Below are 72,089 nucleotides of genomic sequence, written 5' to 3'. Positions count from 1 at the left end.
CGAATGACTAAAACTGTCGATGATTATCTTTCGTCTTTAAATGTGCTTTTAAACAAACCAAAGAAATTTATATTGTATATGTTTAGTGTAGTATTATTATTGATTTATACTATCTGTATGCGTTTCAATATATAAATTCATTTTTTGGATAAAGATGCATTTTTGCCCCTAAAGTATTTGTCAAGGAACATAACACCTTAACGTTTTTGTTGAAGCAATTTTGCCCTTAAAGTTATTAAAGGAGCATCTTTATCCTTTCCATCAAAATTTCTAACAATCAACGTTTGAGGTCAATGTTGAAAATTTGACGAAAAAAGAAAAAATGCTCTGTTTTAATAATTTTAAGGGCAAAATTGCTCCAACAAAAATATTAAGATGTTGGGTGTTTCTCAGAAAATATTATAAGTGTAAAAATGCACCTTAACCCTTCATTTTTCTAATTTGATAAAGGCAATCAAATCTTTCATACTCCACTTATATCTATCGCAAAGAATTATTGTTTGAGTTTTTGATACACATCCTTCATAGGTTATCCTTTAGAGTTTATTCTTACTTTCACTATGTTCGTGGCTAAACAATAAATACTAGGCGTGTCAGAGACGCTGAGTCTCAATAGATAATAAAAAAGATCCCGAGCTCCTTACCACAGTTCACTCGGATGTAAAAAGATACAAGGATTTAGTAGAACAAATGTATGATTTTTATTGAAGTATAAAAAAGATTATAAACTAAAAACTGAAAACTGATAAGAGCTAACAAATGTAAAATTTGCAAGTCTTTAATGGAGTGTTGACTTGTTTCTTCTGTATTTCCTCCTTTTATTTATAGTGTCAGAATAGTGGAAGCCTTTTGCTTGAAACTTAGCATGTTCTGCCGAAGAATTAGGAATCTCGTGAAACTTATGGCACGATCTCTCCATTTTGATAACCAGCCCGTTTTATCGAACTACTTGGGCATAGATTTCGGTATTACTTAAGATCGTGTCTTCATGCCAATGGTCTAATATTTGCCGCTGACCAAATTTCGGCATGTTTACTTTTTGTGGCCTTTATTGAGCTTCAGGGCCGGCCTCTTTCATTTATATTGGGCCTGACACTTCAATTACTCAGCCCAACTAATCTTGTAACTTATTTGAATGAAGTTTCATATTTAGCTCAAACACACTACTATCAATCATTGTGGTTTGATAACAAACTTGATTATGCTTAATTATAGAGATTCTTCCATGACCTATTTTTTAGAGAAGGTGAACTCATATTTAAGCTTTGTAGTTTGTTTGTTAAAAGTTCTTCCAAGACTAGGACATAACATAAAAAATGTTGTAATTACAAGTTATGAGTTTGATTATACATTTGATTGGATTATATTAAAATATCTACAAATTGAATTAAGGTCCAAATCACGTATTAGTGCTTTAGTAGTCTCTATCTTCCTCTACTAAAAGGCAAGAAATATAGTAAAAGATACTTGTTAAGTACTCTTTCAGAATCTCAATATAAGTTATAATTAATTAATTCACGATTTACGAATAATGTTAGTTAAAATTTTAAATTCTTAAAAATGTTCACATTTTTTATTTATACTTTCATTAAGTATCCTGTATAGGTCTTGATAATATTAATAAAAATTTCAATGTATGATTTTTTTCAAAAAGAGTAATAAATAAATTAGGAGTAAAGTTAAAAAAATAAATATAAAAGTTATCTGATGCATCAAATAAGCTTTTTAGAAAATGTCTTATATTGTTTCTAGAAGAGGGAATAAAGTTTTTGCTTTATTTTCAGCAACCAAATGGAAAACAAGTTATAAAAGTACAAGAAATCAAACCAGCTACATAGTTATTGTTCTAATGGTAATGAAGATAATTAAAATTTTGATTTTTCCACAATTACAATAAGATGTAGTCATGATAATAACTATAGTTCTCATAATATTATAATAACATAATTTGAACAAACCCATTATATTAAGTGTGATCACAGGGGAAAGGTTTTAAAAAATATATATATTCTTTCGACCATTACATTATACATATGTAAGTGGAGGTTGACAACACTTTTAAATTTACATCTTCATTTGAGTCTTAATAACTATTCTATATAAGTATAATGCAGATATTTGGAAAGTTATTTTAGTACAGCTACCCATGTGCATGATATTGGAATTTTATTTTGTTTTCATGATATTATTTTTTATTCATAAAAAGGCAAAATTCTTGTATTTAATTAATTTTAAAAGTTGTTATTTTTTTTAGGTCAATTATATGATGCACAGGAAATACACTAGTTTTTCTGTAATATCCTAACATATAAATGTGCAGAATTTATAACTTTCAGAAAGACCTCAAATACGAAAACATTAGAATCCCAAAATCAATTCAAATATTCAATAGACTCTTATAATGTCATAGACTCGTTAACTAAAAGAAGTAGTTAATTTTAATTATTATTTAAAATTTATTATAAAATAGATGAAATATAAAATAATCTATAATTAACTATTTTCAATACTGTATTATGATAAAAAGAAGCTAAAAATATAAAAACTAGTATCAAATAAACTATGGTTGATATTAAACCTATATGATAAAATAGAAGAAGCAGCACCTTGAAATTTGACATTTTAAAATATAAACAAATGGCATTTTAACTATTTTTTCCACTCTGTTTCAATTGAGTAAAGGCATTTTGACCTACAGAATTTTTGACACGAGTATTCGGTCCATCTCATAAACGTGTTTGATAGCTGGTACCCTAATTAATTTTGGCATAAATTTAATAATGTTTACTTCTTCTATTTAAAAATATAAGACATTTTTTGAGGAGTTAAATGTTTAAAACTATAAGACATTTTTAATTTTTCGAGGTGTAATCATTGCCTTTCTTTCAAAAGTGCCCCTATTAATAATGACTTCATATTTATTATAATGTGTTTAATAGGGATAAATATAAAAAGATAGAGTTAGTTTGAAAGTAAGTAACTACTTTATTGAAGTGAGGTTAAAAATGCCTTACATTTTTTAACGAAGAGAGTATAAAATAAAATATTTCTGAACAGGGGAATGCTTCAACATTCAAAACACTCCCTTGTTCAGTATTATAAAAAAATTTTTAGAGCATCATGTTAAAAAATATAAGATATTTTAGATTTTTTAAAAATGTGATTAATTAATTTTTTAAAATATCCTTAATGAGGGGTGTAATTAATAATTTTTGTAATTGAGATTCCATATTAAATAAAGGCAAATATAAAAATATATATATTAATGAAAGTTGGGTCTAGCAAAAAAGCTAATCCCTTATAATATGGCAAACAGAAATTCAATTTTTTCCTTGAAAAAGTGTTCTCGTTTAATATTCAACCGTTCCTTAAATAATAGAATTGCTTTCAATAGGAAGATTGCTATAACCAAAAAACAAAATATTCTAGCCACTATTAATTTTTCTTTAGATACACAAATATCCCCTCATTTAATATTTTTAGTAAATTTAGATAAAATTTAAATTTTTTCACTTAAAGAAAAAATAACAACTTGATCGATAATTTGTGTAAGTTTTTTAACAAATATATGTTTAATGAAATATATTTAAAAATTTTAAGTTACAAAATTGACAAATTAATTTCATATGACCAAAATTATAACATTTTCAATCTTAAAAAATAATTGAAAATATATTTGCTTGAAAGATGTTTTTATCTAACACACACACATAAATGATTAATTGTCCTAGCGATAACGTCACCTCTTCCTCTTAGAAGAAGTCCTAGGTTAGGGATAATTTTTTTTTTAAGCTAACACAAGCACAAACAATTGAAAATTTAATATTTAAAATTATTAAAACAATAAAAATTTAGAATTATAAAACTAATAAAATTTGATAAATTAATCAATTTAATAATATAAAAATTTGAAGATATATATTAAAATTATTTTGACAAAGATAAGTGTTTAAATGATTGTTAAGTAATATTTATGTTAAGGAGGAGCATTTTGATCAAAATAAAATATTAACAATTTAATGGTCAATTAACAGTTAAATATATCAAAGAAGCATATTAAAATTAGAAAGGAAATTTGTGTAACATATATTTTAATTTCAAGGAAGCTTCATGGAGGTTTTCAAAATAAAATGAACTTTGCAATTTAGATTAAATAGAGGGAGGTCAACGTATTTTATTTTAATAATAAATTCTTTTCTTTCATTTGTAATTCTAATTTTTTTCAAATAATTTTTATAAATTTTTAAATATATATAAAATAAAAACGTCTATGCTTAACCTTATATATTAAGGTACTTATTTCTAATTAAACCAACATGTGAATCTTGTATATTCTCTTTGTTCAAAAATATAAAGTATTTTTTAAAAAGTTGGATGTTTAAAAATATAAGACATTTTTAATCTTTTAAGATATAATTATTGTCTTTTTTTTAAAGTACCCCTATTGATGAATGACTTTATATTTATTATAGGGTATTTAATAAGAATAAATATGAAAATATAGGATTAGTTTAAAAGTAGGTAATTACTTTATTGAAAAGTGAAATTCAATTAAAAACGTCTTACATTTTTAAACAAAAGGAGTAGATTATTTATTTCATAATAAACTCTTGTAATTAATATTATTAATATATTAAAATTTACTTATTTTAATTTGAATGGATAAAAATATATTAAGTATATAAAAATAAATATCTAAATCTTGCCACACCACATATTCTTAGTTTTAATTATTCTAACAGACACATACCCCAACCATGTATTTTCGCTTTGTTGTTAGTTGTTACATTTAAAATCGAACCCAAAAATAACATGTGGTCAATCAAAAAGAACGTGATAAAGTAATAACAAAATGCTTTCAAACATCAAACAAAACGAGTAGAATAACAAGATGGAATCATCTAGAATTCCATTTAACGACCAGTTGACCTCTTCATACCAAAGTCACTATCAAGAAAATATTAAGTGTTTTATAATTGACATTTCAAGAGAAATTTTGAGCCTGGAATCAACATGGATAAAAAGGAGGAGGGGAAAAATAAAAAAAGATAGCAAGGAAGAGGAGGAATGAACCAATAAAGATCAAAATTTAATCCTATTTTTATATATATAAAAAAAAGTAATCCTATTTAATGCCAACAACACTTCAACTCCATTTAGGCGTTCCTAGTTGAAGAAGTCTGTTATCATAACGTCTTCAATATAAGACAATCTTAATCAAATTCACACTAGTTAACAAATGATAGTTATATTTTTAAAATTGTTAAAACAAAAATGGGACTTTTTAATTGTGTCCTTCTTTGCAATTAATAATCATAATAAATTATTATCTAAAAATTCAAACCATAATAAATAAATAAGGGTAAAATTTTAAAAATAATTACTCTAATTTTACTTTACATTAAACACTAAACAAAAAATTTAAAATTTGCCTCATCTTAAAGACGGGGTAGAGGATGTGTTCGTCATGACAGACAATTACTCCAACTTTCTGAGAGGAAGAGCTAAACTTCTTGAAAATGACCTATCTTAGCTAGCTCTCAGGTCTTTTTCTATCTATATCGAACAATTTCCCATCAATCTATATTCCAAATGACCGGTCCAGATGAAAGCGCTGAAGGATATTGCTGCAGAAATTGGAGTCACTTTGCAATTGCAGCAACACTCTAAATTGGCAAGAGCAGGAAAGCATCAAGTCTAGGAAAGCCAACTATCTTATGCATACAGAGAACACCAAACAGTTTCCAGCATGAACATTAATCAGATAACGAGATTTAGCAGAGTATAAACAGTGGTTTAAATATTGAAGAATTGGGAAAATCACATTACAATTACACTATCTGAACTAAAATAAATTACAAGATTAGTACATGCCACAGTGAACTTTAAACTAAAATGCAAACATTAAATTTCATTAAAATTAGGAGGGAAGGCAGCTCTTCCAATTAATTTCATTTTAGTTCAATATTCAAATAGGTGATTTGTTATATTTTGAAGTCTGTGTAACAGTTTTGTAATTAGACACATTAGTTCAATGATGTATAACAGTTGATTTTCCCTTGGAAATGTGGAAGAGAGAAATCAGATAATAATTTTCAGCTCTGCTGAACCTCATTTAAAGTCAACCAAATAATCAGAGAATAGAGTTAGTTTCCAGAAAATACATGGTAGATCATACAGTGAGGAAGGACAATATGAGTGATGAGTTGAACACTACAGGAAGGTTTTAAATGAATAAGCAAGAAAACACAACAGTCTGATGAAGCTGCAGAGAATCAACACTTCAGTGCCGAATTCATCTTCCTTACCAATGTGACAATCTCCAAGATATAATCTACAGAAGCCTTAATCTGACTGCATTATGTACCCTGTAAAAGTCATGAGAAGAACACATGATAAGTGTATATGAACTAGAAGACAATGTCAGGAAGTATCAACCAAGCACAAAGACGAGGAAAAAAAAAAATGGTGTAGATTATTCAGATTATATGATTTTCTTTTCCTTCTATTGGTCTCATTAACTTCACTACATTTTTCGTCAGTGCAGTCAGCTATTCTCTCTCTAGTTGTCTCAATGCCATATTTTATATTGGCCTCGTGCATTAAAAATCTAAGCATGAGAAGAATCTAATCCAAGTTATCAACTTGAAACAGTTAACCGTTATGGTTGATCAACTTACAGCGTGGGATTTATAAATAGTGCTCAACACCAAAGGAACACTGAAAACCGACCGAGCTGGTCTTAAGTCATAGTTGATAAGTTGTTGCATTAGAGTTTGTGGCAATGCTCAAAAGTCAAAACTCAAAACCATGATGTATTATGCATAATGATAAAATTTTGATGCATTTCCCCTTAGAATGTCAATGTATAAAGTAACATAATTGGAGGAAGAAATCTAAGACCAGTCCAGGATTCTAATGGCAAACCTATTATCACATATCGTTTTACTACAAGAAGAATGCCAGTGAAACAAATTATCTTCTCTTAAAAACTCCAAGCTTTGCTCACTTTATGATTGTCACGCTGCTACACTATAACCTTTCCCTGGCTAGGAAACCAGAAATGTGGTATGAAGATCCAAAAGTTACTATAGGTAAACGAGAATTGTCTGAGAAACAACTCACTACTCCTTTGTTTGAACTCTGAGAAGGTAATCCATAGTAGTAAGTAATCAGTAGGTTTTAAGTCTATCCGTTACCAAATAACAGTAAGACCAAGCAAAATGGTGAATCGAATGAATCACCATTTTAATTCAGCCTAAAAATCTCTCTATCCCTCAGAAAACTTTACAAATAGGTCATTCATCAAATTAATCCAAACGTTCTTTTTTGTCTTACTAATTACCTATTGTTCTAGAAGATGTTTTTTCCCCCTGTAGATGCTACACATTATTTGAAATAGATACACAAACAAAAAGCCGCATAAGTGCATTAATGGTCCTCAATTTGTGATCTCAATATTTAGATAAGATTAGTCAGTCCCAAAGGGAAATAGTGATATTTATATGTTCCAGTTATTCTGTGAACAATGTAAATACCAAGACTGAATGTGGTCAACACACTCGATTAAAGTCAGTCAAATCTCAGATTAATCCTTTGGAGGTTAAGCGACTATGAGACTACCCTAAAGCACTGACAAGCCTACCCTAACAAAGCAACAAACCATCCTACAGTAACAATCTATAAAACACAGTACTGGTTCTTCTAAAAGAATTGAGATCACTACAGTAATGCAATGCAACAACGATATTACAGTTCAAAGTCTTAAGATTGGTTTTAAAAAAAAAATAAAAGAAAAGAAAAAGAAGAAGGTTCACACGCATGATATATCTTTATTGAAGAACCTAGTAGTATATACCCCTAACAAATTTTAAGTTTTCATTTTCTTTTTTATTTTCCAGATATCAATAAGGGACATAATTTTAAAATGCATTTGAAATATCATACATTTAAGATTACACCAAGTTTCCACCACTCTGCTGCCACAAGTTGATGATATCGGTAGCTTGGTTGAGAAGAATAATCATTTGCTTTTGAGATATCCAGGGCTTGCTCTCCAGCAGCTCCTTGAGCTCTTCCCAAGCATCTTTCCTCGGCCAAAAGTAGTAAGGGCTTAGAGGAATGCTACCATGCCCCGGAATCATTTGATCCAGTGCAATGCCAATGTTTTTCTCCATCCAAATGAATTTTAACACAAGCCTTGGCCTGTCAGTTGGCTTCACCACCACTCCAAGTTTCTAAAACATCATCAACAGATAGAATGAATATGAGACTCGACACTGTAGCATGATAAAATATACTGTTTTTAATTAAAATTTGAAGCATGGTGGCTCTGGTTTCGAAATTTTCCGGCTCTTCCATTTTGTTTAGTTATGATGAAATTGTGATAAAGGAAAGGATTTCGATCTTGAAAAAGTATTGCATTTTGGTGCAATTTCTCAAGCTCTTTCACATTTGAGCCAAAAAGAAATTGCTTTTACACAAGTACATAGATCGCTATTATTTGAAATGGCAGGCTTAAATTAATGATCCATTCATTTATTCTATAGAAAAAAGATAATAACACCACAGATATAATTCGAAATTCCCCAAAATAAAAGAAAAATCCTTGGAACTTCACAAACATACCTGAGTCTGTGGAGTTACTGCAGGGATATTATCCAACTCCGTATCCTCATCAAGAGATTCTTCAGCTGTAGCTGCGGCGGCAGAGAGCCTAAATTTTTGGGGCGACGCATTAAGAAATAGATTTGAAGCGAATTGCTTGGGCTTTGTGAAAACGCAAGGTTTTATGCATGTAACCGAGGCGTTCGAAGATGAAAATGCAAGAGGCCTGAGGGAAGAAGCATGAAGGTTCGGTTGGACCGCCATGGATAACATCTTCTACCTAAGATAAAGAGATATATGAGAGAGAAAGGAAGAAAGAAGGGTCGATCTTAACAATTTCCGCAGTGTCGTGGAACCGTGCGAGGCGAACTGGAGAAGAAGATAAGGTCAGAATTACATTTGCCCAAGTAGACAACATAATAGTTATGGTTAGATTTCTAATTTTATTATATTTTTATTTGACTAATCTAAGTTAAATATATTTAATTATTTTAATAAAGATATTCTTAAATCTTAATTCAAATAAAAAGATATATTTTTTATTTTATTAATTTTGATTATCATTTTCTTAAAAAGACTTCTCAGGGACACAACTCGACTTATTGTTTTCTATTTGTTAATCAGTTATCTAATAAAAGCATAATGTTTAATTCTTGTTTTGAAAGGTTTCTTTTATATTTTTGAGAGATTTAATATTGCAATGTTAACTTGTAAATATTACGTATATGCATGAGGCTACTAATAAAGATAAACTAGGATATAGTCATAGAGATGATCATCAGAATTTTAATCTTCTTTGTAAAAATTATTTATTAAATTTTAATTAAGAATTCCATTAAATAATAGTGAGTGATTCAATTAGCATGTTAAGCTCTCAAGTTTTAAAAGTTCATTCTATACCTATAATAAATGAAAATAAAAATATCAAAAAAGAGAAAATAATTTTATAAATAAAAAACAAATGAAAGACTTTTATTGTTAAATAATAAAATAAAGGTACCTGTCAACTTTAAAAGTATCACCTAAAGAGTGTTAGGTATTCTAAAGTAATAAAAAAAGGCAATGTCACTCTCAAGTATTTAAAACAGTATAAGATAGACCTTTTTTAACTAATGAGTATAATTGACCTTAAATACAAAGTTTTAACCCAAACTTGTATAGCTAGCATGCCACCTGTGATGGAGGTGGCACAAGTTGGGTGATTGATGTGGCACTAATATGGAATAGATGCCACGTATATGAATCAATAAAATAGAACCCTAATGCTTCCTAAACTAAGAGAGTCACGATGACTTAGAAGTAAGGACCATAAAAGCTTGAAGAAGTTGATGGCAAGGTCGTCTTCATCAAGTGCGACAGCAAGCAACCAAAGGACTTCATCCATTAGAAGGAGGGCAACCATGTTGAGATTGGGTACTAAGGTAAGCTATAAAGGATCAAGAGGTATTGCCATTGTAGAGAGTTGGCCCCTAGATAGACTTCTTTGGGTGAGAATTGTTGAACTCTAGTTTTGATAATAATAAATTAGAGAGGATTTTGTTTCACACACACACATAATTGTTTAAAGGAAGGATATTTGAGGTATAAACATGTTGATTTGATATGATTTAATATTTGATTTTTGAATTTCCTAAGTATTATTATTGGTATTGTAATGAGACTACTGGTACTAATATGAATGCCTTCTAATTTAAAACCTTTGATTCTTTATTGTCATTATTGGTAGTGTTCTTAACAATACCCATATTCTCTTGAAGGCTTGTTTAATTTGTATCATATTACTTTGGGTAGTAAATACTGATATTAAGGTTAATTGTGATCATCCATCACTTAAGGTATCAGACCCTTTCTACCAGTATTCTTCTTAGAGTCAATTGTTCTTAAATTGCTTGGCACTACTGTATTAGTGTGTCTCTACAAGTACTATTACTACTTTTAGTATCTAGACACTTCCCCTAGTGTTTCTTATTCCATTCTTCTGGACTACTACCCACATTATATCATATACAACATTCTCAAATTCAAAATTTGGAATTTAAGGACATAGTAAGGGTAGACTAGCAAAATAACAAAATAAATTAAAGTTTATTGAGTTTTCGGATCACTAGTGTATTGTTGGAACCCAGGATGGCATTATAAGAAGGCTAGAATAGGTATCAAGCCAATTGAGCCTTAAAGAGAGGCCTAAATTCTCATTCAATCCATTGTGCCATCCACTATAGAAAATGCATTTTATATTGTTGAACCCTAATTTTAATTATTACAAAATAGAGAAGTTTTTTGTTTTGTAGGTAAATGTGTTTATTGGAAAATTAAGGAAGTTGAGTCTATGTGCTTAATATTTGACAACTTCCCGTTATTCTAAGGTCCTTTCATTTGTTCTAAATAATCCTTCTTTAAGACAAGTATTTGAGTCATCTCAATTTCCTTTGAATGGTTTCAGCATGTAGTTTAACTTGGTATCAAAATCATATGCTTCATTATAGTGGTATCTCACTTTTGTGCCAAAATATTTGTGACATACTGGTAACTATATTTCATACTAGCACCTTGGTTTCACACTTGTATGTCCTCTTTATTACCCTATGACCTTGTTTGTTCAATTCATAATGGTATCTCTTCTTTATACTTGTATATATTCTCCATGCCCATATATTTTCTACATATCCATATGATGTTCTTCAATATGCGTTCATAGTCATACCAATATCTCACTTTTATACCTATATATCTTTAAAGATTTTAGCTTTGTTGTACAATTCCTTTTATAGAGCATCTCAAAGCTATCTTATGTCTTAATCTATCTAGCAGCTAAGTGTTGTGTTCACTCTTTTACCTATCTATAATCCTTTTAAACACAACTATGAGTTAGATCAAACACTTATCCAATCTTTTGATTGATCTTTATACCCATATGTTTTCACTCTACTATCAGCCTCTTTTACCTTTTGTCAAAGCTTTTAATACATATACCTATTACTTTCCTTAAGTTGCCGATAACATGCAATATGCCAAAAAGCATTGTTTTATTAGCTTAATCTCCAGAAAACTTAGAAGGAAAGAGAATGGAGTCTTTAAAGGCCACATTAAAGAGTTTAATAGATATTTACCAAGCATCAATTATAAATATGACTCATGTATGAAGCAGGCACAGAGAAATTATTGCCTAACCATACATGTTCAATCTTTACCAACTTTGCTGTGATATTCATTGTTTATGAGCTTTAATGATTATAAATTTACTCTTTGAGAGGGTTTTTAATAGTAGTAATTTATTATTAAACTTACTCTATTTATCCCTATTTTATTCACTTGAAATAGAGGAACTTAAGCTTGAGAAATTTAAAAAGAATTTGAGATTTCCTTTATAAGGGAGAGAGTTACAAACTCAAGGAGGAGTTTAAATTGTAGCAAGAGTGAATTACTTTACATCTACGCCCCATTTTGAGTAGGTCTTAGCTTCACTTACTTTAATATGCTAATTTTCTCTCGTCAGTAGCATTTGAACCATACCCACACCTTGCTATTTGTTGTTCATACGCAACCTTAGCATAAGTAATCCATAATATACTCAAAATGGAGTCCAAATAAGGAAATGCACCTTTAATTGGATAGAGGAAGAGACCAAAGGGCAAGCAATGATAGATCGCTCATGTATCAACATCTAATAGGTCATTTCACTCGCTTTCAAGAGAAGAAAGAAATAAGTTCAAGTCCTCACATTCGAATTTTGTTAATGTAATTCAATCGTCACTTGAGTATAAAACAATAAAGAAGGCGGCCAACGTGACTAGGGTTGATCTCAAAATTCAATACAAAAGATTTAGATTTTCCTTATAGGAATGGAAAGTTGCAGCTTAATCTTAATAGAGATACGCGTTAGATGTGCAAAATTTTGGTTACATGAAACGTGTTGGAGAGTCTAAAATAGAGAGGGAAAAGAAGAGGAACATGAGAGGTGATAAAGAGGAGATATTTGGCTTCATCATTTGACCTAGTTGGAGGCATTCTAAGCTAGAGAAATACTTGGATAAGCTTCTTAACCCTCCTCCCTCTTCTCATTTCAAATTGGCAATAGGTTTGGGTGTGGTTAGATGAATATTTCATCCCTCCTTGGGTTTAAACTAAACCCATTGAGTTCTTGGTGACTATAAGGAGTTAATTCAAGTTTTTATACTTATGTTTAGTTATTTTATTATGATTGGGAGTTTTAGACTAAGGTTTGGATGAACCTTGAGCTTAAAATGAAAATTCGGGAATAATGTACACTATAATTTAATGTTGTTTAACTTTATAGAAAATAAATGAAGCTAATAGAAGATTGTTAGAGCCTTGATTGAGCTAACTGTAAAAATTAGATAATATAGGTAACTTTTGTTACCCTAAAAAGTATGTAAAATATAGTTGTAAATTAATGATTAGTATTTAATCATGCAAATTAATTGTTATTCAAATGTTTGAACTAGTGGAAGCTAGAGGAGTAATTATTTTGCCACAAGTGACCTTTTTTGTCACAAGAATTGAAATAAACAGATAATCTAATCCTTTTACTTGCTTAATAGGATAGTTGAGTTTTGTGAAATGATTGTATTGTTTTAATATGTAATTTAAAACAATAAAAGTATGTTTGTGATTCTAGAAACCTATGAGAAGTGAGAATGATTTGAAAATATGTTTACATACACACACATGTTATTGTAAAAATGGTTTTTATACTTGAATAATGCTAGTATAGGGTGTTAAGCAAGATATTGTATAATATGATTATTTATGTTTAGGATCTATGCATGACTTGTTATGATAAATGTGTTGCATGATGATATTATGAAAGAGTGGGAGTTCACCCTAAGGGAGTATGATTATAAATCCATATGGCACTTACTGGCATTTTAGGTGGCCCCCATGCTTAGTCTTTCTTGTTTGGAAGTGTTAGTACTATTATTGAGGTAAATTGGGCATAAGATATCGTGAGTATTCATAAAGGGTGAATATGTGATCTGAGAATAGGTAAAGGTGCCGTTGGCTAAATTGCCTCCCATAATTGGTGAGTTTAGGCTAGTCTAGTTACACAAAATTAGTCCTATTGAATTATTAACCCATAGATTTAGTCGGAGCTAAAACAAAGGTTATAAGGCAAGTGTGGCTAATCATGTATTATCTAGATGAGAACATGTCTGGTTGTGCGTTTACTAATTATATATTTATATTGCTCACTTTACATGCTCATTTACTTTTCTAACTTAGTTATTAAGACATTATTCTCACTCTTATGGTTATTGTTTTACAGGTGAAGGCTCCTTTAAGGGCAACAAGGATAGCAATGCTAGCAAGGAGTAGGAGAGTTTCTTGTTATAATACACAATTTTATTTAATGTGTAGTTATATATATATATATATATATATATATGACATTGCCAACTTAGAACAATCATTCTTTTGGATTGCACTTCATGACTTTATCTATGTTCTTTTGTGTACTTTGGCCTAAAAGATGTTTAAGTAATGAATGTATTGGGAGAGGCTGAAATACTAATGCAAGCATATTATTACTAATTTGTATATTTTTGCTATTGGCCATTGTGATGATATTGGGAATTTTGTCATTGTGCTCCAATTTGAGTGTTAAGTAAGGGGTTTGGTGGCCAATTTGTGATTTGAATGTTTTGTTTAAGTATGTGACTATTGCATTAGGTGTATTTTAACCCGTATGAGTTGGTTTAAGTACTTCTTGAGCTATTAGCACTTGAGTTGAGAGTTTAGACATCCTTGAGATTATTTAAAAAGTAAAAGTGATTTTTTTTGTATTCGAGTATCCAATTTTTAAATACGATCACAGAAGTTTGGTGAGAAATTGAATACTTAAATTCACGTAATAACTCTTCTACATCTATTTTCATAAATGTTCCTATAGTTGGAGTCAATTAATAATTCGTTAGACACATTTAATTAGCCACTAGATTCTTCATTTTCTTTCCTTATGAGTTTCTCCAGAAATGAGGCAATGGCAAAGTGCTTTTTAGTGGAGTTGCATTCTCATGACAAGTAAGAAAAGTATTGGCTATATGCATTTATTGCTCTAACAAAAGGTAAGTAAGTTAATACTTATACAGCCAAATGCTATATGGGTATAAAGGATAAGGATAGATTTGAAATATGAAGGTGCTAAGTAAAAATGAAAACACAACACTTGAAATATGAAGGTGCTAAGTAACAAGCGAAATTCAAAACTCACAAGTTGTGGAACATTAAACAGAGAATGTTTCTTCATGTTTGTACTTGTATAAACATTCATTGTACTGGTATAAGCAAAAATATTTTAAGAAGAAGTGCAAGTTATAGTATATGTATAAAAGAATTATATTGAAATAGACAGTGATTATAAGTACATTATATAGGAATAGAAGGAACCTGTACCCCGATAAGTATGTTTGTACCCATATAAGATGGCTATGCCTGAATAAATTGGTCATACTAGAATAGTAGTCTAAAGTAAAGCTTAAGGAAACAATAGGTCACTATATCAATAAAAGAGAAGTTTCAAGGAAATAAGGCCACTGTACTGGTATAATAAATACCTATACCAATATAAGGAGTGAAGGAATGAAGAATGTACTTATACTAATGGAAAGGTTTATGTGGAAATAAGAGATCACGATATCAATATAAACACAATTATTCCAATATAAGGGAATAACACAAACAAAGAAGTTACAGTGCTTAAAGATGATGAAAGAGAGATTATATTCAACTGAAATGCTTCTCAAATAACTTCAAGATAAGGAACGAATTAGACTCAAGAAAGATTTTGAAAGAAATCAAATACTTAATTAAAAAAAATATCATATAATCAAGACTTAGAGATTGAGGAGATTCGTAATTATTTCTTTATAAGCAACATAGTTTGGGTATAAGGATAAAGAAAAATTAGAGAAATAGAGTTTAAAGCATATGAGTCCAATTACCCTTAATTGCCATTAAACATCATTAAATTTTTATTATAAAATACAATATTCTCTATAAGGACAAACAAAAATTAGAGAAATAGAGTTTAAAGCATATGAGTCCAATTACTCTTAATTGCCATTAAACATCATTAAATGTTATTATAAAACACAATATTCTCTATTTTGTGATTATCAAAATTAGGATTCAACACTGAAAAAAAAATACAACTTAGGGTTTTAGAAGTCAAAGATTCAAATCCTTACTACTCAATCGCGACAGAATATTCCTCAATCACATGCATCGCACTTCTCTTGCTTTCCTCTAACCTCCTGGCAAACTTAGTTGCAGACTTGCGGTGGTCCTTAGCCTTCGCCTCTCTTCGAATTTTGTAAGTTTACAAATAATGTAGGGTTAGGGTTCTATTTTTATGTTTCATATACGTGGCATTTGCACCAAGCGAATGCCATGTCAATGACTCAATTTGTGCTAGCCCCATCTCACGTGGTGTGCCAACTGAGCAAGTCTAGGTCAAAACTTTTCATTTAACGATTAGCATTACCCATAAGTTAAAACAGTCCACATTACACTTTTTCAAATATTTGGAGGGCAATATTGTCCTTTTTATTACTTTAAGATACCTGATGCACTTGTAGTGATACTTTTAAAACAGATATGCACTTTTGTCCTAAATGATATCAGTTAAAGTACATACCCATGAAGCTACACTTAAAAAACTTAGCTATAAGTTTAACACAAGCACTTAAATTTAAATTTCAAAATTTTTAATTTAAATTTCAAAATTTAAATAAACATTTAAAAAAAAGAAGAGTTTTTTTGTTCTTGGAAGAGCTTTAATTTAAATTTCAAGATCTCTATAAACATTTAAAAAAAGAAGAGTTTTTTTTTGGAAGAGCTTAAATTTAAATTTTAAAATCTGTATAAACATTTCAAAAAAAAAAAAAGGAATTGAGTAAAACATTTGTTACCAAGATTCAATTTAGTGAACACTTAAACTAAACAAATCTAATTAATTCCTTATCAAGAATCATGAATTAAATTATCTAAAATATACTCCTTTGCTTTTAAACATAAAAGCTAGAAAACTAACTTAAAGAGATTAAAAAAAATTAGCTAGTTATTTGTAAAAACGAATCCCATATAAAAATATTCATTTAATATGTTCAATCAAGGAGAGATAATTAAGGGAAAAAATATAAATTTGTAAGACAAAGCGAATAGAGATCTTACATTTAAAATTAAAACAAACCTCCCAACTAGCTCCAACATTTAGCAACTAAGGGAGTACTTAAATGAACTATGCAAAATTCAATTTGTAGAACCAGAATCTGGAATCCACCTTATCATATTAGACTTCTAGAAGCTGATCTATTGGATCTTGATTCCTCTCAAACTACTCAGCACAAACAGATTTAAGTCGTCTTCTAAGACCATGCCTCAACATGATATTTACCACTTTTTCTAGATCCCTAAACCACCTCAAAGCAGCATCCTTTGACACCCCACTTTCTTTACAGACAATTTCCTCCAAAGCTGATGATACATCTGCTGGCATTTTGGTTGAAGAACCTGCTATATAAATAGCAGCTCCATCAGCTAACAGATTCCAGATCCTTTGGCTCTGTTCATGCATCTTATGCTGAACATAAACCTTTTGAGGTTGGTCTCTTGAGAAAGCAACATAGAAACCACCACCCCTTGTTTCTGAGAGCACGCCGTCATTTTGTGAATGAGACAACCAGAAGTCCCGGTACAGAAAGTCGCCGTCTTCATTTCGACAGCCAAAGAAAAAAATAATTGGTGCGGTTGAACTAGTTCTGCTTTGTGATGCTCTTTCCTCCACAAATCCACGGAAAGGTGCACAACCAGTCCCAGGTCCAATGAGTGCCAGTGGAAGTGATGGTGATGGAGGAGGAAGAGAACCTTCATGAATCCAACCTGGAATGTAGATGGCTGCATAAAACGAAAATAAATAAGCACATAAATAAGTAAATAAATGGCTTCTTCACAAGAGTACTCCCTTCGATTTTTATAATAAGAGAAATTATCACATGCTTCATTGCTTTTTTTTATAAGCTAAACTACAAAATTCAAGAAATATTTATCATTTTTTCCCCAAATTGCCCGTCATAAAATCAGAATTTATTTTTACAAGACAAGTTCAATTCCTCCACATGCTAAAGATTAACTAACTATAAGAACATTTTAATCCAAATTTTTAATTTTAGACATGCTTACCCAACTTTCTTAAACTGTATGAGTACAGAGAGATCCATATATGTTTTTTCTCTTTTTTTTTTCTTTTTTGGTGTTCTTACCATCTTTGGGATCTAGTGAAGCTAGCCATGAGGAGCATAGGCCTTTCTTCTTCCTTTTGTAAGGTGTTGTCCAAGATACCACATTCACAGTCAAGTGTACTTGATTGGGATGAGCTGATTGAGAAGAAGAAATGGAGAATGCTCTAGTTTTCAGTGGAGGAACCAACTGCACTAGCCACTCAAATGGCATTTGTACTGAAGGAAAATCTTCCAACACCTGCTTTTTTTTTTAAAAAAAAAAAGGAATATTATTTAAAACAGATAATTAGATATAAAAGAGGAAAAGAAAATTGCAGATACTCAGAAACTACTTAAATTACTTTTATATGGATTCCAAGTTATCATAGATTCGAAATAAATAATACAAGGCATTGAACCAAAAATATCCAGTAAGTGGATGGTTTTAATTTCAGCTTTGAAATGTCAAGCTTTATCCCAGGAATAACCTCGTAAGGTTATGAAACTATTTAAGATATAAATAGAACAGTTTTTTATCCCAAAAAAAAAAGAACAGTTCAGACATTCAAATCATTCATTCTTTTTAACTCCCACAAAATTATTCTGGCAACAATAAGAATAATGCTACATCAGGATAGTTAAGGTGATTGCAAAACAAATTACAAGATTGAGGAATGAGACACTTTAAACTACATGAGGAGGGTAAACAATCTGAATTCAGGCTAAACCCCAGGGGGATAATGTACTTACCCACCCACACCCCCCCCCAAAAAAAAAAAAAAAACCCACCAAAAAAAAAAATCCATCCCATAAGTTTTAAATCTTTTTTAAGATAATCATACAGAGACAATTAAAGTAACACATGCCCAGTCCTATACAGTTATCAACTCAGAAGCATCGATACACGAAAATGGCCGGTGTGTCCATGTCGGATATGTATCCGACACAGACACGCGTTCAGGATGCGGAAACAGCGTGTTTTCACTTCTCACTTTGCACACTGCCTCACTGTCTGAACTCTGCCTCAGCATCTTCGACCGTCATCGTTCTTCAGTCTTCAGCTTCAATCTTGGTAATTTATTCAGTTCTTCACGTATCGGTGCGCTGAGCCTGAGCATCTCTATCTCTTCTGCTCTTCACTTCTTTTATTGTTCAATGCTGTGCTGCTGCCTGCTGGATATTTATTGGTATTATTGTATTGCTGGATAATGAATATTTATTGCTCAATGCTTCACTGCTGAACCGAGAGAGGCAGAGCAACCTGATCAGTTTTTCCAATTTAATACTGAATTACTGATTTAAACTTTTTTATTTAGATGGATTATTTTGTTGAGTTAAACATTGATTTATTTTAAATTTTTATTGACTCTCTTCATGTTAAAATTGCAGGATATTGTTTAAAATTAAACCTGTAATGGCTTCTAATTCTAGACCTGGTAATAGTTCAGGAAGTGTGAGTTCTCAATTTCAATCTAGTAATGAAAGACAGAAAGAGAGTACTCCTTTACGGGCTTATGTAACTTTGGTTCCTCAAGAAAATGAAGGGGAAGGTGGGAATGGAAGTTGGAAGTGTAACTATTATAATAACCAATATAATGGCTCTTATTCTAGAGTTAAATTTCATTTGTTGAGGATCTCTGAAAAGGGTATTGCTATATGCCTGAAAGTTGATGATAGTTGTTTAGAAGAAATGCGAAAAGCTCAAGAGGAGGCTGAGAATAGAACAAAACTAAAACATGTGTCATTGCCAACTTCAACTGAGAGCTTATCTCCTTTATGTCAAAAGGGTTCTATCCTTATTCAAAGTGAACACAATCAGGGAAAAAGAAGGCAACAAATACAATAGAAAGAGCTTTCCAACAAGGAGCTAGAAATAATTTAACTGCTGAAATTGCTAGAATGTTCTATTTGGCTGACTTGTCTTTCAATTTGGCACGTAACCCATATTTTATTAGTGCATTTCAATATACTGCCAATAATGTAATGCCTGGTTTTAAACCTCCTGGTTATAATGCATTAAGATCTACTTTGTTGCAAAAAGAAAGGGCCAATGTTGAAAGGCAACTTGAATCAATCAAAGAGACTTGGAATCATAAGGGGGTAAATATAGTTACGAATGGTTAGACAGATGTACAAAGAAAGCCATTAATTAGTTTTATGGCTGTAAGTGATGGAAGCCCCATGTTTTTGAAGGCAATTGATGCAACTAGTGAGTATAAAGATAGATTTTACATGGCTGACTTGATAAAAAAAGTGATTGAAGAAGTGGAGCCTCATAAAGTTATTCAAGTAATCACTAATAATGCACCTGTTTGTAAATCTGCTGGTAAGATGTTGGAAGATGAATATCCTCACATCTTTTGGACACCACGTGTGATGCATACACTTAATTTTGCCTTGAAGAATATATGTGCAGCAAAAAATACAGAGGCAAATGAAATTGTTTATGGAGAATGCCGTTGGATCACTAAGGTGAGGGATGATGCAGTCTTCATCCAAACATTTATCATGAATCATTCTATGAGATTGGCCATGTTTAATAAATTTGTGCCATTAAAGTTACTTGCAATAGCTGAAACAAGATTTACATCAACAATTGTGATGTTGAAGAGATTCAAACTTATCAAAACTTCTCTTCATACATAGGTTATTAGTGAAGAATGGAATGCTTATAGAGATGATGATGTTGGAAAGGCTGCTACTGTAAAGGACATAATTCTTAATGATCTTTGGTGGGAGAAGGTTGATTATATTCTCTCTTTCACTAAACCAATTTATGATATGTTGAGATTTGCTGACACAGATAGACCCACACTTCATTTAATTTATGAGATATAGGACTCAATGATAGAGCAAATCAAGGAATCAATTTATAAGCATGAGCGAAAATCACTTTCTAAGTACTCTTCATTCTAAGAAGTTGTTTATAACAACATCATTGATCGATGGACAAAGAGTGCCACTCTACTACATTATCTTGCCCACTCACTGAATCCTAGGTGTGTTATTCTTATTTTTTATCATGAAATTCTTTTCTTTATCATTTTTACATCACAACTCCAATTGATGTTATTATATTATTGTATGTATTATACAACATAATGGCTTGAAGGTGGACCAAATAAAGTCTCTCCACATAGAGATGCTGAAATATCAACTGAGAGAAAAAAGTGCTTTAGAAGGATGTGTTCAGATGAAGAAGAGAGGAAATTGGTTGTGAATGAATTTTAAAAGTTTTTTGGATGTTCAAATGAGTTCTTTTTTGTTGATTCCATACAAGATAGATCGATATTAGAGCCTAAGGTTTGATGGAGCAATCATGGTGTTGATGCTCCCAAACTTCAAGGGACTGCATTGAAACTTCTCAATCAACCATGCTCATCATCTTGTTGTGAAAAAAATTGGAGCACTTACTCTTTTGTTCATTTACTAAAGAGAAACAAGATGCTTCCAAAAAGAGTAGAGAACTTAATTTTTTGTTCATTCAAATCTTCGTCTTCTTTCAAGAAAGAGTGAGAAGTATTCCACTAGAGAAAGTAGATTGTAGGATATTGTTGGGAAATAAATGATGTTGAAAATCTTGAAGTTGCAAGTTTATCTCTAGATGAGCCAATTTTGGAGAGAGAAATTATAGGAGAAAGTGGTGGTGTGAATGAAGATGGGGAAGATTAGAATTACTTTAAGTTGATAATTATCTTTTGCCACTTGATAGTGTTTAAGTACTTAACTACTTATTGTATTATATTTTGTGATGGCATTAGACATCTTGAAATTGTATTTTTAGACATCCAAATATTTAATATTTAATTATTTATATAGCCATACACATATTCTAAAATTTTGAAAAATAGCCGTGTCCGCATATCGTATCGTATCGTACCCGACACTCGTACCCATATCGGTGCTTCTTAGGTTATCAAGCATGACCAAAGTTCAAGAACCACCTACTTCTTAATTACTCATTCAACAATTCATCTCCATTTGTCTTCAGTTTTAGCTCTGTCTATTTAACATCAAAAGACAACTCTTAAACATACCTTAATACCAAACAAATATGGAACAATGCAAAAGATTAGGAAGAAAAATATCATATGAAATTTATCCAAAAAAAAGGAAAAAAGGAAAAAGTACATATGAAAGCCAGCTAAAAAAATTGTGCCAATAAGCAAGGGAAGACTCAAGGAAAATCATGTATCACGACTTGTTAATTTTACCTCGAGAACAGTTCTCCGCTCCTTCTGGTTGTACTGATAGAGGTCTTCTCTTCCTTCAGGTGAAGCAAAATATTTAAGCCGTTCCCTCTCATGTTCCGTCGTAGCAAAATAACTCATGATCTTGAATTAATAATTAATAAATGATTAATATGTAAGTACTTACTGCAGAACGTTACACATATGTCCATGTAGAAAGCATGACTTTACTAGATTTTATGAAGAAAAAATGTAATCAAGAAAACATCTACAATAATCATGCATCCTTTCCTTCAGGACCTTATAAAGTTAAAACTTAAGAAAGCATCATGCGTCAGACTAAAGTCCATGATGAATATACAATCATAAAGGTAAAATAGAACTACTGTGTCCCTGAAGGGAAAATAGAGGGACAGAACATTCAACAACAGGGTATAACGGCTTCTTTGCAATATTAATACTGACATTTAAAAAAAAAAAAAAGTGAAGGCTTCTTTGTTACTCTGGATAGAAAAGTAAAGGCTACCAATAGCATTCCTTATCTCTTTCATTTGCCCCTCTCATCAAATGCTTAAACATAGTACCTTCCGTACATCAACCTGAACCCCAAAGCTAAAATTGAGACACAACTAAGAGAAGGGCAAAATGGTGAAGCTGAAGATAGTTAAAAAGCATACTGGATCTTGCCTCAAAGAAATATCGTCGAGGGGAAGCTGAAGATACATCCATTGTCAATTCCACAAAAGTATTCAACCTTATCGGGATTTTAGAGACATGTGCACCACAATTATTCATTTCTCTGGGACTGACCTGAAATTAATGAAATTGCTTATAAGAAAATAACAGAACTATGCATATTCACATAATTGTGTATGCATTGAAATGGAACAATCGTGTAGATATATCATAGAAAGAATAATGATTTTGTTAGAAAAAGCCAATAAGCTGAAAGCCAGTACAAAGTTAAACACACTAAATTATTTTAATATTCCCAAAAAGAACAATTTGAAAATTAATTTTCAACTTTTACAAGGAACTCAAAACAGATTCTTATTATTTTTCCAGTTCATAACACAGAATCACTAAATCAGTCCCAGAAAAACCTTAGAGCAATTTAAAAAAAAAAAAAATCTATAGTGCATCCATGAAAGTTCATTGTAGCTGATCACATATGTCAATTGTCTAATGATACCATTGAAGGATGCATATATGGAAATACTAGTACACATGGGGCAACTTAGTGGGAACTCAGTGCAAATGTCCAAGAATCTCATGTATACAAGAATTACAATATTCTCAAACATAACATAAAGCACTCACAGTAATAAATGAATCAGGATTTAATTTACAGCGCTGTATAAAAGCATCAACTGCAGCGGCATCTTGACTGGGGAGAATTTCAAGGACATCACCAACGTCATATTCAATAACCTAAGGAAAATCATAAATGCATCATTTACTTCAAATGAGGAAGCTGAATAACCTTGAGCTATTTATCACATGAAGTAAAATCAATTTGAAGTAGAAGTAAACAATGTACCAAAGTAAGCAAAGATGTATAGATAAATAAATAGATAGATAAATCATATATAAATGCGCTAAAAAAAAATCCAAATTCCATGTTATACAAACATATACACCAAGGTTATAGATAACGAGAGAGCTTACATGTGAAACAAATTCAAATTCAAAGTGACGGACATCTTTTCCGCAGTTTGATTTGGTCAAAGGAAGATTCTTTACCTACACAATCGTGAAATAATACAAGAGATAAAGGATGCATTGGCAGAGCAATTTGAATACATACAGCAACTGAGACCGCAATTACATATATCTACTAATATCTATCACTAAAGTTGAACCACTTCACACAAGATTAGACATATTTAAGCAAATATCACAAAAGAGCTAATGAACTAATCAATTTATAATATAAGTAGGATCATGCACTATGTATGAAACAGATTGGACAATGCACAGTCACACAACAACCTAGATATTGATCACATCATTTGCTTTTAAATAGAAATGGGAAAATTCTACTTATAGCAATAACTCCAGAAAATCTATGATAGTTTCATATCCAATACCATCTTAAGAAAGCAGCCAGGCCTACTTCTGTCAGGATGGGATGTGCCAGGATGCATCGAACGAGCATCTCCAATTTGAATCTCATTATACTTTAAATCTGGGGAGGAAACCACAAATATACATTGGCAAATTTAATAAGATCTACCGAGGTTCCATTACAAAGGGAACAAAAAAGGTGTAGCTCGAAATAAACTCATCACAAGTGCATCTCTGTTAAGTAGGAGAGAAATTAAAAGACAAAATGCTGCTAGAGATAATAGAGCCAGAATCTAAAAACCTAAGACAAGTATCTCTGGCACAAGTAATTACAAGAACTAGTTGCCTAAGACTTTGCATACAAGTATTTATAATACAAACCTGGATAACTAAAGAGCTAACTGACACAAAACAAAGACATGAAACTACAATTGACACATATTGGAATAACTGAAGCTTAGTGGTTTTGAACACAACTTCATAACTTCCCCACTAAAATAGTTATGCTGAGGCCCTAGTAATTTTGACCGTTTGCTTCTCCACTGTAAGGAAGGAGAGGTTGCTATACACATCATCTCTTGTCAATCTCAAACCCATAGAACCATGCTTAATATAAAGAACAGAAAATCAATTATTTACAATAAAGAAAGGCACTTCAAGATAGCATACTTTTTCCTACAAAAGATGAAAAATGCATCAATAAGAAATATACAAATGTGGATGGTAGTGTATTGTCCCAAAGAAAAACAGCAAACACATGATAGTGTAAAAGCTCATATGATGAAGAGGTTATACTTTATACAATACTAACCAATGCTTCTTAGACTATCATGCCTTACCTTAAATGGGGCATCAAACAAAGCTTAAGTCTTAAGGGAACATTGCAAGTCAGCAAAGAGTTTAATAATTTGTTACCTGAAGCAGTAGAAATTTGGAACTCCACATTGTCAGTGTTGTGATATGTGATTTGAACTTTTGGCTGATCAATTAATGTTTCATCTGGTATCATGATATCAGCACCGTTGGGGAAGAATTCAGGTTTTATTACACTTAACACTCTCCATAGAGATGACATCCAAGGATCCAGAGCACCTTCGTAGCTGCGAAAGAGTATACAGCTAGATAAAAATAATTCACTCATTTTTAAACTTTTTTCTAATAGAAATGATTACTAACATTCAAACAGAAGTATACAAGATCCAATTGGAGGTTCAAATTCCCTCCATCATTCACAGGCAAAAAGGTAATTGTTTCAACCAAATCAAACAAAACTCTCTGAATTGACAGCATATTACAAAATCTTACCCTGAGGGGTGTTGATCATCTCCCAAGCCTCTTTCTAAAATAGTTCTTCCACCAAGATCCATTAATCTTTTGTCAAGCTTCTTTGCAACAAACTGAAATTTCGGGTTACATTTTTTCCAGAAGATGAAAATTAAATATCAAAGCACATACACCAAGATTAATAGCCATATTTTCATCAAATTGCAGTACTAGAATTACTCAATTGAAGTGATATTCACAATCAACAGATTTTTATGACAACACAAATTACCAGAATTAAGATGCACATGCACTTAGGGGGTGGAACAAGCATCACTCTTAAGTCTTCAATATTATGTTAGTTTATATTTATCTACGGGATGGAACACAATACTATCCCAACAAAAACATGCGGTATACCACAAACAATTATTTAGATAAGTAAATCAATGTCCTTACATTGTATTTCAGGTATCCTGAATCACCCAAACCAAATACAGCATAAGGAATGCCGTTCAGCCAATGCTTGTTCAGGTTTTTCTGCAAAAGATGCCTCCAAAAGACCTGCATAGTCAAAAAAATAAATAAGCAAGGAAAAAAGTCAACTAGGCAAATGAAAATTAATTCCTGACTCCACCTTATCACTTGCATGCCACTAAAACAACAAAGAAATAAAAGATACTTTTAATTAACCTTCATGGAATCTGGTGTGTCCCCCTGGCCTGTGGTTGAAACCACAAAAATCACAGCCTCCTCCTTGGGTAATAAGCTCTGTGAACAAATATTTTTGGATAAAATAGAATTTGTATTAAAAAGAGCGACCACTTGTCCTCCTAAAGAAAATGAAATTAAGATAAAGAAATAGAGTCATCAACATGTAACATGCCATTTGGATAAAGGACAGGCAAGCCCTTAAAGAAACTATAAGCTGAACACTAGTGAGAGGTTACAAACATAATCTGATTATATAAGATTAAAGGCAACAGAGCAGCCTTACAGCTGTAGGCATTCTGCTCCAGCCAAATGCTAAGAGAACACAAAGCCTTGTGATCTTTTTTTTCATCCTAAAAACAAGCCAGACAAACAGCTCTAATTGGTGCAAAGCAGTTTTATTCCATGTGAAAACTGTCACCCAAGAATCAGAATCAATGTAAATGAGCAACATTTTCAGAACCATACAAACACATAACACAATATATATTAGGGGAAATGGCTGTGTTAGGTGAGTGAAAGTTAAATATAACATTAGTATCAATTCTATTGAGTACCACATAATTGGCAGTCCCTATTCACCCCAAACAAGAAAAAATATATATATACGTAGTATTCCCTCAAAATACATGAGCAACGCACCAACGAGACAATAAAAGCAATCTTGTGCCATGGTCCAATATGAAAGGATAAAAAGAAACCACAGGCTATTGGCTATTCCATTCCCATGATGCAATTAGAGTTGCATAAACCCCACAATGCCACAAAAATTTGGCCTCCTTATAAATGAAACCAATATTACTCACATTAATTCCGTCATGCATGAGATGCATTGAATATAAATGACATGACAACTACAATGAAAAAACTTGAAGACGCTGATCTTTCAAAAGCTTTGCAGTAATTAAATTCAAGCATCAATAACTAAGAATTTACACTTGAAGGCCAAAGGGGAAGCATTTTCTCCACGCCTACACCCGGCCATTTTTACCTCACCCTGCCAGAGTTTTAGCACCCTGCAATTTCGTCTATGGGATGCAAATAGAAAGCAACTCACAGGATCATATCCGTCCATAGAATGAAGCTTGACAGGGCAGCCTCTTCGTTCAGCTTCGCGACTAAGCCGCTCCGCTGCATCCAATGCATTTCCAGTCTGAGTAGCATATAGAATCAGCAGCTTTGACCTGTCTTCCATGACAAAGAATCCTCCACAACCCAAACAAAAAATTATATACTGAACGAGCACAAGCTTATTCCGAGGAGTCAAAAGGTTTTGAATTTGATCTGGGTAGTGATGAAGAGCCTGATGGGGGGGGGGAGGTAAGGAAATGGTTTGAAATACGGACTGAGTATAACCCGGGAGGAAAATATGGGAGCTGTATCTGAATAGATGAACTGGGATTGGAGGCAAAAAGATATTCAAATTGTGACTTGTGGAGACTGCACAAGAAGGAAATGTATAGTAGGGATTTGAAAGGGGTCAATTTACAGGCTCCACTGCGTGAGGACGATCAACATCCAAATCGCATTCGCGGACTGAAAATAATGGCGGCAGTTCCAAACTTCTTCCAGAGAGTTTCGTTTTTTTTTCCCCCAACAAACAAGGGAGAGGAAAAAAAGTTTATATTGTTTTCAAATAAATAACTTTTTAGTTAGTACTTATGATTCATGTCAAATTTTAAAACAGTCCCTGTACTTTTGATTTTTGTAATTAAATCGTCATAAAATGTTTCAATTAGCAACTTTCTCGCTCTTCTGCCACAATTAAAAGACATTATTAAAATTTGAGTTTTTAGAAAAATTGGTTAAAATGTGATCTTTTCTATAAAAAAATTCACATATTTCCAATCATACATTTGAAATAAATATAATATTTAATTTATTCAAAATACCTCATTAATTATTTGAGTAGAATATAATAAAATAAAAAGTATAATTAAAATATATGTGTGTGTATGTATATTTCAAAACTTAATATAATAACTGATATATACACATACATAAATATATATGTGTGTGTATCCAGTATTCTTTAGTTTGAATCAAGCTGTGTTTCAAATGTTGTACTCTTTTTGTTTAAAAATATAATGCATTTTTAACCGAATCTACTTTTAGTTACTTATTTTCAAACTAACCTTATCTTTTTTATATTTACCTCTATTAAACACCCTATAATAAATATAAAGTCATTATCAATAAGGACACTTTTAAAGAAAAGATAATGATTACACCTCGAAAGAATAAAAATATCTTATATTTTTTAATATTTAATTCCTCAACAAATGTCTTATATTTTTAAACAGAAGCAATATATTATAAGTTGAAAGAAGTAGATATTTATTTTATCGTTGATACCAATATCCAAAGAATATGGAGAATGTCGAGGATACAATACAACCAGTGGCACACAAAGTGATATTAGCATATACATCAACTAGCTACGCAAAATCATGCCACATAAGCATAATTAACTTAATTTGTATAGATCAACACCATTAACTTATTTAACAAGCTTCAGGGACCAATTAAAAATAAACCTTGGAGACCTTGACCAGCATTGACCAAAATTATGAGGTAAAAAAACTTACTATTCCCAAAGTTTTATTAAATAATATTTAAATTGTTTTAACTAAATTTAGGTAATTTTAATTTTATTTTTTTCCCACTACATTTTAAATTGTTTTAACTAAATTTAACTAATTTTAATTTTATAATTTTTTACACTACATTCAATGAAAAAATCAAGCCAACAATGTTCGGGCCATGGCTTCCTCAAAGCCATGAGGCAGCACAGTTCAACCCAGGATAAGGATAAGGATTAAAAATTTTGGTCCTTCATTGTAATTTTCTTTAAAAAAAATGCAGACTCAACTTTTGGTCTAGGAAAAAAAAATAGAGACAATTAAATACAATTCTCACATAAAAAAAATTAATTATTATAAAATTCAGTGACTGAATTAAAGTATTAACAATTTAATTATTAATTAACTTTATAATAATTAATTTTTTAAAAAAATAAGTGGCTACCTGCAAGTCTCCTAGCCAGTCAATAGGCCTCCAATGATGGGCTGGCCGACGGCAACAAGTCTTAGACAAGGACAATTTGGTAACAGGGAAATTTGTTTAATTACAATTAAAGGCCATGATTTTTATTGAAATTTCAATATTGACATCGTTATGTGACCTTTATTTGTCATGTTCCCTATAAACTTTTCTACCTACCAATAGGGACAGCCCAAAAGTTTTGGCATTAGAATTGTATGTTGCGAAAGGGGTATGATTGTTGTAGAATTAAAAGGAAAGGGTAATTTAGTCATGAAAGTTAGAAAATGATGAAAGCTATGATTGAACAAGTAATTAAGCATAAAACACATCAATGAACTCCAAACCTCGACAATTTACACGATCGAATTGCTTGCCGTGGCCCTAACAAGTAACAACAAACAATAATACACTGAAAAAATTACCATACAAATGATGTAATACAAAATCTTGCATGCTTGAATTGAATTGACATGTCTATACGCCATATGGTGTCCAGTGATCCGTAAGTCATTCTTGTTTCGGACTATATTCGCTTTCTACACGACTATCACCCTTATTCTGTTGCTGATCACAGCCCTTGCTTTCATTTATATCGTTTTCCAGGACATCCTCGCATTTCCTGATCTGTTCATTGTTATCAGATTCACTTGAACTTTGTTTGAGTACCGCAGAATCTGATGCTTTTTGCTCATGTTCTTTGTGCAGAGTATCAGCTTCTAATTCCCGTTCAACAGATCCTTTGGTTTCTTTGTCAGACAGATGATCACCAGAAACCAGTTCAGTTCCTGGGGTTGATGCTTCCTTGTCATGAATCTCGTGAATTTCCGGTTGTTCTCCTTCGCTAGGCTCTATATTTTGAGGCTTTTCTGTGCACTCATCGGATGGAATATCACATTGCTCCGTCTTTAATTCATGAGATGTAGGTTGGCTCTGTGGAGACATATCTACACCAGCAGCGTTAGATATCACTTCCTCTTTGATTTGCTCTGGATTTTCAGCATTGTTCACAGATTTGGATTGAGAATGTTCTTGAGTCCCATCATCATCATGATCAAAAGTGCCTTCCGTATGAGATATTTCTTTGACGAGGCTAGGATCCTCACTAGCATTCTCAGTTTTTGATTCATCTCCAGCATCATTTGCAGATACAGGAAAAGACTGAAAAGCATCCCAATCGTCTTCACTAAAATTTTCCTCCTCCTCCCCATTATTCTCTTCTGCTTGCACTGCAGTAGGTGGCGCAGAAGGTTTCTCTTCACTCTGTGCTGCCGGCTTTGGTATTTTTACATCTAAAACTGGTACCTTTAAATCTGTTGCATTTTTGTCAGGTGTTACAGAAGCTCGGATTATCCCCTGAATGAAGACACCATGTACACGCACATTATCAATAAGCAACCACCATTTTATGTTAATTGGAAGTTTATTGCATAAGCAATCATCCATTTTCGTCAATATAATCCTCATCACTCTTCAGGACAGCTTACTGGTGATTGTTCAAGGTACATAAGGATATGCTAACGGAACAAGACAAGTTCAATAACCAATCCACAGAAAATATGTCGTTACAGAAAAGGAACCTGAAGTTGCTGGCGGTGTAGTGGAGGCATTGATAGCAAAGCATCCTTGAAATGAACCGCGGACGAAGGAATTTGAGCAAGGCGAGAAACAAGCTTAATGGCCATGCTGCGTAAATCATTCACTTCCTGTCATTTGTTCACATGATCAAAATAATGAATAAAAAAATATTGAAAGAACTAATTCAATATTTAGATTTTTCATTTTATATTACCCGAGAGAGCCCATCTCCAGTTGACAAGAAAACCAAAACAATGGCCTCTAGAAGCAGATTCGTATAACCTCCCTGGCAATCCTTCCCTCTGGACACAGTTTGTAATAGTACCATGAGACTCAAGCACTCACTAGCAACGGTTACTGATTCTTTAGTTATAGGATTCTGCTGGTATCATAAATGAGAGTCTTTCAGAACAATACTTAAAATATGGTATGACCAGATGATAAGGAGGAATGAAAATATAAATTGTGGTCAATGTCAAGAGTCAAGACGGATGCATAAGCTGAAAGTACCTTCAATATTTTGTGAATCAAGGAAAAAATATCGGTCATAAGTTCCCCAACAAAAAACATTAAGAAGCTGGAATCTTCTGTATTTGCACTTTTTTGAACCCTGACTTTTAGAACTTGCAAACCAATCGCTTGAACCTAACAAAAAGAAATTTCTATCAGATCGTTTTTCTCTCAGGGTATCAATCAGATTCTACCATAAACTGATATACCTGCTTATTAGAATCAGCAAGCATGGTCTGAAGACATCTAACGCAATATCTTAGTGTGCTATGGCAGGTGGAGTTTCTTTCTTTGCAATCTTCAAAGCATTCGACTTCAAGAACCAGTTTAGCAATAGATATAATTTGTTCAAGAGAAAATGTTAGCTTCATTTGCAATAGTTTGGCCTTGTTGAATCTTTTTACGTCCAGCAAATGAAACCCTTCAATACAATCCTTAGCTAGCGTAGCCACCACACTTAAACAAGTTCTAAATATCTCTCCTAGAGATAGGATGCTATCGTTAAGATTAGACTCATCTGCAACATAAAATGGAGCAAAGATCTATCAATTATCATAGCTTACTAAATCAAAGTTGAGCCTGCATCTAAGTTAGCTTGAACTCAATCCAATCATCTGGAATCTCACAGGACATAATTTGTTGCGTGCACAAAAATGCTCCAAATTATTTGATGCTAGTAACAACCAACAACAAGCCTTATTCTACTAGATGAGGTCAACTAGTAACAGCCAACAACAACAATAACAAGCATGCATGATGCCATTGTGTTCTTCTATCAACAACCAATCCTTTGAGTAAATTGTTAAATAAAAGATCTTATTTAACAACTTCACTGAATATTTTCTTTAATCTTTCTCTACCCTTTTACACAAGACTCAAGACCATCTATTTCACCTTTCTCATTGGCACCTCCCATGGCCTTCTTTATACATGTTCAAATTAACTTAAACAATTGTCTACCATTTTCTCCTTAATAGATGTTGCACCCACTCTTCCACCTATAAAATCGTTATGAATCTCATCCTTTCTTGTACGCCCACACATCAACATAAATATTTGCAGAAGTAACAACCACGAGGGTGTAAAAATAAGAAGCAAATGAAAATATTTTCAACTTCCAAATAAATGCCATAGGAAAGGAAACATGAACGTAGGCCAAATCAATTTCGACTAAAAAATCTCACCATCAATGACTTTTTTTAACAAAGGATATGCACAATTGACCACATCAATTGCTTCAGACAAGCAGAATTCAGTCGAAGCCTCCTTAATGCACCTGTATCCGCTTAAAATAAATCCCAGAACCAATGATTTTGATTGCCCTTGCATCTGAAGTAACCATGATACAAGATCAAATCAGCACTAAAGATATAGTGTATAAACAAATTCAGACAAGAGTAATTTAAGATGAATATATGATGCAAAAACATCATTGTGTTAATGATGACTGAAAATACGATTCACATAGCAGTAGGTTATCCAGTAACTAATAACTGACAAACCTTGGTTTCAACAAGGTGCATAACCACTTTTGTTGTGCTACATAGTGTACGTATCACATTTTCCTCCCACATTGGATGACCCACAGAATGTGAGTCATTGCTGGAGAACAGAAAAGTAGGGATAACTATGCGGGCATCCTTTACTTAAAAAAAATAAAAAAGTCCAAGAAACAATCAAGACGACATCAAATTCATGCCTTACCTCTGAAATACTTTAAAAAGGTAATCAAAGCAAAGCTCCACAGTTAAATACGAAAAATTTTCACTGTCAAAAAATTCTTGGGGACAGTTCTGCACAACCTGCAGGAAAAAAAAAAACATGTTAACCTGATCTATCATGTCTCCAAAAAATTCGACTAAGCAGCAACATGTGGCTAGATTAATATGCCAGTCAAGAATAAACCATTATTGACCATGAGTTTTGGTATTTGAACACATTATGGATTAATTAAAATCATTCATGGACTTTTGCTTAAATGCTTAAGCTTTTAGCTGAAGTGGTCCTTGACAACTTTTAACCAACAGCAACACAAAAGAGGAGATAAAATAAAATGAAGATATATAATTGAGGTTCCATAAAAACAGTCAAATGTTTACCTGTGACAAAACAGATATGGCAACACTATTCCATGAACTATCCGAATAGGTGGAATATGAAAGAATCTGCATCAATTAAACGTAACAAGAAAAGTGAGAATTTGTATTTATCCAAAAGGAAGAGAATTATCAAGAATGCAAAAGCAGTTGACTATTCAGCAGCCAAATTCCCCCAAAAGAAGCATATGCTGTAGTTGACTTGCAGTGATTTATTAATGTTGAACACAGATAAAACGTGATTTTTCCCCTTTTACAAGTAAATGTTATACTTTGAACCCAAAAAAAAAAAAGAGGAAAATTAATTTTGTCAAGAGAATTTTTAAGTTTCAGGTCCCCCAACTTTCAATGATACCCATGTGGCTCCATAAAAAGATATTGTTGTCTCAAATGCATATTAACAGTATATATGGAAGGGGGCACTAAAAAGTGACATCAATTTGCTCTACCGTATCACATTCATCAGACAGCATACTTGTCAACCATCTTGCAATTTTCCAAGTTCAAGAATATATCAAGTTCATTTAGGCTCCAGCATACCCGAAGCCTAAAGAGTTCATGAATTCAATAGAGGAAGAACAATGTATTTATACGTTCAAACAAAATTATTAAACAAGAAAATCAAAATATCATCTAAGGTAACGATATACTATCATCAAAGGATTCAATAGTGAGGATCTTAAATCTCAGCACATTACAGAACCCAGTATGGAATAAAACGTGGCAGCTGAACCATAAGATTCCTTCACACCCATGATTTATTCATAAGTTAGATAGAAAAGACTTGAAAGGATAACCACCTGCAGCAGTTCTCTGCAGATATCCACGGTAAGGAATCCCTCTCTGGAAAATCTCTCAGTTAAGAGAAACTGAAAAACTAGTAAAATAATTTCATACAACTTCAGCCCTGAAGGATTCTCTTCATGAGTTGGTAGGTCTGGCCCATGATTAGCTTTAATAGAAGCCAGCCTTACAATTGGTTTGTGAAGAGAAGTATCTTTTGACTGAAACAGACTTAGAAGAGAAAATCCCCACAGGAACTGGAAATCTTCCCTGGTCAATTCAACCATGCTATATTCAGATGCAGATCTACTTTTTTGGGTGGTTTCAGTTGAGGTCTTGGTGCACTCGTTCCCTTCAAGGCTCACAGGAACTGCATCAAGTGCAAGTGCTTGCAATATTACAGGCCAAGATTCTTCCAAGCATGGTTGCAACTTTGAAGAAGCAACGGGTGACTGGAGTCCTTCAAGAAACAGATTCCACTGGGGAAAAAAAACAAAAGTCCAGCTAGAATGAGAATGCAACCATGGAGAAATTAGCAGTTTCACAGTATTCAGGGTTTCATCTCCAAAATGAAAAGTGGACTCAAGACATCTATTAAGCTCATATTGAGGCTCACCTTTCTTTTTGGACTCAAGCACAAACATATATAACTATAGTCCTTCAATGTACGGATCCAGTACTTCCCCAGAATACTTGAGCTCTTCTGGAACAACGGTAATAATGCCAGGTACTCTTCTGGAATTACATCTTCGTGCTTCCTCATTGAAGCATATATATAACATTTGAGTGAAGCATGGGCAGCCAGAAGTCTTATTTTAATCTAAAACAGATTTTTTTTCCCCAAAAAAAGGGGTAAGATATCAAACTATCTAAAGCAAAATAAATTGAAAAAAAAAATATATGCTCTATGGCCTTGATATAGTTTAAAGAGATGTACCTTGCTTGTAACCCATTCTGCAAATGAAGGATAATAAATATTCTCAAAGTCATGCAGTGGGCGAGAAATTAATGAAAATAAGCGCTTGACGACCACTTGATCTCCACTAATTATTCCACTTGTTAGTATCTGCAATGTTTTCATATTGTAATGTCAATCTTATGTGTTTAACTAAAAGCGCATGTTTGTGAACCACCAAAAATGCTTTTGGATCCGGCAAAACTAACTCAACTCTGAGAGGTCTAAAGTAACTTTTAGAATACCAAAAGAGCATGTATTTTGGAGGAGATGCCAAGGGTTATAGAATTAATGAAAAATGAACCATGCAAATTTAGACCTTTGTAGCCAAGTGCAAGCCTGCCTCCAGTAAACTAGGACTAGAAGATGTGTCCACGGTGGTGCGAACTGCAGACACTAGTTGGGCCTATATATAGCGCAGCTAATTAATTTAAGTCATTCAAGAAGTTAAAATCATCAAAATCATAAACACTAAGCATAATTTCCTATTAAGTCCTCTCAGGAATATACAAGCATGCAGAAATTAAAGCATACTAAGTTAAACATGGAGAAAAAGGAGATATCTTTAGCTTTGCCATGGAAATCACTGGGGTAAAGGGGCGGGGATTCAAAGGCTAATAATCATATACCTGAAACTGTTCTAGCAGAAGATGTCCAGGAAGCTCAGGGTCTGCTACTTTTTCAAACTGTTGTTCAAAATTCACAAAGGGCACATTAACAACACTTTGGCCAGTTGGTATATTATAACAATAGAATAAGAGTTACAGAAACAAAAGCTAATAATTATGTTCCAGCATGATCTTCAAAAAATTAACCGGTTGAACATTTATATTTATTTATTTATGAAATAAAAACTGGCTAAGCTTGAGAAAACACAGCCAACCAGATAGCTCATTTTTCCAATTATACGTCAATCACGCTAGTTCCAATTATAATCATTAGGCTACATGCAAGCAAATCCACACTGTCAAAGATCCTTTTCTAATTTAGTTTTATCGGATAAATCTTCTTTTTTTTATCTCAGAGCATATTATGTCCATGTGCTTGTGAGAATGGCTCAATAATTATACTTTGATATGCATGTTTCCTAAGTCATGGGAATTTTTATAACAGCTTTAATAATGTGAGTCAAGATTTCTTTGTGGTGGTATATGGGTTACTTAAACAATAACTGTATATTAATTCTCAAAATGAACAACTCCACTTAAATCTGACATCATAGACAAGTGCTTGTTAATTGCGGTCATCAAAGTGGCAAGTCTCACCGCATATCAGTGATCATGTTTTCAGTGTTCACAAATTTTAATACAAACTGCAAACATCCGACAGGCAATTTTGCATGCAAAAATGCCCAATAAATTTGAAACGGTCTCAAAAGAAGACTTTGACATCAAAAGAGGAAAAGGGAATCAAGAAAATGATAGAAAAAATGCAAATATAGACAAACTGCACAACTGCCCGGAGGGGAAAGAGTTGCAGAAAATTAAGTTTCAGAAAGAAATGTTACCTTATCCATGATGGTGCCAAGGAGGCCCACACCAACGGGCTGCATGTTCTCAAATTGGATAGTGCTTATCTGATAAGGGGCAAATCAGATAGATGGAAAAAGTTATTTATAATCATTTGAACCTCATCAGAATGCACTAAAATTTGTGGCTTATTGAGGCACTAGATTTTCTAAAATGGTTCAACTGTAAGCAACAAAATATAATCATTTAATATATTTTAATATCATTAAAAGAAGCACCTGATAAGCCAGAGATATTAACTCCTGTAAGTGAAGAACTAGCCAATCACTGGGGGCCTGGTCATTCACCCGTTTCCTTGCCAAAAAGAGGTCAAAATGTGCAGGATTTCTTCCTACAGCATCAGGTAGATGGCTCAAACACCTACAGAATTATTAACGACTTAAATATGCACAGAAAGCTCAAGATTTAACCAAGATTCAAAAATATAAATCTTACAGTAACTTTGAGAACTAAAAAGGATACCCGATCCAGGTTACAATATATTTACAACTACAGAATATAAAAATATAAGAACAGAAAGTGCTACCAAACGGGGTAAAAACAGTTACAACAACAACAAAAAGCCTTATCCCACTGGGTGGGATCAGCTACATGAATTGTATAATGTCATTATGCTCTATCATTTGTCAAGCTTGTAGGAATATTGTTAACTAAGAGGAAACAGAGGTAAAAACAGCTAATGAAGATTTTAAAGATGAAAAAAGTTTGTGTGATTTCACTAGATATATATATATATATATATATTATGCAATGCGTACTCTGCAGCAAAAAGTCTGGTCCGATATCTGAGGTGCCTCTCTCTATTAGCAGTGCCAATGGAAGCTTCAAAATTGTAACCCTGGTTATGACTGGAGCTAGAAACCATATTTTCATCATCCCCAAAGTTCAACCTTGTATCAGCATCTGAGCTGTCATTTCCTGCCTTATTGTTATTTTCAATGTTCCTCATTGATGTTGCAAGGACCTGTGAAATCCCGTTAAATCAACATAAATATCAATAGCCAAATATTTTTTTCCTTATCTTTCCATTTCAAAACATTTCAGCTGCAATTTTATTCTTTCAAGGGGCTATAAAAGTTCCTAATGACATTCATTGGTCTAGAATAAATGGTACAACATCCATGGTTTTGCGCATTAAACCATGATCAGACATTATAATTGGTCCAAACATACTTTTGAGACAAAGCTCACCATTTTGCGAAATATTGATATCCAATGAGACGGAGAGAAAGGGCAGGATGCATAGAGTAATCGCATAATTGTTGCCTGTACCAAGTTGCCAATTCTACAGGGAAAGGGACAAAAGTGAAATCAAAGACACTAACCCAAAAAATAAAATAGGGTCAAAATATTAGAATAAAAAAGTTGTTCAGGTATATCCAAGAGCAAATAAAAAGTGAAAAATGAAGAATTTTGCTCTACATACTCAGAGTCAGTTTCTTCATCCAGCATAATGAACAAGTTATCCTCAATATGCTCAATGATAACAGAATCCTGCAGAAATAAACAACGATAAGGATAAGAATTTTATATGATAGTCTTTCTAAATTAGAAATATTCAAAAGATGAGAAACATACTGGATCTTTCTCAATGAGATGCCTTAGAGTAGAGATAGCAAGATGCCGTAATGTTGGCTGCACAAGAAGGCACAAGAAAGTAAGAAAATCTGTGTGTGTGTGTGTGTGTGTGTGTGTGTGTTTTGAAGGAAAGTGAATATGACATTGGAAAAAAAAAAAAAAAAAAAAACCTGTCTCGATGACAAGGTAGAAAGAAGAGTTTGCACATGGGAGTGCACAGAAACAGCTTGTGGGGCAAAAAGAACAAGTTGCTGTGTAAAGCGTGCACTTCTGCAGGAGAGAAAACAAACCTATAATCATCAATAAATGTTTAACAAAAGAACTGAACATTCTCAAAGCAAAAGACAAGATCATCATGTGAAAAGAATAGAATTATGGGGATGGATGGAATTGAACATACTCAAGCATAGTTGCAGTTTCTTGCCGGCAGCTTATCTCCGCGACAACAGACTGGAAAGAGAAACATAGAGGGAAGCATATATGAAATTTAAATCAAATAACAGTATAAAGTCTGTAAGACTAATACTAACTGTAGATTTGAGTCAAAATGTGCCACACAGCAGACTTCCAAGAGTGATCTATCACAAAAGGAAGAGAATTGTACAAAAGCACTACCTTGCAGCGTGAAAAAAAGATGCTTCCTGGTGCAAGTTCAGGACCAAGGACAGCAACAATAGCATTTATAAGGCGGGCAACTCCTTGCTGAATGTCAACTAATCCACTTTCATCAGATAGAAGAATGTCCATAGCAAGGCCAAGAGTTGCCTGTGTAGACAATCAGAAAGAAACATAAGGATTTGCAGATATCACCAGAATAATCAGAATACATTTTCTCTAATTTTAATTCATTTTACCAACATAAAAGAGAGATGGGAGAAACAGGATCGCTAAACTAATCAAGGAAAACAAAAAGGATCATAAAGAACTAAATGGAACACATGAATCAACCAAGTGAGACCTCAATGCAAGAGTTACATTGGTCAATCAACATAATAATTTTCTGAATGAAAGAACCACTCTTCAATTCGCAACTAGTCAGTCAATTATTATCAGTTTTATCTGTAACATTAAATCACATATATATTGATCACAAGATGCTGGCATCTGAAATTGAATACCTGGACATGAGAAACATAGGACAAGCCAGCAGCTTCAATAGTCAAAAGGAGCCCATGCATAGACCAGATCTGTAGATTAGCAACTGAACTTTTAGCCAGTGAAGAGATAGAGCTCACTGTTGCAGGCACTAAAGTTGACAATGCAATCCCTCCTGCACTGCAGTCAAGATATATAAGATGAAAACTGTTATGAAATACAAGGGGATAATATGCAAAGAGATCAACTTAGGAGTTAGGATTGTGTACTTGCTTTAGAAAGATATAAATTGATCCCAACATATAAGTTTAAAGTTGATAAAGATGAGAATACGCTTCAGAATAAGGATAATTTCCAACACCAATACCTTCCTGATGTCATATTTTACAGCTGTTACCCAATTTCGAAGAAAATTACTATATTTACAGTTAGTTTGTGGAACTTTTGGACATTAACCACTGCATGCATATTTAAGTAAGAACTATGACAAAAATTACAAACACATTTTTAATTGATTAAATTCTACCAGTGATTTGAAAGAAAAGGAAGATACCTAAGGGGATAGAATCATAAACAACTTCATATATATATATATATATAAGAAATCAAGAAACTGCTCAAAGAAACTTTTTTTTTTTTTTTGGTATAAACATCAAAACCATCAACTGGTATTTCAATAAAGAACCTGTGATGAATACAGCCAAGTGCAAAAGCCATTGATCCAGCATAGTTGGAATCAGTGACTGCATTCAGTTCTCCAAGTAGTGATCGAGTCTGCTTGCCACCCCGAAAAGCCAAAAAAAAAAAACAAAACAATTACAAGAGAAAACAGCTGCATTTTCAGTCACAAAAAAATATCACCATCTAAGCTTGTTTGATAAATCTAGTTAAAAGGAATTAGTTCATTAAGAGAACCCATTGTAATAAGAGTTTGTTTGTTAAAAGAAGTTAGTTTAGAAGGAGTCGGTTAAGTTTCCAAAAAATATCACAAGTAAACATGACAAAATGATAGAACCCTGTTGAATATAACAATAATAACACCAAAAAGAAGAGAACGGAAGTGATAAATGAGGGAAAATACTGGGATTTTTTACTATTAGAATCAAAATGAAACAGAATCAGTGTTATAAGAATCCCACTGATTCTATTAAAACCCCATTTCCCTGTTACAATACCAAGTAAATCCACAAAAGCACATTACATAAATCACAAGAGCAATATTGAACCACTGGCATTTCGAGAAGCTAGACTCTCCTCACTTTCTCCAAATACAAAATAATCCATGGAGAGAAACCCCACGGCTGAGAGACAATAAGGACTCCAAAAAGTGACTTACACAGCCCCCACCATAATCTATATCACTAGGTAGCCTTCAGAACATGAATGGGCTAGCATTACTTTTCCTTGTTACTAGGATCCATAGGATAAAAGCTTGAACCAGCAGTGACTTCCATTTCTGCCCTCATAGTCTCCCTTGATTTCTTCTTATAGGTCTTAATGAACTTATCAACTCTATCACAATGCAAAAATGTAGCTTGGACAAAAAAGACTGAAAAGTGAAAACCTCACCATTCTTGCAGTGAAAACGTCATTTCCAAGTCTTGCTAAATAACCAAAACCTTCTGCTGATGCTCTACGCTGCGACGCGCAGATGTCTCCCTCCACCAAGATACCCTTAAATTGAAATTTGACAGAGACAAAAGTTAAATGCAACAAAAGGAAATAACAACGACAATCATCTTAACAAATATTTTAACCAGCCCTTGTATAAATTTATCAATGACTTATTACCTGAAGAATAGATTGTGCCAATCCCAGGATATCCTGTCCTAACATTTGTGGCCTTGAAAGTAGGGACTAAGAGAACAAAATCATTACATCAGGCCATGTTTTAAGTTCAACAACCTACTTAGATAATGCCAAAAGATCAATCAATAGCACCTTGAAGCCTGCAAGTAACCCCACACAGATATTGGTGACACTTGCAGCATGCCAGTGTTGTTTTTTCCCAGCTTTCAGACACTGATCAATAATTCCAAGAAGCGAGAGCATACCACCACTATTCTGAGATAGAAAGCACCAAATAATGTAAACAACAATAACAACTGTTTTCTCAATTTTTCTACAATATGCCAAGGCTGAGTTATTCACTGTGACTTTGTACCTGAGAAGCAAACATAGTACCAAAGAAGAGAAGCATCTGGTTCACCAAAGTCTTGCTTATTGTCTCCGGCTTCAAGGTTGAATTCAAGTACCGAACAACCACATACAGAAATTTCAACGTATGAAGAACACAAAGAAAAGGAAACTTGAAGTAAACAAGATAAGATAAATCTCCAATCATTTTCAGCACTAACGAGAAGTTTTAGCTTGCTGGTTTGGTATGCTAGAAGCTATAAAAAAAATGTGAGAGAGAGAGAGAAGGCCAAGGATATTAAATGCAATTCAAGTTCAGCCTACATGTTTATTCATTGTTAGGCTTATAATCTTTTTCAGATCAACCTGCTCAAGGCTCCAGGTGAACATTGAGTGCGTGCCTTCCAATTTGGAGCCACTCATGACATTTTTTAAAGGTATTAGGCTGGAATAAGGGTTCTGGGATTTTATAAGTGTAGTTTAAGCAGTAGTCTAGTATAATTTGGTTTGGTTGGAGAGGAGCAAGAATTTCAACAATACCTTTGTCCTAATCTCCATTATAGGTAAGGTTGTGCTAATGGAATCTCTTTCGGTGTTTGGATTGGACCTTTTAAGGTAATCTTCATTGGTGATATGCAAGGAGATCAGACAGCTAAGTTAAGCTCATGTCTAGAGCCTTAATTAGGAATATCTCTTCTTCTCAATCCAGAAATAAATTATTTCCATTCTATCGAACACCGGGTTCTTCATTTCCTTAAAAAAAAAAAACAAAGAAAAAAAAAGAAAAGAAAAGAAAAGAGAAACATCAGTTTTTTAATTTATATACATATATGAGAAGTTAGTTGTTGATGGAGTCCAATGGTGTTGTCCAATCAAGTAGCCAGTCTCACATAATGGAATAAGGTTATTGCTGCTGTTGATGATGAACCCTCATGCAACATAACAGTTAGACCAGAAACACATGCCACAGACAACTGTCAGTCTCTCAGCTTCCTATAAAATAATCTCTCTGCTACCTTTTTAGTTTCAAGAAACTTCAAAAGCTTCTTTTTCTTCCATTATAGACAGAAATTAATTGAAGGGAAGAAAACGGCTATTCAAAAAATCAAGGTCAAGCAGTCGTCTCAAAAAAAAAAATGAAAAGGATGCATACAACAACCACAGAATTGTCATAAAGATCAAGGACCATGAAAAGGATAATACCTGAGGAAAGCTAGAAAGTTCATTCTCCCAAACACAGGGCATAAGTCCATCTTTCCCACCTTGAAAAGCACGAAGCTCATCTTCAAACCAATCCCTATTAATATATAATCAAAGAACAAGGCAAGTAAGTTAGCACTAGAGAAGATGAGTGGAGAAGCGTCAAAAGAGAAAGAAAGCCAGCCACCTGCTAATAACAATTGTATTATTGAAGCACCTCCACCGAGGTTTAGTGAAATCAAAGGAATCTCATCTTAAATAAAACAATTACACCCCATAACTTAGCTTTTTGTATAACATCAGTCTTCCCTCTTTCGATTGTTGCCATTGAAATCGATGCTAGGATATTTTATAAAGAGATCCAATGATGATGAAATGAAGAAGAGACTGCAGTGTAGCTCATTTACTTATAAGAAGGATTTTCTCATTTTGCAAACAAGATAGAGATCCCTTTACATTTTAACTAATCTCAATGGGGTTTTCTTGTAAATTAACAAAGTAAAACACAAAGTATGCAGGAAGCAGGATGTACAATCATAGAACACCAGTTAGAGACCTTCCAGGAATCCATGGACCCAACCAAGAATCTCTCTTGTCCAACAGCAACCTCAGGCAAGAACTCTCTTCACATCCTGATGCATACCTTATTTAAAGATGCAATAGCAAACATTCAAGTCAATCAAACAGGTATAAGCAGTTGAAATTTTCAAGGACATGAGAAGAAAATGCATTACTCGTCATTTGACTATTGTCTAAAACAAGATTTTATTATAGTACAATAGTTTAATAAGATCTCTCAATTAAAAATAATTGCTTTTTTGTTATTTCAGCTGTTTATTCATTTATTTCAGTTAAAAATATTGCCAACTTCTAATACAACATGATGTCTTTCTCAGGTTTTCTTTTTAAAATAAGGAATCAGAAAAAGTACTTGCATGTAGGAGTATGAAGTGATAGCTCAATAATTTACAAATATTCCTCTATATAACTAAATCCAATCTCATAGTATATTAGTAACATTAGACCAACATAAACACTACAATGCAAAAGGGGATACGAGCATTACTATGAATTCAGAGATATAATGTCTTGCTAAGGTATCTATTAAGGAAACAGGGACATGCCTTAAAAAGGGATGAAAAGAACAGCCAAGGTGATAGAGACCAAGGTAGTATAAGATGCCTAAGTCCCATGTGGAGTAGTATGAGATGTTTTGAGGTTAGTGGGCTGGTTCTTCAATCTCTATAGCTAACTTTTGAGGGAAGGTTTCCATCCTACTTGCATAACCATCAATAGGTATCTAATATGGTGGCCAACCCTCCCAAAAAAGGCTACCTATAAAATGTTCTAACTAGTGAAGGGTTTTAACCGATGAACAAGTCAAGTGTCACCAAGTGAAGTGTTGTAGAGCGCAGCCGCTGAGATGTCAGCTCTCCAAAAGGGGCTGACTAATGGAGACTAAGGCAGTATATAGGATGCCTAAGTCCTACTTGGAGTAGTATGAGATGTTCTATGGGATATTTACACGAATTAATTCTCTTTCAATAGCTAGCTTTAATGGGAGGTTCCCTCTCCCACTTGAGTATCCATCACAAGTTACATAACTTGTATTGGAACCAAGACATGCCATCTGCAATTTTGATTTTTCAGCTACACCCTACAAAATGAGCCGTCTACAACTATGATGGCATATTAAAATGTGGAGAGCACTATAACTTATCAAATTAATCATGCAAGAAAAGAACATGGCCATCATTCTACATTTTCAAAATATAAATAAAAAAAACTCAGAATAGCATCATAAATCCATTGCTTCTTAAAAAATATAATATATGGAGAATCTGTTTCAGTTTGTCCTTTCAGTTTTTGGTTCAAGCATGAAGTTTTGGTGGGGGGAAAAAGTATAGAACACTATACGGAAATATTCCTCAAAGAAAACAGATAATTTGACAAAATAGAACTACACAAGAAAAGCCAAATAATAAAATTGATCGATAGAGAGCTGTCCTAGCGATTTGCATGTCAGAAATATAGTATGAAAACAACAACAAACCTCATCTTACTAAGTTAAGACAACCATAGCGAATCCCTTAAAAAGAATATCCAACCCCAGAAAACAATATCAAATGAAAGATAAATGCAAAGAAAAGACTACCTGAATGGAGTTGTGCATAGTTGAATAATCTGTGGGTGGTCATTTTTATATGACCCGGGATCAGGAAGAGATTGGTAGGCTATTAGTGTTCTGGTGGTAAAAATGTCCAATGCTGGCTTTACATTAGGCAGTTCCTTGGCTCTTAAAGATATCACATACGATAATGCCCTGCTTATAACATATTCCAAAAATTACTACCTAAGGTGAATAGGAAGTTACAATTTAACAAAAGAAAATGAAAAAGAAAAGATCTTGCACAATGATATATTTTAACATCAAAAGCAGGAGACAACAATCTTAAAAAAACATACCTACTGAGGTACACAAGAACTGGTTGAAGAAAAACTCCGCCATTCACAGCATTACAAGACAAAAAGCATCCTATAAATGCTGTGAGAGCATCAACAGCAGCAGACCAGACACTACAAAATGCAGGGGGGGAAAGAGGTCCATGAAAGCTATATAATCAACATCCATTTCAACAAAACAAAGGCCTCATTATCAACTTTGATTTTCTTTTGAAAACCCTAATGATAAAGAAACTTGGAAGACTGAGTGTCTTTTTGTTTGCTTGGGTCTATTGTTATCCCTTGAAGCCAGAAGGATTTAAAGTTAATAGTAGAGTTGTTCAGGTTTCTTAATCACATGCAGTTTAGTGAAAGTAGAAATTAAGAATAGAAAAAATAAATGAGAATTCATGGCAAACGCTGGCACAGTGTAATTAGCAGTGAATTGGAGTTCATCAGAATGGTGGTGAATTGGTCCATGAAATTATAAAATCCAATGGCAAAGAATATTGCTTTGTATTCCTAAAGGGCAACCCATGTGAATATACAAGGGGGAACGAAAAGCTCTACATTCAAAAAAAAAAAAGAATATAGGTATGAACATTAAATTTATCTGTATGTGGCCTTGGTCCAGAATGTTATAACATCCATTGGGAAAGAATATTACCTCAACATTAAAATACCAGGAGACTAATTGTTTAGCATACATACTGGGCCCTAATACTACCAAGTGAATGGACGACACCACGGATCACAATGAGGATTCTAAGACCTATAAAAATATATAATACTTATAGAAATATTTACTTTATTCTTGAGGTTAAATCGTCAGTTCGCCTAACTTCATTCTCTGGATTCCCAGTAAAAAGGGCAGCCCATAAGGAAAGAATATCAAAGACTTCCTCTTCAAGCTCCTGCAAGAGTGGAAAGACCCCATAAGATGTAATTTATCAGAACAGTTCACATCATTTACACGGATTAGCATGCTAAGTAGCTGCCATGTTTCATCTTCATAAATCTTGTGATTTATGCGCAAGGATTTGCTCTTTTATTATGCATTGCTGCAGAACATGGACAATGGCTGGAATGGACTTGCAAATAACAAGCATTACACTAGCAATTTAATACCTCCTTGATTTTATGATAGGATGCCATAACAGTCTTTCTCCAAAATCTCTTCTAGGAAGGATCATTTGGATTCAAAGAAATGTAGCAGGACTTATGCACGTTAGAATAATATACTTTATGATGATGTCCATCACAATGTGCATTCATGTCGAGAATGCAAGCACTAGGTAAACTGACACATAGCACAGTTCCATTGTAAGTAAAAACGTAACCCAAAAAAAAAAATATATATATATATATATATTCTTTCCCCTCCCTTTCCTCTCCTCCCAAACAGAGCCCAAGGTTCTGGACTTGGATTTTCTCCAAGTGGACCTGTAGGCCCCACATACCAGGTGAGACCACCCCTCTTTCTCTCTCCATCTAGATCCTCCCACACCTGGAGAGAATCCTCTTTGGCTTTCTCCCTTTGCCATTGCCATGGATCTGTTGTTCAGTTAATGAATTTTTACCTTAAACTTCCTCATTAGACATGCAGGGGGATTAGGTTCCCTTGTGTGTTCCCTATATTACTGTCGAGGAAGATGCCTTCTCCCCATTATATTTACAAGTTAGTTCCCATTGATAAATTTATTCATTTATCAGAAAAGAATTTTTCCTTTCATTTTTGAAGTAGATGTCTTAAAAATTTCTAAACTCCATATATCCTCCTTCCATTCCAAATAAATTATTGCTTGACAACAAATAGCATGGATACCATATACCTCCTTGGTTAAAGAAGACAATAAAGATGATAAAAGCAACCACCCAGCTTCTTTTTCAACTATTGCTGCCACAGGATTTCGACTGTGTTCTGTCAACATTCTCTTCGAAACATCAAGCACTGATCTGGGTAACCTGCTTAAAGCAAGGGATGCTTATTAACTCAGTATACCAAGAAAGCAAAGTAATCCACTGAGGACAATTATACCATCACTACCTAGTACGATGACCCTAGTCAGACTGCAAACTTAATAAGAATGGCACCATAATGATAAGCATCCACAGAGCAATTGATTCAAGCAACGAAGTTAGGCAAAAGAGATCATCAAGTAACCATGGTTGAAATATCCATAATGTCCTTCCATGAAGAAAACATTGTGTGACAGTACTAATAAGACATAAACCATGCAAAAATGCTGGAAACCTATACTATCAAATAGAAAACATCACCAACACAAAGTGATCAAGTTCCTAAATCTTCTATGACAGTGCTTCTTGTTCAGCAGTTAAACTTCATCTTGAAATCTGAATGAATACAATAGTAATAGAAGGAAGGGTCCAAACAGGACAAACCATTTTCAAATCAATTCAGAATTGTAACCTATCTAGCTTCAAATAAAAAAGACAAAGCAGTACATGAGAGCAGGACAAGTTACCTAGCAGGGTAACCTAGAGGTAATTTTGGTGAAATAGTTACCAAAGCTGCCAAGACAGTAGCCTGCCCATGCAAAGAATCCAGCTCAAATTGCAAACTGCTTCCCTGCAGACAATGTATCAAAATTCATTGATATGGTCAGGCTGCATCCTGGAGGTCTCTCTCTCTCCCTCCCTCCCCAAAAAAAAAAAAAAAGTAAAAATGTGACTACAACATTGAGCTGACCCCACCTAGTGGGAAAAAGGCTTGTTGTTGTTGTTGTTGATTACAATCTTGGCAGATAAAATACAGATCGCTGATTAGATGGACTACAGTGATTAGCCGACAAATTTATGAGTGTGCAGCAGCAGCTTGTATTTGCCTCAAAAGCTATCACATTCAAACACTAGAGAACATTTGGCACATTTTATACTATACAGCACAACATGGTAAGCTACCGGCTGGTAGGATAACTGTTGATAATGTCCGCTTGATAACTTTTTTTTATGGGAAAAGGAAGTTTTATTGAAGAGGAGAGGGGAATGCAAAACAGAGGACAAGAGATCCTTCTCAAACAAAAGGACCACCTGATAACTGATACATTGCAAAATTAATCACACAATACTAACCAAAACCATTCACTCGTTATTACATGCATTCATCCCCTTATTAATACTAATATGGATACAACTAAACTCCTACCCAGAGTAAACAGCCAAACGGATTGCCAATTCTTTTCCCTTTTTTCTTTTTTCTTTTTTTTTTTTTTTAAGAAACAGATTGCTAATTCTTATTAACCTCCTATTAATATAGTTTTCTAAGATAAAGAATTTAAACTACATAATCAAATCACATGAATGCAAAATAAAATGCATTATTAAACAAAATTTACTTTTACCTTTTCAAAAGAAAGAAAAATAAATAATTTAAATTTAAACTACATAACAAAATCAAATGCATGCAAAATAAAATATATTATAAATATAAATAATTTACTTTTACCTTTTCAAAAGATAAACTTTCCCTTAGAGCAGCAAGAGTGGTAACCCCGTATGAGGTTAACCCACCCACACAAGTTGGATCAACTTCAGCCAATGTGCGTAACGTCAAGCCAGCCTCTACCCGAACCTAACCATATATTTCAAACAGATATTACAACAAAACATGAAACAAAAGCTCAAATATAAGAACAATGTTACAAAATCATCTTGAGGACAATTAAACATAAATTGAAGTGTAACAGTTTCAATTATAACTTCCTTGATAGAAGAAAAACTTATTGAAATCAGATGGGACGCAGAAATAACCAGGATTCCCACTGAAACTGATTAATCATGAACATGGAAAAGCCTTGGTTCCAAAACCTAGGTGGAGTTTTGGCCAAACAAAAAAAAACTAGGTGGAGTTGAAGTTATCCATCAAGTAACAAGTCAAAAGCTCCCAAACCAAAAAAAAAAAAAAAATCCACTAGACTAACTAACAATGTCGACAAAGCCAAGGTCCACACTACCATGTGCTTATATTTGATAAAAAAAAGTATCAAACTTTTGCCTTCCATCATTAAAGCTTCAGGTGTACTTATGGGCCTAAAACTTTATATCTTTATATCTCAAAAGACCATTTGACTCAACCTCCAAATAAGAAATGTTTACTTGCTAGTATAGCTCCTATGATTGTGGAAAACTTTAAATTTTTACATCCATTCTACAATATTATGACTATAAGATACAACAACAACAACAAGCCTTATCCCATTAAATAAGGTCAGCTACATGAATTGTACAATGCCATTGTACTTTATCATTTAACAAGCTTTTAGGAATGTTATTAACTAAGAGGCCTCGATCAATAACTTCCATAAGTATTCTTTTTGGCCATCCCCTGCCCCTCTTAACAGGGCCCAAAATTATCCATTCTACTCTCCTCACTAATGCCTCCCGCGGTCTTCTTTATACATGTCCAAATCATCTCAAACAATTTTCTACAATTTTTCCCTCAATAAGTGCTATGCCTACTTTTTATCATATGTTCTCATTTTGAATTTATCTTTACGTGTATACTCGCACATCCATCTCAATATTCTTAGCTCTACTACTCCAACTTTATGCTCTTGTTGTTCCATTAAAGCCCAACATTCACTACCATATAACATAGCTAGTCGTATAATAGTTCGATAAAACTTCCGTTCAAGTTTATAAGGTACTTGATGATCACAAATAATTCATTTAGCCTTTCTCCAATTAAACCACCCAACTTACATCCTATGTATAATATCCCCATCATATTGAAATAACTCCTAGATATCTAAACTTTTTCACTTAGGGTATAATATGATCTCCCAATTCACTTTCAAATTACTCCTGACTGACTCTTATCAAAATTACAATGCAAATATTCCATCTTACTATTCAAGTGAAAACCTTTTGACCCCAATGTCCTCTCCATAACTCAAGTTTATATTTAATCTCTTCTTTTATCTTCGTAATAAAAACTATATCACCCATGAAAAGCATGCACTTGGAGATTTCTTCTTGAATATACTCAATCAAAACATCTAGAACCAGGTCAAATAAATAAGGACTCAAAAATGATCCCTGATGCAGTCCAATCCTTATAGGAAAGTCCTTTGTTTTACCGCCAGACGTTCTTATATTAGTTATTGCCCCCTTATAAATATCTTATATGCCTTTAATATAGGCAACCCATACTCCCTTCTCATCCAAGACTTTCCAAAGAATTTTTTTAAACACACAGTCATAAGCTTTTTTCAAATCAATTAAAACCATGTGCAAATCTTTATCTTTTCATCAATACTTTTCCATTAATCCCCTAGGTAGATAAATCGCTTATGTAGTCACCCTACTTGGCATGAAGCCAAACTAATTCTCAAAAATACTAGTCTATACTCAATCAACTTTTCTCACAATTTCATCATATGACTCATAATTTTAATCCCTCTATGGTTAGCACAATTTTAAATATCTTCTTTATTTTGTAAATAGGGACTAAGGTGCTTCTCCCCCAATCGTCAAGCATTTTCTCGAAGCATAAGATCTCATTAAATAACTTAGTTAGCCACCACACCCCTTCTTTACCTAAACATTTCCACACTTCAATGGGGATACAATTAGGTCCATTGACTCTACCATTTGCCATTTTCTTCAGAACTTCCTTCCTTTACCTCACCATCACATATCCTTCTACAAAATGACAAATTATGACTATAAAATAGACAACGAAAACCTTTCTGACATATCTCAATGTCCTACTAAAAGCAACTAATTTTGTTATAATAAGGGAAACAAGCCCTTAAAATGGAATTAGGAAATGTTAAACTTCAAAAGACCACAAAATTGGGAACATATCCACTGGTGACTGCAAACCATGCAGTCACACAAGTGTGACAACTAACAAGAGTCCTTTTTTTTCATTACGAGAATCAAAACTAATTTTTTAGACAAAAATTTTAAGCATGAAAAAATTTAATTAAGTAAATAAAAACCTTAATTGTGAAAGCGAAAACCTCAATTGTAAGAAAAATCAAACTCATAACATTTTAAATATGAGGATAAAAATTTAAGGACCACTAAACCACTAAATTTAAGGACCACTGAACCACTATAAGAAAATTACAGATACTCATCACACAAAAATGCAACTCCACTCCCAGCAAGGGATGCATTTCCGACCAAATCAGTGTAAACATCCATTTGCCTTAAAGAAAGTATTTCATGAACTTATGACCAGCTTCCCTATCACAACCCTCCCACAACAAGTAAAAAGAAAGATTACGTTTAAAACCAGAACAAATACATAATAATACAAAATAAACAAGCATAGCAATATTTAAAACTAATTATTCATTATTATATAAAAGAAATAAAAAGTAAGGCTCACTAGCTTTGACGAATCAGACACTGCTGCAACTACAGTGTTGTCAAGAACTTCCTTAAATTCCAGTGGAACCTGCAAATTAATAAGAATTAAGTTACAGTCCATCTCACACAAAATTAGAAATATCCATTTCATACTTCCCCATTTTATATTTATAATAATAGAAATATCCCATTTAAAATCATTTTCACATAAAAACATATAGCTATGCTTACCTCTCCCAGTGTTTTCAGAGTATAAGACAGAGTACGCAATGCAGCCACTTTCATGGAAGAACCTGACTCAGATGACTGAAGCTGCAAGTTGCCAAAAAGCAAACTACAAAATTTTATATATTGATAAGACCCCATCACTGGTCAATGTCAAAACTTTAAAAAGGAGCATAAAAAAAAAATAAAAAGTGACAGCAAAAATGGGACTGTTGGTTTAGCAGAAAATCCTATGGGTAAAGACCAGCTAACACATCAAAATAGGGAAGCAAAGCTAGGTAGTGTTGGTAGGAGTAATGAGTAATTTTTTGGCTCTTCAACAACAACAACAACAACAACAAGCCTTTATCCCACTAGGTGGGGTCGGCTACATGGATTGCAAGACGCCATTGTGCTCTATCATTTATTAAGCTTTTAGAAATATTATTAATTAAGAGATTGATAGAACCCAACTCTAAACTTAAATGCACAACAACATAAAACTATAAAACAAGCAATAAATGAGGGAAATGCTGAGGTTTTGCTATTAATGACTGGATAACCGAATCAATGTTACAAAAGGACTTTCACTGATCTGGCCAAAACCCTATTCCCTAATCAATACCAGGATTACAAGAACAAATGCTGAAACAGCCCCTCGCTGGTTTTTCGAGAGACCAGGACTCTCCTCACTTGTATCTCTTCTCTAAAACATTCTTGATGAGTCCTTTCCAAAACAAAGTACAATATTAAAACAACCCAAAAGTAACTCTAGCTACTATGCTGAGTCTATAGCCACTCTACAAACATCATGACTTCTCCCTATTATCAGGACCCTTAGTACAATAACCTTAAACTGCTGGGTCTTTCCTCTCTGTCCCTTTGTCTCCCCCTCAATTTCCTCTCATATGTCTTGATATATTTTCCGGCTCTATCAGAGATCACGTTCAACAACTTCCAAGAGTATTCTCTTAGGCCTTCCTCTACCTCTCTTAATCGGACTCAAAGTTATATGTTCCACTCTTCTCACTGGTGCCTCCCTTGGTCTTCTTTGTACATGCCCAAACCATCTCAACCGATTTTCTACCATTTTTTCCTCAATAGGTGCCACCCTCACTTTTTCACGTATGTGCTCATTTTCGAATTTTATCTTTACGTGTATGTCCGCACATCCATCGTAACATTCTCATCTCTGCTACTCCAACTTTATGCTCTTGCTGTCCCGTTAGAGCCCAGCATTCACTACTATATAACATTGCCGGTCTGATAGCAGTACGATAAAACTTTCCTTTAAGTTTATTAGGCACCTTACGGTCACAAATAACTCCTTTAGCTTTTCTCCAATTAAACCACCCAGCTTGAATTCTATGTGAAATATCTCCACTGATTTCGCCATCATTTTGAATAATGGCTCCCAAATATCTAAACTTTCCACTTGAGGTATAATTTGATCTCCCAATTTCACTTCCAAATTATTTTCAAATAGTCCTTTACCAAATTTACAATATAATATTCCGTCTTACTTCTACTCAGACGAAAACCTTTCGACTCCAATGTCCTCCTCCATAACTCAAGTTTGCAATTAACCTCTTCTCTTGTCTCTGCTATAAGAACTATATCATCCGCGAAGAGCAATTTTTTGGCTCTTCAAATCTGCAATTTCATGCAGAGGGACATAGAGTATTTTGGAGAATTGTGGTTAAAGTGAGGAGAGTTTTGGCTTCTCGAATGCCAGATTGAGGGTGGAGAAGATCATCTTTTCTTTATCATTTTATCTTTCTACCTTAATGTGTATTTGCAAGAGGCTTTTGTTTGTGTTGCAGTCAAGAGGTTGTATTTTATGATGTTTCCTGTACTCTGTAATTGTCATCTAAGTGTAGTTTCAGTCCTTATTTTGCTTGTAATCCCCCTCCATTATTCAGCAATAGTAATTTTTAGTTACAATTTGAAATGTATTTTCTGGTTTTCCTTGTTTTTAAGCTTAATAGAGTAGAGGATTCCATCATATAGGTATCTCTTACGATGGCATCAAAACTGGCATACACAAAGAGGATCAACTTTGGGTTGACTAATAATTTAAATTGAGTTACTTTACCATACCTTCATTCCCAAAAAAACCAACAAGTTCCGTTGAGTAGGTTCAGTCATTTGATCTGTTATGCCGACACGAAGGATATAAAGAACACAAGCCTGCAGTAGCAACAAGGAATGCATGATCAGAACTAAAACCCACCAAAGCCTCTGATATAAGTGACAGATATAACAGCTTTTGGACAACCACCCTCGTTACTAAACTCTACCTGGAATTATAATAAGAGGGTATTGCTCCTTACAATATATATGACAGGGGTGATAGATTTTGAATAAGCATATGATGCCAAAGTGAGTCTATTCATATTTCTCTAACGCTGAGTCTTCATATTTCTCTAACGCTCATAATACGAACATTACACAGAAGGTTATAGTTAGAACCTAGTCCAATTGAGTGAATGACCAATGTAAAACTAAACACACTCTTAATCTCACAAGCCAAGGAACCAACCATTCATTTCAAAAACAAACTAGTAGCAAAATTATGCCTAGAGTCAACAGATCAACTTCTAGAAGTAAAAAATAATCTATCCATCTGCAGGAAAGAAAAAAATAAGCACTTGGCTGGATAAAGTGAAATTCTTAAAAAATAATAAGCAAAATGGCTCCAGATTATTTGGCAGCCAAGGGTTAAAACAAAACCTAAAAACATATACATGTATATATACGGAAATTTCCTTAGGAGGAAAAAGGATCCTTCTTGATATATATATATAATAATCCAATAAAAACAATAAATAAAAAGATTCAGAAGTTGAATAAAAAGGCAGTAAAAAATATTAACAGAGCAGGATGTAACAATGTCATATGTTTTTTCCTTTTTTTTGCCTCTATATTTAATTTTTGATATCTTTTCAAGGAACATAAATATCTATCCAAGAAAAGGTGGCTCTGATACGACTTAATAGGTGAAAGAGAAAAAGAAATGGGAAAGATAGGAGAATATAAAGAGAATGAACAGCTGTATTAACTACCATGAATCTGTTTCATCCCTCCAAGCAGCAATATAAGAATTATTTGACCACTAACTAACCCCTTCACTATAAGTCAACAAGAACCCTATCATTTACAATCTAACTGACTTAACTAATTCAGTTACCAACTATTTCTACCCAACAAAATCTAGCACGCACTGTATGGCATTGGTAAAAAAGCAAAATCAAAAATACTAGTGAGGATCATCCATCACATAATTAGGGTATCCCATTCATAAAACACCACATGCCACCTATAACAAGGGTAAGCCATCAATTCAAGCCCTAAATGGAAGACCTAGAGCTGATATCTGAATAAACCAGTAATGTCTTGTATCCTGCCTTTTTATTTCTCCACTCTCCTTCTCTAATAGAACAGTCTTCTTAGTTCTTATATGTATGTATACACAAACGTAAAGTACATCCAATCAAACCATCAATGAAAGGCCTGGACTTAATCTCCTTTAGATAAACCAGCAATTCTTGGACTCCATGTATTTCTTTGCACTACTTTTCTAATGAAATCATTTATCTACTTGTAAAATAGGGTAAAACACTGCCAATCCAGGATTAGTTTTTCACTTTGTTGCATGTGCTAAAGAAAGCCACAAAAAAAATTCATAGTAAAATCGCCAATGAAAGGGGGGAAAACAATTCACCTTCTATATTAACATTTGACTAAGAGTTATGAGACAAAGGGCGATATATTGTGAATTGAGAAAATACCAGTGCATGAGCATCAACTGAAGCATCAGCATCAAGTATTTCCATAACTTGTGATGCAAAGTTTTGAAGCTCACTATCTGGATGCAGGTATTTTATGCGAATGGCCTGCAAGAGAGGATTAACTAAGAATGAAAATCAAAACCAAATCAAACACATTTATCTCAGTTTCTTGGGCTTAAAAACTGGTCTACATAACACAAAGTCAAGAGTGAAGGAAACAATTACAAATATGCATGCGTACACACTGCCCCCCCCCAAAAAAAAAAACCAAATAAAAAGTGGAAAAAAACAATTTCCTCAACAAAAAATGAATTCACTACCAAAAACAAGAAGTCGTGGGCAAAAATAAATATAAAACAGCAGCTTCTATACACTATAGGACCCACTAGTTTTTTGAGTCCATACTGTTCTTCAACGCATAAAAATACACACAATTAAATCTTTTCATCTTAGTTCTGTTCAAGTGAAGTCCGAAAATGATGTTTTGGTTAAACTGCCTATACAGACACAATTTGGCTTTACATGGACAATAAGATGCAGGATGCCTTTGAGACATTATGGGGTACTTGGTTTAGGATAGGATACGGCTTCAACAAGGATACATGAAATGCATGATCAACCCCGGAATCCCTAGATAAATATAATTTGGAGGCAAGTGAACCAATCTTTAAAAAAAAAAAAAATTGAAGAAGGGATCAAATATATTAACAGTAAAAAGTCAAAATACAAAAGACAAGGGGAGCTAATGCCTTTCAATATCTACCCCAACCAAAGCGGAGAGGGTTGATAATAAAAGGCACCAAAATAATGATTACTAAGCATACCTAGTCTAATAATCTATTTAACGTGATCAGAAGAATCAAAACAAGAAAAAGACAAAAAGACATTCCAATCCCCCATGATGTGGGTTTTTGCTTCAGTAAGCAAGACCTGTAAAAACGAGGGAGAGGAGCATCCCTAGTTATAAGGAGCAAATTTGTGTGAACTGCAAGAAGCTGCTGAAACTTGCCTGTAAGGCTGAAGTATTGCATACTTTCTAGTTTCTAACAAGCATAGTGCATTAACTTTATCTGCTCCAATTTCAAGGGGGTTAGAATAGTATTAGTTTATCTTTCTTCTTTACTTAGGAGCCATTTGTTTCAACTTTTGCTGTAAAAAAAAAAAAACCCAAAAAAAAAACACTTATTCGAAGGGGATAAAAAAGCACATCTGAGAAATATTAGAATGTTTCTGTAAGTTTCAAAAATAATAAAAATCTAAAAAAAAATGACATTTCTAGTCATTTTAAGAGGATACTTTGATTAGTTTCTTATTTGAAAATAAATGAATCCAATACATAAGAGAGAATGTTGATGAAAGTACAAAGATGCTAGAAAATATCATAAAATGAAAAATCACCAAATACAAATCAATTTTTATTATTGTAATCAAGCATAAAATAATTTATACCTTTCATAAAATTTCTAAACAATATAAAAATCACTTATTTTTAAGCTTAAGCAAACATGCCCATGGACTATGATAGTCTCGTGTTAACTATACTTTGGTTCAAGTGGCATCTCCCATTGCCTTGGACAAAATTTCACTTTGTTCCCTCCCTTACGGATATATTTTTCTTTTATTATAAATAAACCAGCATACAGCCAATATTCATCTGCAGCAGATAGTCTCATCAGCAACGGGAGGGAGTACAAAACAAAGTAGAGAACAAGATGAGGTTCTATAGAAGTTTTAAGATTCACCTGTAAAAAGAATACCCAAGATAGTGTTAGTCCAACCCGAACATTTCTACAATGAACTCCACTTGCTGCAACACAACTTGTGAATGTCAGAACTAACAAAAGAGTACAAGGAAATGAGATGGCTGTGTTATTATAATGAATCCCAAGCCAAAAAAGGGGAAAAAGAGTGTATTTTGTCCCAAGAAACATACATCTTGTATCACACATGAACATTTGCAGTGATAAGCAAAAACATCAAAAGCAGCAAATTAAATGAACAAGAAAACACCCTTAAAATTCCATTAGCCCCTCACTTTGCAAGCAAGCAAAAGCTCAAGTTTATCATGGACACAAGGTGCCATTTGCAAGGCATAATCCTGTTTTGAACTAGTTAGATGTAAAGTTAGAAATCCCAACAAGGGAAAATACAACTATTAGTCCCTGTACTTTTAGCGTGTTTCAGTATTAGCCCCTACACTTTTTTATCCTCGCCCCAAGTCCCTTAAGTTTTAGATGTTTGCAATGCTAGTCCTTATCATCACTGACAGAGATAAATCTACTGATATGTACATAATTATGTTTAATTTTGTGCCGAGTTAGTAAAATTATAATGAATTAGACATTGTATAAGCAAAATAACTATTAATCTTCCTGTTTGTCAGCGCTAATTGTGTGTTTTCTTCATTCTAAAGCTTCATCTATTGCACATTTAAGGATTCTGATTTGATGTTCTGCTTTTTTATGTCTTATACTCATTTTTTATACAACTCTTCATAATTTGAACAGTCAGCATAAGAAGTAAGAGAGTTTAAGCACATATTAGCCATTGTTAAGTCCTTATGGCCATATTTAGGGACTAACAGATGAAATTTAAATTTCAAACAACAAAGACAAATAGAGGGACTAGTACCAAAACATGCTAAAAGTATAGGGACCAGCAATTACATTTTCCCTCCTAACAATTATGCCATCATAAAACACTTGCAACCAGAACCTCCCGTGTGATCACTAATGCTTCAATAGAAAAGCCAAGCATTCAAGAGGTTTCCCTTAACGTACACTCAAAAGTTGCAATATAGAAAGTCAGCACATATCAAAGGCAGAAGTGTTGAAGATATCATAAAAAACAATCTTGAGGAACCACCAAATAACATAAGCTTTTGGAATAAATTGGTCCATGACATGGTATCAGAGCTTCTATGACCAACTAGTCAAGAGTTCAATCCTTTCCACCCTCATTCTCTTAATTAAATTAATGTCAGCAAAAGGTACATGGGCCAATACTTCATCCATGCTTCTAGACCAAAGGGTTTTCATATGAAGAAGAAGGAGAGTGTTAAAGATATTACCAATAATCTTGAGTTTTTTGGGATCAATGGTCCTTGATGAGTCACCAAAGAAAAGCAATATTATCAAGCAAAACTATGGTGACCCAGTCAAGAATATACCTTTTCTGAAGGCTAAAATTAAATGCTTCTGCAATCCACCTTCTAATTTTTTTGCAGGAGGGGAAGGACCCTTTCCTCTTGGCTGGACCTACTCAGATGCAGAAAAATGTTAAGAAAGTTGTTTGGATCAAGCAAAAAACAGATAAAACTACTGTGTAGAAACCTGTGCCTCAGGATTCATTCCAAGAGCAAGCAAGGAACCCAAAGCTTCAGAAAACGCATCCCGGACAGATGACACAGGATCCTCAAGGGCCTATTAGAAGCAGCCGCACAAAGATATAAAAATAGTGATTTAGACTCAAACAGAGGCCACATTATGCTTATGAAAATGAAATTTGAGAAAAAGAACACCAGCCTTGACACAATAAGAGGCTGAATTGTCAAACTCAGCCACCCCTAATCCTGGACCTCCAATGTTTGCAAATGCATTCAGACATCTGGCAGCAGCTATTCTCACAGCAAATGACTTGTCTCCCATTGCAGATCGCATGGTGATACGGTATGCCTCTGCATATGCTGATGAAGCAGCATTACCACCAGAGCCTTCCAAAGCATTCTGAAGCATGTGTAAAGCTTCATGTCTCACAAACTCCTGAAATTTAAGAGATAAAGAAGATTTCTATAAGTGGAAGGAAGGCCAAACCAAAACTATGACAAGGGTGTTTATATCAGAGCGCCAATTTAAATCAAGCCTAACATTACAATTTGAACTGCATCTCCCCACCCAAAGCCAATATTATGAGCATCAATTGATTGCATTTCTAAATAAAAGAAATCCGCAAAAATCGATCAGTTTTTCATTTTCCTCTTTTTCATATAAACTAAAGCCACATCAATAAACAACATATGCATAAATCAGTACAGAGAACTGTACAAGGAGAAATACCAATCTAGCATTGAAAATAAATGGGAAGATGACAGTTAGGTCCCAAAAGATTAAATTAATGACAGTTAGGTCTCCAATAAAATTTTTTAAAAAGTGAGTTGCAAATATTGATTCAGACAGATATAAGAGGAATCCCTATTACAATATGAGAGTTACATTTAAAACTTAAATGCCTTATCTGAAATTGAAACTCTCAACTTTACAATTGCCTAATCAATATTTTCAACTCATTTTTCAGAAAATTTTTCCAAAAACCTAACTATCATTAATTCAATCTATTGAAACCTAACTGTCATTCTCCCAAAATAAATTAGTAATATAGAAGGATCAAAATCTTCTCAAGTCTAGAAACTGAAGAAAATATGCTCCCCAAGCCTCAGTATGAAGTTACATAACCTTTGTTTTTTTGTTATATTGGGAGGGTTTGAATTGTTGACACTATACACTTCCCACCTTTACCACCGAAGCTAGCCTCAAGTAGTTATTGTTACATAATTTTAATAAAGGTATTTTTTATCACTGCTGGAGGAAAAAAACCTAAATGTCCCCGCTAAAAAGATAGAACCTACCAGACATGCTCCGTGTCTCAAGGCAGTATAGATGACTGACTATCAAACTTATGCCACATGAAGCAAACATCCACCAAAGGAGCCCTATATGATCTCCCAACATTTAGAAATCTTCAGTCTTAAGTCATGATCATTGACCAACTAAAGCATAACTTAATAGAAGCCTTATGGAAACAAGAAAATGAATGGGATGAAGAACTTGAGATCAAATGTCATAAATATCAACAGAATCAAGCACCTAAATGAGGAAAAATAAATCATCACCCTCTCTAACACCAGTCCAAGACACATTAGAATCCTCCAAAACATAAAGATTAGGAAATCAAATATGAGGTTCTGAGGTTAGCATTTAGATTGCAGCACGCTAAAACCCTCCCCGTTAAAGAGTATATTTTTCTACTAAGGTTTTGGTCTACAAGTATCCTGATAATGGAAGGGAATTACAAAATAATTTTATGACCATTTGAAATTATATGGAGAAGGAAAATAGATTCAAAGATATTAAAGAATACTAATTTATCTGTAGAATCAATTTTCATGGACGCAAGAAAGCAAGCATTCATAAATCAAGAACAAGATTGAAAAAAGCAAATTTTTTTCTCTGCCTTGTGTTTATGCCCCTTCATTTTCTGCAGTATAAGATGTCAAGTTGACAACAGAGATGCCAGCTAAAAGGAAATACCTCATTGAATTTTAGAAGTTTCGATGCTATGATTGTAGTTTCTAGTAAACCTGAAGTTATTCGTCTTCCAAAATGCTTATACAATTCTCCTAAGCACTGCGCAGCACCTGCAAAATCATATTCAGAAAAATGGTAAAGAAAAGACACGGACAAAATTTTAAATGCAAATTACAATGAGAGAATTAATACGCAATAGAAAAGGATGCACCATAACATTTAGCGTAAAAAATCATAGCAAATAATGTTAACAGTGGAAAATTTGATGTTTTGATCAATTCCATGGATTACTTTTACAAAATGATAGCTTAAATATAGCATATCAAATATCATAGCATGAGGAAGCCTAACTTGTTTGTGCTCTCACTCTCCATTTATCTTTCTTCTCGTTGATAGAAACCAGAAATATAACCAGCTCTAATACCAAAAAGTGTAACATCTTAGTTCGTTTAATGTTTTTCTTCTAATTTCTAGTCATAAATCAAGTAGGAACTTTATCCTAATCATAAAATGTGGAATAATTATTATTTTTCTTTGTCCTTCTGTTTCACATTTGCCTCACTCTGCAGCCAACTCTGGAAAGTTATTAAGTAAATCTTAAAACTAATCGAAATGAGGCAAGATTTGGCTTGGTTTAAAGCTCTCAATATCCTCTATCAATTTATACCAACTATACCATCTAATATATCAATAGATATTAATAAATGAATTGATCAATAATGACCCAAATTTCCTCATAATGCAGAGTCAGGGTGAACAGAAACATACACCTTTGAATGGAACTGGAAAGAAAATATAATACTAAACAAGCAATTTATAGAATGAAACAAGTAAGAAATGTAGAATCATAAAGTCAAAGCAAGAGCCTTTAGGAATCCGACTTCAGTATATGAAGAGGCACCTATTACCATTTTCCTCTTATTTCACCTGTTTTTTTAGATGTAAAGCACCATCTGAATTTAATCATTGAGACTAATGAATCCTGAACCTCAAAAATTAGGTTAAATGAGTGGGAATTGTCACTCACGCTAGATAATCACCATAAAGGTATCCCAAGATTAGAAGTTAAAAAGACAACCACCAGCTTTCCTATCAGAGTTAAACAAATGACTGTATGTATAGATAATTACTGGAAAATATCGAAAAGTTATATTTAAATTTTTAGACTAAAAAACCGTATTTGAATGAAAGTATTCCTCGTAAATGAATGAAAATAAAAGGTTGAGAGCATATACAAGCACCACATACATGTCAAAACCTCTACTGCACCCTCTTGCCCAATTAGAGAGATTAGCTGGCTCTTGTATGATCCCAACAAGAACACCTAGCCAACTCAATGAAAATTAAGCTCAACATTGTGCATGGGCACCTGCACTTACTCGGTATAGTAGTTGAGAGTCCCTTTGCTACAAACTATAAAGGAAGGAAAGGGGAAAGGGATTTCCTTCCCTTCCTTTCACAACAATATCAATTATATCTTATAATCATTAGTCAGCAGCTTCTATCCCTTCAGAATGAAGGTCAGTTTTCATCCTCGAAATCATTTTTCCACTGAATTTTTCATTTCATTCCAATTTGTGTACCAAACAAACCCTAAGGGTGCAAAATAGAACAAATGGGTGATAATCACTAGACGTAGAATATGAACAACTTGTACAGTTCATAGAAAAATGATGCAGCTACAAGATTTATCGTACAATCAACACAATAATGTTCCTTTCAATCAGGAATGCAGTGAGACATAGAGGAGAAACGTTGTTTGGGTTGGGGGGGGGAGCTTTTATATAGTCGTTTATATATGTCAAATGAGCCAATCATGGATAATTCAGCACTTCGGGAGCTATCTAAAAGCTCTGGAAGCCTTTGGCCTTTACAAACCTGCAACTCTTTGAGGTTCACTTTTTTTCCCATCAGAAAGGAATCCCTGAAGACCACTTGCTCTAGAGTAAATTGATATCCCATCTCCCTTTGATATGATCTTTGCCATTGCTACTGATGCCAAGTGACGCACAGGCCGACGTGCACCTATAACAAGAAGGGAATATAGCGCATCCTCACATCTCCTTTGCCACAACAAAATAGAGTCCTGAAATTAAGTTGTTTCAGCATCAGAAGTCAACAAGACCAAAAGACTATCGACTTTGGATTTTAAAAGCGTAAGGATAAGTAATTATATATGAAATTCTAGTAAGATTATGAATACTCAGAATTCTAGTAACTGCAAAATCAAACGATCAAGAATTGACCACCCCCCCCCCCAAAAGGAGGAATAATAAAAGTAATTCACGGATGCGCAAATTCCCATCAACTAATGAGAGCTTTATTAACGTTACAAAGTTAGTCCTTCAGATTTTTCTGTTCCTACGTGTAAAAACAAGCAGGTTGCCACGAAACCTGCAAACTGTCTATACGATATGACGCAGCTAAAGGTAAGATTTCATCACAGGTAACATAAAATTTAAATACTGAAGAAAACCAAACATAGTGGAAAAGGACAAGAAAAATGCAACTCGCCAGATTAATGGATTGTCACAAAAATACGAAATATATCTTCCAAGACAAGCACATTACTGCTTTGAAAGTAAAAGTAAGGATTGAGCAAAATCACAAAAAAGTCACTGATTTTAAAGACTCAAATGATCCTAGTTTGAGACAAGTGACACACAGTAAAGGAATTCATGGTATCAGAGATCTGAGGAAGTGTCCTGGGGAGTGGCAAGTGAGGAGATAGACGAATCACCTTGGTGCTTTCGTCAATGGCGGAGATGAGATCAGAGAGCAGATCGAAGCAAAGGAGCGGGTCTGGAGGTTGCTGGGCAGCAGAGACCACTATGGATTCCAGTTGAGCTGCCAGAACGCCGAAGCGCGAGAGTGGCACGTTCTCTCTCACCAAATTCTTCGCCATTGAAGAAGTCATGGCCGGGAAGGACCCAGCGGAACAACAACAAGAAGAAGAAGAATTGACGAGGATGTCGATCAAGTTTTACTTCGTTGTAGGGACATGGCCAAGGAACAGCAAGGCAAGTGAGTATTGTTGTAGCACTCTTGCGATTCGCAGCATCGGGCTTTACTTTTCGAACTCTATTTTTCAAGAATCAAGACTCGCCTCAAACCGTGAAACGGTGAAGGTAGACGCTAGAAACAAGCGCGTTTCGATTCTTTAACTTGTTTTTGTGCTACATAATCAAACATACCCGTATATTCATTTTCATAGGGTCGGTTGAGGCTTAAGAATCAGTCCGGAAAATTTAATCATGAAAAAATTAATAATATGTTTGATTTTAAATATAATTATTAGTTAAAAAGTAAATATGCTTTAAAACTTTTTTGTAAAAACACGTAGTATTTTAAACTTTTTATTAGAACAATGTCACCCTCCAACTTTCAAAAAGAGTACAATTTCACCACACCGTTAATTTTAACAATTAAATTAATTCTGTTGACTAATAAAATTACATGTGGCAAGTTAAATATGTTGGGTGCCACAAAAAGTGCAGGGAGATTCTCTCATCTTCCTTTCCATCCTTTTCTCCTTCTCTTCTTAATTTCTAGCTATTATATCAAAATTTTGGATAAACTAGATTTGATCTCCTTCAAAACGCTTCATTTTATTTTACTTTTATTGTATTTTTAAATTGTTCTTATTAAAGTTTAGTAGTTTGAATTCTATTATTTATATTTTTATAATTTAATAATAATTTTATAAGAGATCAAATATGAACTATCTAAATCTTGATCGAATGGTTAGGAAAAAAAAAAAAGAATGGGAAAGGATGGGAAAGAAGATGAGAGCATCCATTCCCCTAAAAAGTGGTAGCTTCATGGTCCATGCCCTCTTCTCACTCCTTCCTCGTCATCCCCCAACTGTACCATGGTAGCACCTCCCTTCTTCTTCCCTCTCTCTCTCTCTTTCTCTCTCTCTCTCTTCACCTTCCCAATCTCATCCTCTCCCTCTCTGCCAAAGCCTTTGACCTCATTCTTAAGATCAACAATGCCCTCAAGTTTACTTGCCTTGGCATCATCTCCTGTGCTGACATTGTCGCACAATTGACCAAGGATATGATCAAGATGGTTGAAGGGTTGTTTTACACTATGCCATTAGGATGTAGAGACAATCTCTCATCAAATGCTTCCAAGGTCGAAGCCACTTTATTGAAGCCAAAATTCACCCATTGTAAGGAGTTTTCTCACTGAATCTTCCATTTCGGCAAAACCCCCTAAGTCGATCTAAAAATGAATTCAAAATTAGTGGAAGGGTTGAAAAAGTTATGCATGACCTACACAAAAGACTTGTCAATGTGGACATTCAATGACATGAGATCTCCGAGCAAGTTTGACAACGCATATTACCAAAACGGGTTGCATGGATTAGGGTTGTTGAGCTCAAATTCATCTTTGGGAAGATATCTGAGGACAAAGTTGATTGTTGAATAGTACACGAAAGATGAGAATGCATTCTTTCAGGATTTAGCTAAGGCCATGGAAAAGCTAGAAGTGTTTAGAGTGAAGATAGGGAAAGACTGGAAAGTCTCCCTTACTAATCCACATTATCAGCAAAATCAAATGTATCAAGGATTAACTCAAGAGGATTATCGAGTTTGTATAATCACCAAAATAAGATCCCAAGTTTTCAAACATGTAAAGATGAGTATTGAAAATTGGCAAGCGTCCTATAAATAGAATCAAATTTTTTTCTTCTCTCTCCACCTTATAAATAGAACCAGAGGAGTATTACACAAGTACATCATTTCAAAATTTCCTAACATCATCAAAGGAAAATTCAAATTTCATATGTCATACTTATATTACAAACAATTTCATAATTGACCATATTAATTTGCAATTCAAATAACTAATTAACACAAAAGAGCGTAAAAAGATTTCCCCAATTTACCTCAAACTTAGGGGTGTTCAGCTTGTGCCCATTTTGATTAACCCAATATGGTCCCGATCATATTGGGACAAGTCTCATCTCGGCCCAAAAACAATTGTAATGGTACTTTATGAGACGAGACACGAGATTACCATCGGGACTTCTCGTCTTGTCCCAAATATTATATATTATTTTTTATTTTAAAAATATATATTAAATATATTAATTATATTAATATAATTTTTATTTATATTAATTATGTCAATTATAATTTCAATACTTGCAATTCTTATATAAAATTAAATTTTTTTATATTGATAATTTTAATGACATAGAGTAAATAGGGTGATATCTTTCTTTATAATATATTAATTATATTAATACAATTTATTCTTATACATATATTTATTTAATAACTTTTATTTATATCTATTTCTTATTTTATTTTTGAAAGAGTGATTAGCTTAGCATATCTCAACTAAAGTAAAAGAATAGTGATTTGATGTTGTCCTTGGATTGCCTTCTTACCTAGAGATCATTTGTTATTGCTATCATAATGTGTAGTTGTGATTAATATAATTCAATAATTAATTTTAAATTGTTGTGATTTATGTACGTATATTGTTTTGATTTTAAATTTAATAAATTATATGATTCAAAAGTTTAATAAATGTTATTATCTAAATCTTTCTCTGACTTTATTCTATTTATCGTGACGGCAAGATATCCCAATTTCATCCCAATCCCATCCTGATTCCTAACGAGACGGGATGACTTTCAAGACAGGACGGACATGGGACAAGGGTGTCTCGATCCCATCTCATGAACACTCCTACTCAAACCTTTGTGAAATTAAAGGTTTATCACTCAAATACACACTTCCAAAGTTATTCTAAGTTTGAATGGTGCCAAAAGTGATTAATTTACATGTAATCACATAAATAATCATCAATATACCTATTAGGATAATTTATGATACCGAACTTAACAGTTCCAAAGCCTTCAAAAATCCATTTTTCCTTGCATGTAAAGATACCCATAGGGTCTATCCTTTAACTCATATTGGTTCACATTAACCTCATTGAACTCCCAACCAACCATTTTTTACCATTTAACACTCCTAACAACCTCCATAAATGGTGGCAGAGCCAGAACCCGAAGTCAGGGGGTGCAAGATAATTTAATTTAAAAAATAATATTTTTTAAAATAATAATTATATGAGGACTAAATTGTAATAATATAAGTAGACTAATTATCATTTTTCCTTTTTAAAAATTATATTGAACATGTTAATATGGTTTCTTATATAAATATCTTCTTCATATTTTATTTTTGATTATTAAAATATTATGTATTTAATAACTTTTGAACTTAAATATTTTTTATTTAGTTCAAAAAGTGCAAAATATTAAGAGTAGGGGGTGCAAAATTTACACACTCTATTTGTAATTTTTCTTAAGGTGAGGAGGTGCATTTGCCCATCCTCACCACCAAGTAGCTCTACCGTTGTCCATAAATGTTGATTTTAAAGTTTTTATTGCCCATAATTACTAAAACTCAAAATACCATAAATTATATATTTATATGACCTAAACAACTTTTATTAACTTTATTTAAATTAATGGGTTCAAATCTCTAGCCTTTAGAGTCCAAAAATCAACTTTTCAACACAAATCTTAACTTCCAAAGAAAAATGCAAGAGGATGGAAGATTAATGCTTCTAAAACTTGCCTCTAGTATTTATAAACTTCAAAATACTTCAATGCTTCAAAATTTTCAGCCTTAGCAAAGCTCCTTTGATCTTCTCCTTCCCTCTTGCTCAAACTCTCTTTCTTTTCTTTGATTTTCGCATCAAACTCATGTTTGATAAACTAAAAATCTGACCACATGCCGCAGCATGTAATACAAAGGAGTCTAGTTCATGTTATGGTGGCTTGTGCGCCGTGACATCTTGTGCACGTGTTGCAGTATGTGGTATGGAGTTATTTCTCTTTGTTTTCTCCCACTTCAAAGCCTGGGTGTCCTAACTCCACTTCAGACTTAATCTTGGGGTTGAAACCACAACATAAAACATCTGCTAGCTCTTTATAACCACAAACCACATTAATTTACTTAATTAAACCCATTTAAATCAACTAATTAAGGATTAATTTTCTTAGGATACAAAGAAGTAAGGCAAAGGAATGACCAATTCAACAACATGATTCAGTTAGGTGGGACAATGAAGGAGGAGTGAGAGAGAGAGGGGGGAAGGGGGGAGAGGAGGTAAGGTAAGGAAGAAGAAAGCAAAGGTGTTGCATCAATGCAATTAAGCTGGATGAAGAATGGAGTCAGAAAAGGGCGTGGTCCATATGGATCCCACTTTTTATCCTACTCAACATATATAATTTGCCACATGTAATTTTATTGGCCGACACAATTATTTTAACAGTTAAAGTTAATAGTGAGGTGAAATTGTAATTTTTTTGAAAGTTAGAGGGTGATATTGCTCCTATAAAATGTTTTGGATACCTAGTCCCTCTCACAAAATGGTTCCAATATATTTTTACATTTTAACCATATAATTAATTTTATTATGCTGTATAATTGATTGATAATATTGATTTCAAATCGAATTGATCTAAGTTTTGTGAAAATACATCCGAATACCTTATTACATGTCAAAATTAATTATAAATTCAAAACTAGTTTTACTGAATTAGTCATCTTAAATTCAAAAGAAGAGCACATATATATATATATATATATATTATTTTGAAAAAATTAGTCATCTTAATGTAGTTGGGAACTCAATTTCTAAGTTTATGTGAGTCTTCTCAATATTTTGCATTATATGCTCCGTGATCCTATTTATAAGTTACTTCTAATATATTTTATTGAAACCAAAAAAAGTTTTAAATTCCATTAACTCTGTCTTGAAATTTAATAAGTTTTCACTGGCATTATTCAAATCAAACTAGACCAACTAATTCAACCTGTTGAATCAAAAACTAGTCTCAAGTCTGATTTGATCACCATAGAAAATTAAAAAATTTGAGAACTGGCCAAACAGGCCAAAACTAGTAAAACTGGCAAGAAACTTGTTGAACTGAACATTTTATTTTTTATTTTTTATTCATATTTCTAAGTTATAATTTATATATATTTATACCTAACAAGCATTATGAAATAAAAAAATGCAAGAAATATGTATGTGTTATGTATATATGTATGTAATTTAAAGTTATAAATTATAAATTATGAAATAAATACATATATATATATATATATGTTTTGATTGAAAATGATATAATATTAATGGATATTATGTTCTTTTTATTGTATTTTATTTTGTTTGAAATTTAAACATTTATTTTTGTTACTATATATAATCATTTCTTTCCACTATAAATATATAATATTTAAAATATATTAATTTATTCATGACCGGTTGAATCACAATTCAAACTTCAGTCCATGCTTTGATCATTGCACTGTGAACCAGTACCTTAATCAGTTCAATAGTCAGTCTAATTTTCATAACATTAGTTTCCACCTTTGTCCCTTAATAAACAAATTTAATAATTTTTCTTGGCATTTAATATAGGAAAAAAAGGTAAAGATGATCATAACAAATAATGAAGTATCTTATAAATAAGATCAAAATTGATATTTTTTTCTTTGCCTTGTACCTAGAATCATAGGAACATTAGATCATCTTGTTATAGGTTCATCCATGTAAATACAAAATAGTTAGAAAATGACAAAATTTTAACTGATGAGATAGAAGTATTCAAATATCGAGTGAAGATCTAAGTTGGTGTGAGGTTTTTTAAGTGTAAATGGATTTGAAACAAAATGGGAAGTCATATATTAAATAAAATTAGATTTAATAAATAATATATAATAAAGAAGAATGACTTGTAAACTCGAGTTTTGAGATTTTGAGTGAAGATATGCCATCCTTTCACCGATCTTGCCCATTTGTTCTCTCTCTTGGTTTTGTGCAGTTACTCTCCATTTCTAATAAGCGATATTAGTGAAACATGGACTTGGTGTTTATTCCATCTTGGACATGGAGGAGCCATGGGCCTACTTAAGGGAAAGATTGTTAGGTCATTCAGATATGATTGGATTTAAGCCAATGTAAGAACTGCTACATCAGATAAAGTTTCCCAATTCCTACCATTAGTTTGTTTGCTTATGATCTAGGTGGAATACAAGTACATCAATTGTTGAGCTTGTTTAATAGCCTCCATAGATTTGTTTTATAGCTTTCATGTATGATTCTATTTTTAGTTAGCCAAATAACATAAAGTAGCACAATTATACAAGTGTAATATTTGTTCAATTGTTGCAAGCAATAACAATCTAAGTTGTATTTAAGAACACCATCCTTAAAAGCTATTTCACTATACCAGATTGATTGTGCAACAACCAAGATTAAATAGACTCATCTTGCAAATGAATAGGGACAAAACAACAAAACCTAACAAAATAAACTTAAGCAATAGGATAACAACTCCAATGAAATAGAAGTGTATCAAAGCAAAGGACGAATCAATTTTCAACCACAATTGCCTTGCATTGGCTTGTTTCATCCATGTGAGGTCACTTCTCTTCCAAATCCATTTACTAACCCATTTCATTCCTTAGAATTTATACTCTTAGAACTCTCCTCAAGTATAGAAAATGTGGGACCTTTTCCTTTGACACACCCACACAAAACTTCAACACACAATAATCTTTCCGTTGATAAAATCATACTTATGGTGTAGAATTATGTTTTTCTGTTAAATAAGATAAAACTAACTTATAGCCTATAGGTAATAGAAGAAGCAATTAATAAAGATATTGCCAATTAAACACTATTGGAAGAAAGTATGATTCAAGGACTTTTGAAGGGAGGTAGTAGAAAGGGCTATTTTTATTAATTGTTTAGTGTTAAACTTAGGTTTTGATAATTACAAAAATAAAAAAGTTTGCTTTTTGCATATAAGAATCACTGGCTGATTTTAAGGGAATTAAGCAACTATGTGTAAAATTCTTTAGCATTCCTTGTCCTATTCTATTTTTCTATCCTTAAAATAATTATTTGAATTATTTTCTATCCTTAAATTAGTTTTGCTCAAATTAATCTTATGTAAATCTGTTGCTGAATTAATTCTTGAATATATCGATATATGTCAATCCTACCAATATATCTTCATCCTACCAGTATAATTTCTTCCTAGCTAAATATCTTTGGTGATTGTGCACTAATCATTCCTATCAGTAGGTATGAATATCTACCAGTATGTTTATCCCCTACCTAAGGATATTACTTCTATAAAAATGTCTTAGCCTCTTCTCACTATACAAGTACTACCGATATATCCCTATTTATACTGGTATGTCCTACTTCTACCTAAAGATTCAACTTCTACCCAAATATCTTCATTTGCTTTCAGCCTTCAGTATTCTTGTCTTTCCTACTGGTATATCAGAGACCTGCTTAAATATATTCTTCATAACCAATTGTCTCTTTTCCTACAAGTAGAAATATCTTTCAATCATTGCCTTTTACGTAAAGAACTTTTGGCTAAATCTCTCCTACCGATATGTATTCTCTCTCTCTCTCTCTCTTCAGTCATTCATACTTATACTAGTATATACACATTCCTACCGATATATCTTTAAAGATTTATCCTCTATTTTTTTGCTTTTAAAACTAAGTATTTTGAAACACCTTCAATCTCAATTCTTTTCCACTTCTCTGTGTTGTGCTTGCCTTTTTATTTATCTAGAGCTTTTTATACACAACTAAGGGTTAGATTAAACGTTATCCCAACTTGTGATTAATTTTTTCTACCAATATATCTTTGCTCTACTGGAATTACTTTTTTTTATATCTTTTATCAAAACATTTAGTGCATATAACCGTTGCTTTTCTTAACGTGTCAATGACCTGTAAACCTGTCGGAAAAGCATTGTTTCATTGCCTTAAATGATGAAAGACTTAGAGTAAACAAGATGAAATGTTTAGTGTTCAATGGCAAACACATAAGTCTAACGGATATATTTTAAGAATTAACTATAAATTGGACTCATTTATGAAGTAGAAGTTATAAGAAATTAATCGAGCCAACTACTCACATTTACTCTCTAACAACTTTTTGTTATTACTTTCAATATTTTGAATGCTTTGTTAATTGTATATTCACTCTGAAAGAGAGTTTTATTATAGTAGTGATTCATTATTGAATTCACTCTATTTTTCTCTATATTTCTCATCTAAGATAGAATTACTTAAACTCGAGGAGCTTAAAGAGATTTAAGATCACCATTGTATGGAGGAGAGTTATAGACTAGAGGAAGGGTCTAAATTATACTATTGCAACCAAGAGCCTAGATTGATCTTGGTGGAGTTAGTAAAAAATCTCAAGTATATCTTGAAAATTAGACATAGGCTCAAGTTGTTAGAGCTAAACCAAGATAAAGACTCTTTACAAAGCTTCTCTTCCTTCTCTTGGCTCTATTTGGTGATATCATTCCTTCCTTATAACTATATCTACTTAAATTATTTTAAATTTTAA

General features: G+C 33.1%; 3 protein-coding genes across 7 annotated transcripts; all 3 read right to left on the bottom strand.

The window, feature by feature from the left end:
• Nucleotides 1–5,349: 5,349 nt before the first annotated feature.
• LOC129309099 (30S ribosomal protein 3, chloroplastic-like) lies at nt 5,350–9,000 on the bottom strand. Of its 3 annotated transcripts, none has more exons than XR_008592840.1 (4): nt 8,629–9,000; nt 7,948–8,237; nt 6,309–6,368; nt 5,350–5,666 (listed from the first exon to the last, which is right to left on the bottom strand). XR_008592840.1 is itself a non-coding variant. In XM_054950478.1 (3 exons), the coding sequence occupies exons 1-2, from the start codon at nt 8,878–8,880 to the stop codon at nt 7,956–7,958; spliced, it is 534 nt and encodes a 177-aa protein (XP_054806453.1). In that variant the 5' UTR covers nt 8,881–8,999; the 3' UTR covers nt 6,087–6,368; nt 7,948–7,955. The 3 variants fall into 3 exon arrangements, 1 of the variants encoding a protein (XP_054806453.1); XR_008592842.1 differs by having other exon boundaries at nt 5,350–5,627; XM_054950478.1 differs by lacking the exon at nt 5,350–5,666 and having other exon boundaries at nt 6,087–6,368; nt 8,629–8,999.
• Nucleotides 9,001–16,732: 7,732 nt separating this feature from the next.
• Nucleotides 16,733–27,666, bottom strand: LOC129285169 (NADPH-dependent diflavin oxidoreductase 1-like). Its single transcript, XM_054920749.1, is given in 13 exon segments — nt 16,733–17,023; nt 17,026–17,523; nt 17,889–18,105; nt 22,061–22,180; nt 22,724–22,846; nt 23,357–23,467; nt 23,705–23,779; nt 24,127–24,224; nt 25,019–25,203; nt 25,409–25,500; nt 25,826–25,930; nt 26,060–26,137; nt 27,069–27,666. Coding segments are annotated over 13 exon segments (1,935 nt in total). The 5' UTR covers nt 27,273–27,666; the 3' UTR covers nt 16,733–16,994.
• Nucleotides 27,667–29,399: 1,733 nt separating this feature from the next.
• On the bottom strand, nt 29,400–63,785 carry LOC129290158 (protein SWEETIE). 3 transcript variants are annotated; one of them, XM_054926867.1, is made up of 48 exons: nt 63,402–63,770; nt 62,540–62,747; nt 60,665–60,771; nt 58,883–59,119; nt 58,691–58,780; nt 58,528–58,615; nt 57,101–57,165; nt 55,359–55,463; nt 53,668–53,757; nt 51,595–51,675; nt 51,383–51,451; nt 48,488–48,613; nt 47,508–47,611; nt 46,854–46,986; nt 45,829–45,935; nt 45,046–45,156; nt 44,735–44,902; nt 43,136–43,222; nt 42,583–42,676; nt 41,408–41,476; nt 41,185–41,307; nt 41,035–41,100; nt 40,813–40,917; nt 39,929–40,017; nt 39,267–39,423; nt 38,764–38,913; nt 38,549–38,598; nt 38,319–38,418; nt 38,149–38,205; nt 37,997–38,064; nt 37,762–37,855; nt 37,329–37,534; nt 36,789–36,930; nt 36,549–36,617; nt 35,671–35,727; nt 35,361–35,447; nt 35,024–35,152; nt 34,703–34,906; nt 34,104–34,565; nt 33,307–33,372; nt 32,912–33,009; nt 32,710–32,809; nt 32,392–32,536; nt 31,417–31,724; nt 31,208–31,342; nt 30,912–31,079; nt 30,700–30,825; nt 29,400–30,475 (listed from the first exon to the last, which is right to left on the bottom strand). In XM_054926867.1, the coding sequence occupies exons 1-48, from the start codon at nt 63,576–63,578 to the stop codon at nt 29,630–29,632; spliced, it is 6,723 nt and encodes a 2,240-aa protein (XP_054782842.1). In that variant the 5' UTR covers nt 63,579–63,770; the 3' UTR covers nt 29,400–29,629. The 3 variants fall into 3 exon arrangements, 2 of the variants coding, with proteins under 2 accessions (XP_054782842.1, XP_054782848.1); XM_054926873.1 differs by having other exon boundaries at nt 30,912–31,076; XR_008588269.1 differs by having other exon boundaries at nt 30,452–30,475; nt 30,912–30,999; nt 63,402–63,785.
• Nucleotides 63,786–72,089: the final 8,304 nt, after the last annotated feature.

The sequence above is a fragment of the Prosopis cineraria genome, unplaced genomic scaffold, assembly GCF_029017545.1.
Source record: "Prosopis cineraria cultivar Desert tree isolate PC_DT_omini unplaced genomic scaffold, ASM2901754v1 PC1, whole genome shotgun sequence".
Taxonomy (NCBI): Eukaryota; Viridiplantae; Streptophyta; class Magnoliopsida; order Fabales; family Fabaceae; genus Prosopis; species Prosopis cineraria.
The sequence above is the reverse complement of the archived record's forward strand: the minus strand, read 5'-3'. Positions and strand labels throughout refer to the sequence as shown.

Excerpts from the sequence above, each read along its gene's own strand:
- LOC129309099 (XM_054950478.1), bottom strand. The coding sequence starts at position 8,880 with ATGTTATCCATGGCGGTCCAACCGAACCTTCATGCTTCTTCCCTCAGG. Across the intron at positions 8,238-8,628 it reads CAGTAACTCCACAGACTCAG|AAACTTGGAGTGGTGGTGAA; the intron begins GTATGTTTGTGA and ends ATGATGTTTTAG.
- LOC129290158 (XM_054926867.1), bottom strand. The coding sequence starts at position 63,578 with ATGACTTCTTCAATGGCGAAGAATTTGGTGAGAGAGAACGTGCCACTC. Across the intron at positions 59,120-60,664 it reads AACTTCTAAAATTCAATGAG|GAGTTTGTGAGACATGAAGC; the intron begins GTATTTCCTTTT and ends CTTAAATTTCAG. Across the intron at positions 33,010-33,306 it reads CCATATCTGTTTTGTCACAG|GTTGTGCAGAACTGTCCCCA; the intron begins GTAAACATTTGA and ends TTTTTCCTGCAG.